The sequence below is a fragment of the Diadema setosum genome, chromosome 3 (genome assembly GCF_964275005.1).
Source record: "Diadema setosum chromosome 3, eeDiaSeto1, whole genome shotgun sequence".
In the NCBI taxonomy this organism is placed as follows: Eukaryota; Metazoa; Echinodermata; class Echinoidea; order Diadematoida; family Diadematidae; genus Diadema; species Diadema setosum.
In genome coordinates this window covers 25,750,512-25,822,600 of record NC_092687.1, presented here as the reverse complement: position 1 = coordinate 25,822,600, position 72,089 = coordinate 25,750,512, and the positions used below count along the sequence as shown (strand labels likewise).

At 37.8% G+C, this 72,089-nt stretch overlaps 3 protein-coding genes across 3 annotated transcripts in view; 2 read left to right on the top strand and 1 right to left on the bottom strand.

Moving 5' to 3' along the window:
• LOC140246726 (lachesin-like) overlaps positions 1-3,159 on the bottom strand; it is a 3,530-nt gene extending 371 nt beyond the window's left edge. Inside the window, exons 1-4 of the mRNA XM_072326064.1 lie at positions 2,970-3,159; positions 2,201-2,482; positions 1,121-1,435; positions 477-547 (exon numbers count right to left, since the gene is read on the bottom strand). Coding sequence (XP_072182165.1) covers positions 477-547; positions 1,121-1,435; positions 2,201-2,482; positions 2,970-3,159 — 858 coding nt within the window. The remainder of the gene's footprint in view (positions 1-476; positions 548-1,120; positions 1,436-2,200; positions 2,483-2,969) is intronic.
• A 30,207-nt stretch (positions 3,160-33,366) lies between these two features.
• Positions 33,367-44,407, top strand: LOC140246725 (peroxidasin homolog). The gene is made up of 6 exons (XM_072326063.1): positions 33,367-33,397; positions 36,929-37,207; positions 38,697-39,005; positions 39,466-39,759; positions 42,698-43,009; positions 44,397-44,407. The coding sequence occupies exons 1-6, from the start codon at positions 33,367-33,369 to the stop codon at positions 44,405-44,407; spliced, it is 1,236 nt and encodes a 411-aa protein (XP_072182164.1).
• Positions 44,408-44,871: 464 nt separating this feature from the next.
• Positions 44,872-59,899, top strand: LOC140246724 (lachesin-like). Its single transcript, XM_072326062.1, has 6 exons — positions 44,872-44,876; positions 45,615-45,727; positions 47,832-48,110; positions 48,721-49,029; positions 50,934-51,026; positions 59,823-59,899. Exons 1-6 carry the CDS (start codon positions 44,872-44,874, stop codon positions 59,897-59,899), a joined length of 876 nt encoding a protein of 291 aa, XP_072182163.1.
• The last annotated feature ends 12,190 nt before the right edge of the window (positions 59,900-72,089 follow it).

Here is a 72,089-nt window from a genome sequence, read left to right as displayed (position 1 = left end):
TCATCTAACATGTCTAACCCACACATTATTCACTTATCATCCAACTAAGAATACGAGTAAGAAATATTATACAAAGATGCTGTCGACACTCCTTACACGCAATAATTCAAAAACCTGCATGAATATTCGATTTTAAAGTGTTATTTGTGATTGGCTAAGAAAACAAGACGTTTGGGAAGCAGCCCCTAAATCAGCATAAATACTTTTTAGGAAGCCTTCTTCTCTCAATTCAAGAATGACAATGATGTATAGGGCCTGTGAAAGAAATATCAAATTACGTGCATTGTTTAATATTGGTTCATTTTGTGTTGCTGTTATTTTGCTTCAGGTTGATACTGACATCATGCTTTTCGTCGGCACTTTATTGACCCGCCGGCAAGGTGAAATAAAAAAAAAAAAACAACAATCTTCTGCGAGATGATTCACCTGTTGTAGATTTTCCATGCCACTGTACATGCGACTGCGAGAGAAAGTACGAAGAAGGACACTGCTGCGCAGCCAATCAGAAGTAACTGCATCATCCCTTTGGATTCAGCCTCTTTGGTTGCTGTGGTGTGATCAGACGGTGTTGTAGAATGCAGTGTTGCTGATGGATGTATAACGGCTGACGTCTGATGTATAAAGGCTGCGGTTGTATCTTAAACAATTAAGAAATCAGTGAATCATCGTTTCGTTATTGATTGATTTTGTTTACGTGTTTGACTGCTGCCTTTTATTTTTTTTTTCACACGAAAATCGATGCTATTCAACGTTAAGACAGCTTTACCACACATGACAACAAAGATCTACGCACAAACAAGCAAAACTATACATGTACACAACAAATGGATTAAGAAAATGGTGTCGTTTATTAATCATCGCAAGTTTGAATGTCGATGGGCATTCCAGTCTTAATTCCATAGGTCATCAGGTAGACATTAAAACATGCATGCAAAGGCGAGTTGGGTGGATGGGTCGTTTCATTCGTGTTGATGATATTTCAGTGTTCATTGAATTTTGAATATGAAGCGCTAATCCTGACAGAAAATATGTTTTGTCTACCAGAACTATTTTTAAATCATAATAAACAAGATAGAAATCTCTACTTGCATGGTTGTCTTACACTAAGATTTTTACCTACCTTGTATGTCTTCAGAAAAGCTGACCGTGCGTTCTGCAGTACCAAACTGGTTTGTAGCCATGCATGTGTATTCTTTGGATGCATAGGATTCCCCATTTGCGATGCCCGCCAAAGCCAGCCTACTCTCAATTATACTATTGAAGGGGCTTGTAGACACATCGGTCATATTATCGGCATCGATGAGGCTGTTTCCCATCGATTTCCACTTGACATCAGCGGCTGGATGGGAGTCCACGATGCATTTGATGTAGTTTGGGTTTCCGACTTTTGTCTGGTTCGTCGAGACAACGTACAATTCCGTGATGTTTGGAGGATCTGTTCCAAAATTCAATGCAAATGCCACATAGTAAAACACTTTGGATTTGTCAACATTGCAAAGAGATTGTTTATTCCTCTGGTATTTCGTATGCAGCAAAACATGCACTTGTTCTGCTTGAAACACTTCCATACTCGAAATAATAACTATATCAGCCTATCTTTGCACTTTCTGTCGGCTTAATTGTTTGTGGACGACCAGTTCTTTGTAAAATCCATCGACATTTCTCTTTCGTGCTTTCAAATCTCACTCACCCCCTCTCTTTGCCTATCGACGCAACTCCAATACATGCCTGTAGCACGTTCATCTTACAACTTTAAAATAAACTCGAGTTATGTTTTGTTTTTCCTGTCAATTTATTCAGACTGCGCAACGTTGTTCGTATACAACTCTGAAGATTGTATACCGGTATAGTAAAGTGACCACAATAAAAAATAAAAAGAAATGCTACATTACATCGCTACTTTTATTGCTATTGTCACCACCATTGTTTTCATTTTAGTAATCATAATAGGCATAATCATTATCATCTCTTTGTACAACAATGCACCCATATACACTTATATTAGTTATATCTTGTCCAAGACGTATCCAACTAAGCAGAGACATAATTTATTGAAAGGCCACACTGACAAAGAGACTACCCTCTATGATAAACTTTGAATAGGGAGAAACGACCTGTACACGTTATACTATATGACATGAAAGGATGTATCTTCCATGGCATGTAATGTACAACATGCAAAATGCACACGACCACTTACACAATACATGGATGACTGCACTCTTGTTTTTCACAGGTGGTATACTATTATTCGACTGACAAACATACATCCCAGATATTCTTCTATTGACGCTTGTGAATGACAGCACAGAAAATCCTACACCTGTCCCGATAGGATCGATAGCCCCATCCTTTGTCCAGCTGACTCTGGGAAGTGGGTAGCCGGAAGATGAACAGTTAACAGTGAGTTGTTGATGCGGTGATGATTCTAACAGCTCTGTCTGATTTGACCAAACCAACTCTACATCTGATGGAGATATATCTGCATAATTCGAACGAGACAAAGATCATTATACAAGCAATCAGACCACAGTCAAGTTTCGTATTTTGATCTCTTTTTTTTTTTCTCCAAGAATACGACTTTAAATCATTGTTCCAAGTAGCCTATTTCGTCATCTAAATTTTCAGGAAATGAATATCTCTGTACCTACATTTTTCATTAAACTAATCGGATTGCCTTCAAAAAGAACACTATTGAAGTAAATCTATTTCGACTATCTCGACTAATCTAATCAAATGTATTCTAATGAATGAAACGCGTGTTTCTTCTTGTCATTTTTTTCTCCGTTTGTATACCAGTAAATCAATCAGACGCACAAAGGGAACTTAATTGAAAGTTGCCTGCTGCATAATCTGACACTTTTTTTTTTCTGCAGTAAAAATTACCAACTTTACCTTTGTAGGTGCAATTGAACAGAATGAAATGACAATCAATGGGGTAAGTTAAGTTATTATACTACGAAACTGACCCATTAAGACCAGATGTGATCCAGCACTCATTAATTTTGTGTCACGGTATATCTTGCACACGTAACGTCCTTCGTCCTGAGGGGATACACTGTCAATATTCAGGCTGCTGGTTGCTCGATGCCTGTCAAGCCGGAGATGGAAACGTCCTTCCGAGTTTACTGACTGAGCGGCTCCACATCTGACAACCATTTTCCCATTCAGCGACCAATCTAGTGAGTACGATGTCGAGCCCAGTTCTGAAATATTGCAGTAAAGAACTGCCGTGTCTCCGACACGTACGGCGACAACATCTTTAGTTAACAAGCCGGACTGCAACGACGATACCCCTAAACAAGAGAGAGAGGGAGATGGTGGATAAAAGTATGGGTGTAGGCCTGTATAGACAGTCATGCAAAATCAAGAATAGTCACAAGAAATCAACAGAATAATGTCTTAGGTGTCAAAGTCAAAGCGATGTGGAGGTGATTCTCAGTCTTAATGTGAGATTACATTCAATAGATATTCGGAAAGCCCTGCGTGGTCAAACTTGTGCGAATAGGCCTACAAATCTCTAAAATATATTCACTAAAGCATGAGTGTATACTTGTCGCCAACCATTCGATAACATCTGAAATCACGGGGGGGGGGGGGGATTGCTGTCAGATGGTGCAAACACTTTTTTTAAACGTTGGCAAATGATTGTCAGTGTTTGGCGACCGGTCGGCTAGAAGTTTTCGATGCTGCATCGGAAACATTTTGCCGACTAAACTAGCCAGTGAAAGGTTCTTTTTCTTTTTTTTTGGTCTTTTTTTGGTCGTAAATGGTCGGGAACGGATTGTTGACTGGTTGCCAACCTCTTTAGGACTAGTCCCAGTGATATTTGACTATTGACGTGATGACTTACGGTAGACGACCTGACGATGACAAATCAAAGACTACATTTACTAAGTGGGGAATATAGGACTATGACAGTTGAGCCCTACTCCTAAAAACAATATATATATATTACGAGTGTCTGCGTCCATGTACCGCGCCTACATACCAGACAGGTCTACTGTTGGTGTTTGATGTAGACGTATTAATTTTTTTTTTGGAAGACATGATTAAAGTTTTGTAAGGGAGTGTCACCAAAGGGAAGGAAAAGGGTAAGGGACGTTGAAGATCATACCCGAATGGAAGTGACGGTAGCTTTATGTATGTGACAAATAATCGTCTGCTTTTGAAACTTAGGGAAAGAGAGGGAGTAATCTTTAAACTGAATAATAGCAAGTAATCGGCGATCTATTTCTAGTGGTGCTCATGAAGTTGGCATGCAGTTGCCGACAAGTTGCCGAGTATTACCAAACCTTTCTGCGAACAGTCGCCTATGTATCTCTCATCATCGCGGTTGTTATGTTTCTTGTGTGTAATGTTTTATTTTGTTGATTTTTATGGAAAAAAATTCGAAAGGTGGTCTCCAATCAATATTATGAATAGTTTGCAAACGATCGGCTAACCGGCGACAATTGGTCCGTAACCACTCTCCAATCAGTCGCCGATCCAATATTCGGGAGTTTTGACACTGGTTGGTTGTCAATGGTCGCAAGTATACATATAGGGCCTATATATGTGTATATATATATTTTTTTTTTTTTTTTTTTGGGGGGGGAGGGGTGGTGCTGGAAATAGGCTAACTGTCCAATCTGAATGATCATGTTTTTACGGAACCAAGTGTAAAATGATTGAACAAAGAATAGAGCAGATTTCATGCTAATTCAGAGGAAAAAGAAGCTCGTAAGAACATTACTTTAATGTCCTTATAGCATGGGCGTAAATCCCGGGGGGGGGGGGAGGGATGGGGGGATATATCCCCCCCTGAAATGGAGGAGGGGGGATGGCCTGTACAATCATCCCCCCCCCCTGGATTGTCAGAAAAAAAAATGGAGGAAGCAGAAATGTGATATGTATCAATTTTGGCATATTGCATGACGTTTGTACGCCGGCCTTCAGACAGGTAACACAATTTTCTCAGGCTCGCTCGCATTACTAATCATTATTCCATTCTCCTTGTGTTGCTGCCAGTAATTGCCAGCAGTTTTCGCCCGGTGCGCCCCCCCCCCCTTAATTTCCAAAGCGAAAAATATAACTACAAGCGGCTGTTTTGGGACTGCAAAATGTCAAAATTTTGAAGCTCGATCGCTTCGTTCGCTCGCATTTAACCATTATGCCATCCTCCTGATGCTGCTGCCAGTAATTGCCAGTAATTTTCGCCCGGTGCGCCCCCTTAATTTCCAAAGCGAAAAAATACAGCCACAAACGACAGTTTTTTTGACTGTAAAATGTCAAAATTTTCAAGCTTATACTCGCTTCGCTCCCTCGCATTTAATCATCATGCCATTCTCATGATGTTGCTGCCAGTAATTGCCAGCAGTTTACGCCCGGTGCGCCCCCTTAATTTCCAAAGCAAAAAAATACAGCCACAAAGGACAGTTTTTTAGACTGTAAAATATCAAAATTTTCAAGCTCACTCGCTTCACTCGCTCGCATTTAATCGTTATACCATTTTCCTGATGTTGCTGCCAGTAATTGCCAGGAGTTGCGCCCGGTGTGTCCCCCCCCCCCTTAATTTCCAAAGCGAAAAAATACAGCCACAAACGGCAGTCTTTGGACTGTAAAATGTCAAAAATTTTCAAGCTCGCTCGCTCCGCTCGCTCGCACTTAACCACTATGTCATTCTCCTGATGTTGCTGCCGGTGATTGACAGCAGTTGCGCCCGGTGCGGCCCCCTTAATTTCCAAAGCGAAAAATATAGCTACAAACGGCAGTTTTTAGACTGTAAAATGTGAAAAATTTCAAGCTCGCTCGCTCCGCTCGCTCGCATTTAATTGCTATGCCATTCTCCTGATGTTGCTGCCAGTGATTGACAGCAGTTGCGCCCGGTGCGGCCCTCCTTAGTTTCCAAAGCGAAAAATATAGCTACAAATGGCAGTTTTGGGACTGTAAAATGTCTAAATTATTAATGCAAAAAGATTTCATCGTGGGAGGGGGAAACCTCCCTACCATACCCTCCCCCCCCCCCCCCTCGCTTGCTTCGCTCCCTCCGTGGCACATAACCGCTCCTCCTCAGATCAAATCCTGTCTACGCCGGTGATAGGCCCCATTATTTAGTAGGCCTTCACAGTGATGTCGCACAGGCGGAGCAAGAGCTGAAATACCACGATTTAGTCATTCAATAATATATTGTGAATATTTCATTTTCTTATTGTTTTTTAAAGAAAAGAAAACAAAATTTCACCAAAAGTGTGCACCAGATCGCTGAATTTCAGATCTGAAAATGCAAAATCTTCCTCGTGTGGGAGAGGGATACACACCCTCCCCCCGTTCGGTCGTTCCGCTCCCTCTCACAGATATTTCAAATACAAAAAGAAAAATGTTTTCATACTTTTAAGGTCTCATTTTCCGCCGAAAGTTATCTGACCAAAAAAAAAAAAAAGCAACAAGAACAAAACGTCTTCATATTTTTGTTACCACTTTCCTCCCACAATAACTTATTCCATGCAAAAGAGTGGGACATCAGATCCCTGTAAAGTGTGTGTGTGTGTGGGGGGGGGGGGTTCACCAAACTTCCCTCCCCCCCCCCCCAAGGCTGCGCCGGCCCGGTTATGGGCTTGTAATCGTGGTGATGGTGACCATCCCCCCACTCCTCAGTACGGATTTACGCCGTTGCCTTATAGTAACTTTTATTGGGTTTACAGAAAAAGAAAATAAATTGAAATCACAATAGTAACAATTATAATGAACTTTTTTTTTCGAAGTGCAAATTAATGTTATATACGAGTGGAATCACGCAATGTGGTTATAGGTTACATGTGAAGAGTTTGTTCGCAAAACCGATAAGTCCATATTTGCCAAATGGAGATATTTGCGATTAAAGGTCAAGAAAAATAAAGAGAATGACAAGAAAAAAATTGATTCTTTTGATCATAACTTCAAAAATGTACCTTTGTATGTAGTGACCAATATATCATTTTAAAGGTATTATTTTGTATTTTATCACAGAGACCGTACTTCAAAATCTTCAAAAATGGACTTATCGCTTTTTGCGAACAAACTCTTCATGTGTCTGGTTGAGCGGTACCATCTAGAATTTGCCTCGCTGGAAAATTTGATCACGATTTATGAGAGTATGATTTTTTTTTTTTTTTTTTGTAACAGCTATTTTTGTAACAGCTATTCATAAGGCAAAGACGTAAAAAATAATTTATCAGTACCGTCTTATTATAGGGAGAATGACAGAATTGATCAAAAGGAACTTACCAGAAATCAGCAGAATTGTAATATATATCGAAAATTTCGCATTTTCTCCCATTGCACCCATCCTCCAGCACCTCATATCACTCTCAATAATGTGGACGTGCTGTCAGTGAGTGATTTACACACCAAATATTTAATACTTAATGCACACTCAATAAGCGTAGTAGTTAATCGGACGATAACCGAAGTGCATAGTGTCTCCTAGTCAATTCAATGTGTCCAGTCTCACAACTCCCCTGATGTTAGGTTCATGTATTCTGGTTTCAACTTTAATAAAAACCCTCTCAAATTTGCTGAGCGATACAAGACTATAGAGGAAAGCGCATCATGATTATAACCACACGTGATTGATTTTTCACGTTGTGTCTTCAGTTGCAAATTGATTATCTGGTGTTACGAAACCTGTCACGAACCATAAACTTTATCATCTTCAAGTGGTAATTAATGTTTCATAGTACCTTGTTTCGATTTCCTGAAGTGTTTACGTGAGTGGCCACATAAGAGGCTTAAATGTCATCATGTCTCAACGATACGTTGAATGTAAAAGTTTTTGGAGGCATGTCTATTCAATGTATGCATCACCAGTTCTACATCCACGAGTCGTACAGCCCACGAGTCACACACTTCACGAGTCACACGGTCCAAGAGTCATGCAGAGCTCTACACTAAGGCCACAACGTCCAACATTAGGCAAAGAAGACTGGCGAGTCCGACATTTGAAATCAGACAAGGCCAACGAGACCTACATATTGAGCCCCGCAATGTAATATCGAGTTCGTGGGATCTTTCATTTTTTTGCCTATATGTTGAATTCGTAGACCTTCTTTGCCTAGTGTCGGACTCCTGGGCCTTTTATTCGTAGTGTTGGACTCGTGGGCCTTTTATGCCTTATGTCGGACTAGTGGGCCCTATTTGCCTGGTGCTGTGCTCATAAGCTGTATGACTTGCGAGCTGAATGACCAACGGACCCCTTTTCAAGGTCGAGCTCGTGGGTTGTATAACTCGTGGGTGTCGGTCTTGTTGGATGACCCTGTATCCATCATCGAAAAAAAAAAAAGTCTGTCTACCTCCATTTTTACTTATACGCGGTATTATTGTCCGTGGAGGTGTATTCATTTGCGGAGTCCATTGTGCCTAAACTCTTAAGATTTTTTTTTTATACCGTATCAAATGTCAATGATAGAGCAAACTTAATGGGCCCTAAACGAATCAGTTTGTCAGACATGTTCAACATACAAACAGGAAACATAAAGCAACAACACATAAACGTGGAAACTGTTGCAGAAGCAATTATGATTATGAACACTTTTTTCCACATGTCAACTTCATCTATACTCATACATGCAATGTCTTAATGTGTAAAAATTGCAAATTCTTTCAAAATAGTATGAATAGGTCTCTTTATCAGTGTATATAGACTTTTACTCTAATAACGATGATCGTATTAATTATTGGTAAATAGTATTTTCCATATTTTCATGTCGAAATCCCCTCCATTGTTAATCTTTGTAAGAAAAAAAAAACACGAAAACGAGAAATTAGTTTATATAGAGATTTTTAGATATAATCATGCTTTGAAGACGAACAAACTTGTACATGGACAAACAATCTACCCAACTGGCAGACCCCCCTCCCCCCCCCCCCCTCCACACACACAAACAACAAAATCGTCTTATACAGAATGCTAGGCAATCACATCTGCTAAACTACGCATGCGTGAAATGCAAAGCTACAACGAAAGTTGAAGTGAAAAGAAAAGTAAAAAAAAAAATCTGTCGATAATTGAAATAATCTCTCACTTCTGAATACATTTATATGCACCATTTTGTTTTATTTTTTAGTATGAGGATGACAGTAATGTCGTCTAGGAACACTTGAGAGTAATGGTTTCATCTTTTAATGGTGTATTTTTTCTATATATGTTGCTTTAAAGTAAGTCCTTGAAAAATAAGATGATCTCCCAAAAATGCAACTGGGAAACTGAAACAGTCATCTGTCATTCTCTTCATGACGTCCCATTAATTATCAAAAGTTTATTGAACATCTCCTGTCCTTCAAATCACTGAAGTTTATGTCATATGAAAATTTCTTGCACCTCTTGCGCTATAAGAAAGACAGTCTTAAACAAAGTACGCAAGCAGATTGATGAACAGGTTACGGAGAACCCAACACAGCCATTTTCAGAAAACTTTTTCTAGGAATTTCTTTATTAAAATGTTAACTGCAACGAGCATTGTGTGCACCTGTCTTTTTCAAATGGTCATAATAACAGGTAGGTAGAATTCTTCATCAACGATTCTGTTCTATGTCGAGTAACAATGTTTCTTCCTTGGATGAAGTGAATGGTTTGCTACTAGGAGTCATTATAATCAATTCAATTCAGTTCAATTAAAGCTACAGTCACGAAGATTCATACGAACGATGAGCTCGTACGAATGTCCTTTTGCTTAGCTTATTTCGCAATAAACTCTTCATAATATGTATATAATTCCATTTGGAAACAATAATACACATGTATTGTATTCAAACTCAAGTTAGATATTTTGCAAGATCTGATAGGTCACATTGTGTCTCTAGTCTGACCGTCAGTATGCTGAATGATACATGTGATTTTGCATGTATACTTAAACCCTGAATTCCACTGTAGCCTCGGGCTTTGAGGTGTACACCGAAGATGTCATATCAGTGCGCAATGGCAGTGTGGCTTTCTTCACTTGTAATTCTTCCCTCCCGGTCTCGACGTCGTACTCACTGTCCTGGTCATTGAATGGGGCTACGATAATTCGATGTGGAGCCGGTCTATCACAGAGTTCAGAAGGAAAACTCGATCTCCTACTCGACAGACAGCGGGGGACCAGCGAGCTGGTAATCGCTGACGTCTCCGAAGCTGACGAAGGACTTTACATATGCAATATACATGCAGGCACACGACTGGAAAGAGAATCGACCAGACTGCAATTGTTGCGTAAGAAATTTGATATTAGTAAAAGTATATCAAACTTTTCCAGCTAGACTTTCGTGAGTCTAGTACCTTACTTGTGTCTTACTTAGTATCTTTGAGGTGCTGTAAGTATAACAATTTCCCAACAACACATAGATAAAGTCTATCTTTCTAAAACGAGTCCATTCAACTGTTTATCATTAATTTGATCCTTCAGATTGATTCAATGGCAGAAAATCAAAGCACCACACACTGCCTAATTTTAATATGATATGCTTCTAAATTGATCCATATTTTGTGCAAAAGTCGTTGGCTTTCTAAAACATAAATTCCATCTGTTGGAATGAATCTACCACGGGAACACATGTCCAAACGGCCATTTTTGCCTTTTTTGTTTTATTCCGCGGACACTCAACATTTCGTCCACAAGTCATGGTATGTTGGAAGCACTGTTGTATGTTGCATGCCTTTTTATGCTAGAAAATTGAAGAAAAAAATTGCCATATCATACCATTAAAGTTAAGAAATAGGGCTTGTAAACTTAAAAAAGTACCATTTTGCCTGTAGTGCGTACTCACTGAAGCGTGACATACTAATATTCGATGAATTCCACATGAAACGTGGCTTGGAAGTACAGCTACTTGCCCCTGTATTCAGATTTCCTCTAAGGTTCCTCATTCAGAATTAACAGAGATTTGTTTTGGGGGATTTTTTTTTTTTCAGTGTTTGGTATGTCAGTATACATTAAACTTATTGACTTTGGTTCACTTATTAGGACGGCCGACTGAGGTGACAATAAGTTGGTCGAATCAGTCGGTGTTATCCGAAGCAGAGAAGAAAGAATCATTGACGATCACGTGTTCATCCACTGGGACTCCGAGTCCACTTGTTGTTTGGACCAAGAACGGAAGCGAAGTTCATCTCCTCAGCGGCAACGGGTGGGCAGGGCTCTTCTTCCCTGTAATAAACAGAAACATATCAGGGCAATACACCTGTGAAGCAAGCAACCAAGTTCCACCTATTCAACGGGAAACGATCGGGGTGTATGTAAATTGTGAGTATTGCCAATCTACAGAAAATCTCTATTTTCGAAACAAGAAACTACAGCTAGTAACACCTTTATATGTATTTGTGGTATTTGAACAGTTTGATCGAGTGAAATCCGTTCCTGTTAAAATGAGATATTTCCGATTAAAGCTGCTAAAAAAAATAATAATGTTAAATTGTATTACGTCCTTAGTCATCATTTCAAGAACGCCCCTTGTTATTTGAGGGTCTGGTCACACATACGTGAAAACGGGTCGTCAACCTCGCAACCAAAACTGTCTGGCGACTCTCGACAACGCATTGGCGAGCAATCCCCAAATTCTGGTCAGCAACTGGTTGCCGACCGGATACCGACCAGTTGCCAGTCATTAGACCACTGGAGAGCACCTCGCGAACGTTTTGTGTAAAAAAAAAAATGGATTACAAATATATATACTGCTCGCAAAAAAAGAGAGAAAAGGTTCTAAAACGATTGCCAACCGGTCAGCAACTGGTCGGCGATTTTTACGAAGACCACTACAAATTTGCCGCCACGTGGATGGTGACTGTACTTTCAGAAACAGCGAAAATTATTACATAATTATAAACGTATAGGGAAGCACAGAAGTACTATCAGCCGTGGAGGACGAATTAGCATGGATCTTCCCAGATCACATGAAGAAGACCAGGTATGTCGCTATTTTTGTAGGGATCTGTTTGTTATGATCAAACACTATACTTGCATGAATCTGGAAATCAGCAAACATTAACAGTACAACGTGGGTTCGGCCCGTATTATGTGATCTGCTCAGTGACCATTTGGCTATGGTAGGCTCTCAGTCTATAATAAACACTGCTGGTCAGCAAATGGTCGGCTACTCCTCCTTAAAATCCTCCTTATTCTTTACAAGATATGCAATAATCTTGCCCCATCTTATCTTAAAGATTTAATTTCCTTCCGCTCCTCCACTTCAACCCGTTCTCTCCGTTCTTCCTCCACTCTCCAATTATCACGTGGTCCCCGTATCTGTACACGTTATGGTGATAGGGCCTTTTCCGTTATTTCCCCACTTATTTGGAATAAACTCCCTTTTTATATTCGTAACGCTGCAAAATGTTGATAGGTTTAAGTCATTGTTGAAAACTCATCTGTTTACACAACCTTAATTTTGCTGCTGTTGTTGTTGCTGTCGTTATCATGATATGTACATAATGCTGTATTTTGTTTTTACGTTATATATATTATTTTTCCCCGATTTGATGCGCTTAGAAACATCAGTATTAAGCGTTATATAAATGTTATTCATTTTCATTACTGGTTACCGATCAAACAATCTTAATGCCATAGACCAGAAATTACCGCAGGCCTGAATTCCTAAACAGGTTTGCCATCAGCAGGCGACTTTTTTTTTTCTTTTTTTTTTAACCGCCAATAAGACTTTAAAAGACTTTAACAAATGCTGACCAGCTTAGGCAAAAGATTTTAATGAACAATAAAAAGCCTCTGGCGGACCAAAACTGATCGCCGACTAGTCGCCTACCATTAGCATCCAATGGTCGACTTTCAAACAAGCTTGTTAAACTGTCTCCTAGTAATTTTAAAGATCGCTGGATGGTTTTGGGACCTGCCTTTGTGTGACCAATAAGGAATCTCTCGAAATATTTTATTGTGGTCTATCTGATGATGGCCTTACCATGAAATGTATACAAGTACACTGCACCCCCTTTTCTATCAAATAGAAAATTTTAATCAGTTTAAGGTGAGTAGATTGTTGTAAGGTTTCTCTCTCAGATATGGGCCACTTAAAGGGCGTCGCCGACAGGAAATTTGACGACACGTTGAATTTACATGTTAATCGAAATTTGTTCTTTACCGAATGCATACGTATGACAATGGGATTGTCAATTCGTTTCGTGGAATCCAATTTAGAATAGCATTCTAAATTTAATGCATGTTATATAAAGATTATGTAAATTAAAACAAAAGAATGTACACTACTCTCCTAAATAGATTATTTATTTATCAGTAGGGTAGGGTATTTTTTTTATCATTGTTGATATTATTACTATCATTATCATTTTTACAATTTTTATTATCATTATAACTATTATCATTATTATCATTATTATTATAAAATTAGTATCATTACTACTAAAATTATTATTGTTATCATCATCTTTGTCATTACCGTTATTATAAATTCTATCTAGACGCGCCTGACATTATACTGAACGAGACAGAAATAAGTTTGAACGCCACAAATGGAAGCATCCAAGGTTACCTTTCTTGCTTGGTGGACGCTTTTCCGTCGCCCTCCATCGTGTGGACCACGACTGCAAACCACACTATCTACACTCAGCATGACGCTTTTATATCATACACCCCTTTTAAGACGGTGAGACAGAGTGAAATGCGTTTTTCGACGACAAAGCCGCACGACATTCTTGGCAGTTACACATGTATTGCCACGAATACAGCCGGTGCCGCCAACTACACTTTTGAAGTGGCTGAGGACTCTATAGGTAGGTTTTTCAAAAATAGTCGTATTGCTTATAAGTGTGCGACTTCTTTTCTTAGGACCTACCTCCGGCAAGCATCTGCCTTTCTGTATATTTTCCACCACATTATCCTTATTTTACAATATCAATTATGTAATCCTTTATGAGAATCCGTTCTTTGTCATAAAAAAAAAAAATAAATTAAAGTTCAGCATGTATGCACCGAATCTTGTAATATTTTGTTATTCATTGGTCGGTAGATGTATTACTGAATAATGTTGTTTTTGAATGGAAAACATGATAAATGTAATGGAAAATAAGTAATCAGAGCAGAGACGTAATCATGTGTATCGATAAACTTCAAACCGCCCTTACAACGTACACTTTTTGCAGGAAGTGACCTGTTTCTATGTCGTATATTTTCGGATGTATGATCTAAGTGTAAAGAGTAGAAAAATATTAATTTCCTCTTACATTTCTGAGACGGCTTTACTTTGCCGTATGATGTACAAATGCCTGGTGCAATATGATGTACGTTGTGTTGTAGTCGATTTGATACGACGTAAAAAAAAAAAATTGATTGATGGTCAGTCCATGACAGATATTACTTTACTGTCTAAGAAATGATTTAGACGGGCAACTGAAATACCCTGTATCGAGGTTTAAGACTAGAATGTAAGCCATCATGCAGTCATGAATACAGTGGGCAAAGTTGAACACCTTTACTTATTGCAGACACATAACACACACATCTACACTGAAAACAAGAGCATCGTTCTTCTAACTGTTCTTCACAGGTCCTTCAGCTGAGCTACTGATAACTTGGTCAAACACCTCACAACTTTCCGAAGCACAAGGATCTCAGCAATCCCTATCTATTACATGTTCATCGCTGACAGAACCGGCTCCGAAAGTTATATGGACCAAGGTTGGTGACTCGCAGAATCACTTGCTCATTGGCAAAGGAAGTTCAGAGCTGTTCTTCCAATCAATTACTCGAACGATATCAGGGAAATATATATGCGAATCAGATGGCAGATTCGCAGCCACAAAACGGAAGTCCATTAGTATCCATGTCTACTGTGAGTATTGTTTTCATTCATTTTCCGTAATTGAATTTTTAGGTTTTCAAGGTCATATTTCGAAAGATTACCTGTAGCCAGTACTGTTCTTTGAATGGCGGTTAATACACTTGTAGTTGTTAAAACGTATGCTTATTACTTTATGACTCTATACCCTTATAGTAAAATAAAGCGTATTCTTATTACTTTGTGACTCCTGTTCCTGTAAAGGCAACGTCAGCAACTCTGGATCCATAGCCTGTGTTTAGAGAAATGTGTTTGTTTGTGTGTGTGTGTGTGTGGGTGTATGTGTGAGTGTGTGTATGTCTGTTTACCTTTTCAACTAAAAGCTGTACTTGATTAAATAAGTTACTTTTTAGTCAGAAATGCCTGTTGGCGGTACCTCATTATAAAGATGCCAGAATTGTTGTAATTTGATGATATAACACGTCGAAGCGAACAGCCGAGTATCATCGTCTTTTCAAAGACTAAAATGTTATAATCACTGTGTGTGTGTGTGTGTGTGTGTGTGTGTGTGTGTTTGTTTATGCCTAAAGGCCTCCACACACCAACAAGGTAACGGCAATGGTCCGGTATTTTGCTATATCGCGCCAAAATGAACCATGCCTTGCCTTTTTACTCCATCACATCCTCAATGATAGTTTTGTTATAAAATAAATCCGGAACTGGTGATTTTGTTGCTCGAATTTTTACACAAGAATAATTATGTTGGGGGATTCTGTACCGAATTTTGAATATTTTAAGTAGAACCAGGCATGGTTCCTTTTGGCGCAAGGTTCCTTTTGGCGCACGACAGCAAAAATCTGGACCATAGCCGTTACCGTGCTCTTTGTGCCGAGACTTTCACTGTCAACTTACCACACTGCGACTATACTCTCTTAGGTGTAAATACTCATTAATTGAATTTCACAAGGATCAGCTCACACTATTGAAGTTATGAGTTTCCATGCACTTGAATTAAATAAAGAGCACACGTTGAATCTGTTATCTTCCTGTTTCGTACATGCTGCACTGAAAGATTCCCCAGTTATCATAAAAAATGTGACTCGCATCTGGGCAAACGAAGGTGATGTTGTAACCACGACGAGTGTTGTCTGCCTCATCGACTCCCATCCCGCACCATATCACATCGTATGGTCGGCCAGCTCTGGTCTATTAGCTGGTATCCAGACGGACCAAGTGGTCTCGGACAGTGCCTTTTTCAGCCTTACGGAAAGCAGATACCAGTTTGTTGGTATTGTCAGGAGATGGATGTTTGACAATTACACCTGTTCGGCTGAAAACTCCGAAGGATCGGACAATCACACCATCGAGCTGGTGGGCTACAGTAGGTGAAAGTTGCTTTTTTGACAATTTTTACCAAGTTACTCCGAATCATTGAGTAGAAGGTATTTTGACTTTTCTAAAAAAAAATACTCTCTGTATTTTGTTTTTGTTCTGAATCACACAAAAGGCCAGTAAAAATCAAACCACAACATCAAACTTGATAGAAACAAATACGATCATCGGAGTTTAAATGGAATTGTTGATGATCCCTTGACTACGAAAGAGACAGAGATAAGATGGAAAGAAAGAGAGGGGGGGGGGGAGAAAGGGAGAGGGAACAAGAGGGCGATAAAGAATGGCTTCATACCTCCAAAAATATGAAAACAAAACATCGAAGGAAAGAACAAACAAATGGAAATGTCTACAAACGGTAAAACAATATCTATTGTGTGAACACATGTATTATTCTAAGAGAGTTTGTGAGCTCTGAAGCTATATCATATTGGATTCTATTTTTGAATTTAAACTAACGAAAAAGCAAGAAATAACCCCATACTTTGCAAAGTGGACGTGATGCACACTTTAACTCTAATTCTTTTCTTTTAATCGTACTGTATAACAATTTTTATCAGACGTTATAATCTTATTGTTTATTGCCATCTGCAGCATTTCCGGATCCACCCACAACCGTTGACATCACTAATCGCACAGCCTCGTCTCTTTCGTTGTCATGGCAATCGAGACCCGACGAACAACACCTCCCACTGACATTCTCCATCCTGTGCTGTCGTGAAGTAGAAGATAACACATGTGTAACAGTGACTGGCGTTACCCGGAGTAGCCACGTTATCACAGGCCTACGAGCTGCAACGACATATCGGGTCTCAGTTTCTGCACACAACAGTCTAGGCAGTAGTTCTCACAACCCGTGGGTTAATGGCACGACGTCTGAAAACGGTAAATTCACGCAGACAGAGATGGAATTGTGAGAAAAGTTTTTCTTATAATATGACACTTCGTTTGTGACACCAAAGAAAGCAAAGCTGGTTACCATATTGCGTGCATTTCAAAAATTCTGTATAACTGATACATTTCATAGGAACTACTTCGTCTCCCCCCTTCACCGATTTAATCAAGATGCTGTGTGTTATATTGTGTCTGATTTCATTTGCCACATCTAATTTCATCCTTTCCATAGATTTAGGAACGGACGGGAATTTCGTCAATGTCATTGGGACCGTGGCTGGCGCTGGTGCTTTCCTTTGCGTCCTCGTGGTGATTACAGTCCTCCGAACAGGTTCGTATTTTGACTCTGCTACTTAGTTTTAAAATATTATCTATTAAGGTTCTATTATTTCCTTTTATTTTTGTACGGATTAAAACTGAACTAATTTACGCTGCACGGTCATGAGTGTAGTATTTCAATAACTAATATGAACATAATTAATGATTTCATTGTTTCTATCCATAATCTACCAATAAATTACATGAAAATGAGTTTATTATAAGTCAACGGTTGTATTGCCTCAGGAAACTTGAAATATTTTTAGATTACTTGAGTTCACTTCTTGCTTGATATCTATTGAGAACAAGTACGTCTTGAATGATCCACTAAATCCTTGCGACATGAAATTTTTTTAATTCATTGATATTTTGAAAATAAAATCTCATAACAATAAAAACATTCCATGCTTGTAACGAAAATACCATCTTTGAGAAAAAGTGGAATAACGTCTATCCCAAGCAATACAAATTATGCCCCATACTACATTTTCATGAATCATTTTAACATTACTTCGCATATTCTGTTGAGAAATGGAAATGATGTTTGAATTAAGATTAAACAAACAATTATCGCCAATTAGACCCATTTCCATTAATTCCTACACCGTTTGGTACCAGATAGGCATTCTCAAAACATAAAAAAAGGTCTACCGTTATTGATTCCTAGCTTTCTAAATTAATGATGATTTGTTTTGTCAATCCAGTAAAAAGTTGTTATTCTCGAGAAACAGAAGAAGGACACTACGCCCAGTCAATGTATGTTTCATCCCGTGAGAAGACAATACGCCCTCTACCGTTGGAACCCCGTACAGGGACTGATGTTTATCCCACTGCGCCATCTCAAGACGTTTTTATTCCAACTTCTCTACATGACGAGCTGCAATCCAGCACATTCCTGTTTATGGGAAGAGAGACCGTGAGTACAATGACAACTACTAGAGGGAATAAAAAAGGCAATGAATTATGAGTCGGACTTCCTGCATATAAATGACTTTTCACGAACTTCCTATGTTGTAAAATGCTTTGAATGTCACATTGTTTTCAATCCTTCCTGAAACTACTTTATGTGATTACACCAACGGCGTAAATCCATACTGAGGAGTGGGGGGGGGGGGGGGGGATGGTCACCATCACCACGATTACAAGCCCATAACCGGACCGGCGCAGCCTTTTTTTTTTTTTTTTTTTGGGGGGGGGGGGGGTGGGGTTGGGGGAGGAGAAGCTTTGTGCCCCCCTCCCCCCCCCCACACACACTTTACAGGGATCGGATTCCCCACTCTTTTGCATGAAATATAAAGTGGGAGAAAAGTGGCAGCAACAACATCAAGACTTTTTGTTCTTGTTGCTTTTTTTTTTTGCTTGTCAGACGACTTTCGGCGGAAAATCAGACCTTAAAAGTATGAAAACATTTTTTTTTTTTTTTTTTTTGAAATATCTGTGAGAAGGAGCGGAACGACCGAACGGGGGAAGTGTGTGTTAGGGGGGGGGGGGGGGAATCCCTCTCCCACACGAGGAAGATTTTGCATTTTCAGACCTGAAATTCAGCGATCTGGTGCTCACTTGTGGTGAAAATTTTGTTTTCTTTTCTTTAAAAAAACAATAAGAAAATGAAATATTCATAATATATTATTGAATGACAAAATCGTGGCATTTCAGCTCTTGCTGTGCGACATCACTGTGAAGGCCTACTAAATAATGGGGCCTATCATCGGCGTAGACAAGATTTGATCTTAGGAGGAGCGGTTATGTGAGGGAACGAATCAAGCGAGGGGGAGGGTATGGTAGGGGGGTTTCCCCCTTCTACGGTGAAATCTCTTTGCGTTGAAAATTTTGACATTTTTCAGTCCAAAAACTGCCGTTTGTAGCTATATTCTTCGCTTTGGAAATTAAGGGGGGCACACCAGGCGCAACTGCTGTCAATCACTGGCAGCAACATCAGGAGAATGGCATAACGATTAAATGCGAGCGAGCGGAGCGAGCGAGCATGAAAATTTTAACATTTTACAGTCTAAAAACTGCCGTTTGTAGCTATACTTTTTCGCTTTAGAAATTAAGGGGGCCGCATCAGGCGCAACTGCTGGCATAGCAGTTAAATGCGAGCGAGCGGGGCGAGCGAGCTTGAAAATTTTGACATTTTACAGTCCAAAGACTGCCGTTTGTGGCTGTATTTTTTTCGCTTTGGAAATTATGGGGGCACACCGGGCGCAACTGCCGGCAATCGGGCAGCAACATCAGAATGGCATAACGATTAAATGCTAGCGAGCGAAGCGAGTGAGCTTGTAAATTTATATATTTTGCAGTCCCACATGTCCTTTGTGGCTGTACTAGTATTTTTTCGATTTGGAAATTAAGAAGGGGGGGGGGGGGGCGCACCGGGCGAAAACTGCTGGCAATTACTGGCAGCAACATCAGGAGAATGGCATAATGATTAAATGCGAGCGAGCGAAGCGAATGAGCTTGAAAATTTTGACATTTTCCAGTCCCAAAAACTGTCGTTTGTGGCTGTATTTTTTCGCTTTGGAAATTAAGGGGGCGCACCGGGCAAAAACTGTTGGCAATTACTGGCAGCAACATCAGGAGAATGGCATAATGATTAAATGCGAGCGAGCGAAGCGAGCGAGCTTCAAAATTTTTGACATTTGACAGTCCAAAAACTGCCGTTTGTAGCTATATTTTTCGCTTTGGAAATTAAGGGGGCGCACCGGGCGAAAACTGCTGGCAATTACTGGCAGCAACATCAGGAGAATGGAATAATAACTAATTTGACATTTTACAGTCCCCAAACTGCCGTTTGTAGATATATTTTTCGCTTTGGAAATTAAGGGGGGCGCACCTGCTCACAGTCACTGGCAGCAAAATCAGGAGAATGGCATAGCGATTAAATGCGAGCGAGCGGAGCGAGCGAGCTTGAAAATTTTGACATTTTACAGTCTAAAAACTGCCGTTTGTAGCTATACTTTTTCGCTTTGGAAATTTAGGGGGCACACCGAGTGCAACTGCCGGCAATTACTGGCAGCAACATCAGGAGAATGGCATAGCGGTTAAATGCGAGCGAGCGGAGCGAGCGAGCTTGAAAATTTTGACATTTTACAGTCCAAAGACTGCCGTTTGTGGCTGTATTTTTTCGCTTTGGAAATTAAGGGGGCACACCGGGCGTAACTGCCGGCAATTACTGGCAGCAACATCAGGAGAATGGCATACTGATTAAATGCTAGCGAGCGAAGCGAGTGAGCTTGAAAATTTTGACATTTTCCAGTCCAAAGACTGCCGTTTGTGGCTGTATTTTTTCGCTTTGGAAATTTAGGGGGCACACCGAGTGCAACTGCCGGCAATTACTGGCAGCAACATCAGGAGAATGGCATAGCGGTTAAATGCGAGCGAGCGGAGCGAGCGAGCTTGAAAATTTTGACATTTTACAGTCCAAAGACTGCCGTTTGTGGCTGTATTTTTTCGCTTTGGAAATTAAGGGGGCACACCGGGCGAAAACTGCTGGCAATTACTGGCAGCAACATCAGGAGAATGGAATAATAATTAATTTGACATTTTACAGTCCCCAAACTGCCGTTTGTAGATATATTTTTCGCTTTGGAAATTAAGGGGGGCGCACCTGCTCACAGTCACTGGCAGCAAAATCAGGAGAATGGCATAGCGATTAAATGCGAGCGAGCGGAGCGAGCGAGCTTGAAAATTTTGACATTTTACAGTCTAAAAACTGCCGTTTGTAGCTATACTTTTTCGCTTTGGAAATTTAGGGGGCACACCGAGTGCAACTGCCGGCAATTACTGGCAGCAACATCAGGAGAATGGCATAGCGGTTAAATGCGAGCGAGCGGAGCGAGCGAGCTTGAAAATTTTGACATTTTACAGTCCAAAGACTGCCGTTTGTGGCTGTATTTTTTCGCTTTGGAAATTAAGGGGGCACACCGGGCGTAACTGCCGGCAATTACTGGCAGCAACATCAGGAGAATGGCATACTGATTAAATGCTAGCGAGCGAAGCGAGTGAGCTTGAAAATTTTGACATTTTCCAGTCCTAAAAACTGTCGTTTGTAGCTATATTTTCGCTTTGGCAATTAAGGGGGGCGCACCGGGTGCACCTGCTGTCAATCACTGGCAGCAACATCAGGAGAATGGCATAGCGGTTAAATGCGAGCGAGCGGAGCGAGCGAGCTTTAAAATTTTAACATTTTACACTCCAAAAACTGCCGTTTGTAGCTATATTTTTCGCTTTTGTTTGTCCCACTTTTATTTGAGAACCACCCCCCCCCCATCGACGCCTCTATACATATTAGGTTGCTTTTGTTAAGTGAAAGATCTGCTGCACACTCTTTGATAAATTAGGGAATATACGTCTATGTCAAAAGTGTACAAAGTTTATCCCTTATCCTGTATAGCGGACCTTTTGCATGTTCATGATTGCAATACAACGATCTGGTGCATAGTTCTGGCGATATTTGGACAATTTTCCGTTAAGAAATTTCGAGATTTGTCCTCATCTCGGGAATTGCTTGGGGGATAAATGTTTTGTCTGTCTAAACACTTCCTTTGGGGCGGGGCAAATGCCTTTTTGCCCCCTATAGATTCGACGTCCCCGATCTTCCCTTGGTATGCCCATAGATGTATCCTTACTGAGTCATCAGTCACTGTCGTTTCTCAGGAATGGACAGGAAATGGAGGGGATTCAATTATGGCGATAAAGTTGTTGTTATTGTTTGTTTGTATGTTTTCGTACATATTTTGCAGATGGTCCCCAGTTACTCGCGTCATAGCATGTTTACATGTAGACCTATACTATTTGACGTTGTCAACGCCTGAGCCATACCTTACAGTGTATGTCGATGTTACTTTCTTCGCGAGCGAGCGAAGCGAGCGAGCGCTTGAGAAAAGTATACATTTTCCTACAAGATAGAATACTGTTCAGCTCTGTTACCTGTCTGAAGGCCGGCGTACAAACGTCATGCAATATGCCAAAATTGATACAATCACATTTCTGCTTCCTCCATTTTTTCCCCACAAAATTCAGGGGGGATGATTGTACAGGCCATCCCCCCCTCCTCCATTTCAGGGGGGATATATCCCCCCACCCCCCCCCCCGGGATTTACGCCCATGGATTACACACTATATCACTTGAACGACAACGACAACAGAGAGCAGAATATTGGGTTTTATCTGGCTTTCATTAATCTATTCACTTTGAACAGCACTATCACGCGATTACGGAAGGTCCACGAGAAAAGTCTGAGGAAACAATACTTCACGAAGCTGAAAGTGGCTACGAAATTCCCTTGAAGGTAGCGTCACCCGGAAATAATCAGGACGAACCGGAAGTACTTCCATCTTCTGACATCAAGGCAGGCCATGAGTCTCTGAGTCCAAGCGCATCGAGGACGGACTTTTCCCTTGAAGGGCAGACTTATGCGACAACAATCGCGGATGAAGGAAGTCTTGGTCCAGACGACAGCGTTGAAATGATCCACGGCAGTCCTTATGATGCTGAAAAAGAGATGTAATCACACTATCAGTTGCGAGCTACATAACAACACAATTACTTAAATACACAGAAATGGGAGAGAGAGAGAGAGAGAGAGAAAAAAAAGAAAGGACATTAAACAAAGAGCTCTAGGAAGAAGAAGAAAGAGGGAAATGCCTCCAACAGACTGAAAGAGCACGGAGATGGGATAAGAATTATTTTTAAATGATTGATGCGTGAAATTAGGTCAACCCCATTTACATACCGATGACTTTTTCAAAGAAGATAATGACGTTGACTCGTTACGATGATTATTTAGTCAATAGCCATTTCCTTAGGCTTTACGCCCCTGACCGTGTAGGAGGTAGCTAAAAAAAAAAAAAAAAAAGTCTGATAGTTGTGATAATAGTCATAACTCCATAACTACATGGATACGATGTCGTAACCACTTATGATATTGGTAGCAGCCGTTACATCTACCATTGGCAGTGCAACCGACTCCAACATGCACGAACTGAACAGCTTTCACACCATGATATTGATAATAACTTTGTGTATATAACATATTTATTGTATATACACACATTACCAGTAGCTGCCGAGGAACAGCCGGTTTTCATTGTTTTATACATGAATTCAGCCTAGAAAAGAAAATATTATTGAATTGAAGCAATGACAGAATGTTTGTGTTTGAAGCTCGTTGGTTTGCCGCTATCTTTAGACTTCTTGATCTTTAGACACTGTTATGAACAAACAATGTAATATCAATATCGATAACCTTCCCTAGGCACCTACTGGTACTGTGTGTGTATATTATACAATGAATGTTTATGAGTGCAATAGACAGAATATTTCATGAGGTGAAAGATGAAATGATCCATTCAACTCGGCTGCACCTCGTTAAATGGATCAAACATTTCATCTTTCACCGAATGAAATATTCTGTCCATTGCACGAATGAAAAACATTTATTACTTGTTTTATATAACGCCTAAAATAGATCCTTGTCATTTGATGTTTTAAAACAAGAGAGAATTTGAGATCGCGAGAGTGCTCACTGAGCGCTTTACGCTAGCGCGCTGTCGCATACACACACTGCAAACGCAAGCGTTTTACACGCGTAGTGTGCCGGGCTCTCAGCGAGCGTGCAATGGAGCAAATCGTACGGATCCAAAATTGCACGGTAAATGGAGCCACAATTGCACGGATGATGACGTCATAGTGAAATGGGCCGAATGATCAATGTCAAACAACCAATCAAATTACAAGGATCTCTTCAGGCGTTATATAAAATATGTTATACACAAAGTAAGGCTGTCTTGACATAATGCTTTCATCCATCTAGGCGTTATGTAAACATCATTATCTACAACAAATATCAATAACAATGTTTGCCGCTATATTTTTCTTTGCTGAATCCATGCATAAAATAAAGAAAACTTGTCATATATAGTTGTTTGCTATTGATCATTTGTCCCATTTTACTATTGCGTCATCATTCGTGCAATTGTAGCTCCATTTACCCTGCAATCTTGGATCCATACGATTTGCTCCATTGCACACACGCCGAGAGCCCGGCGCACTAAGCATGTACAACCCTTGAGTTTGCAGTGTGTATGCGACAGCGCGCTAGCATGAAGCACTCGTGCAGTGAGTGAGCACTCTCTCCATCTCAGATGCCGCACATTCTCTCCTGTTTCTGAATTCATAAACCATTATGGCAAGGATCTATTTGGGATATTGGGGTATTCTATAAAACAAATAATGAATGCTTGCATTCGTACAATTATACAGAATATTGCATTCGGTGAAAGATTGTTGATCCATTCAACTCGACTGCTGTGCCTCTTTGAATAGATCTTTCACCCCATGAAATATGTCAATTGCACTCATAAACATTCATTAATTTTGTATATTATAAACTGTAAACGTTAATCTTGAGAAGGAATAACCACTTCTTTGTCTTTTTTTTCGCGGTTTCATCGCTTCACTAAATTCGGAAGATTATTTGCAGTCTGATCTGTGTGTGTACTTTAAAGGAGGCCATTCTCCCAAGTGCCTAGAAGGATGGGTATAATGATACTTATTGTGCGAGTTAAATTAAGTCAACCACATTTCTCTACTCCATTGGATAGGATCCTACGATTGCTTGAAGAACTTACTTGGGGGTGGGGGGGGGGGGGGAGGGGAATTGTGTCCTTGTATAGATAATGCGCATAAAGAGGGCTGCTTTAATACGCTATGAATATATTTTAGATTGGGTCATGGGTGTGGTCGATACAACTGTGTTTTGATGGAGGGCAAAGTTTACAATTATTTTGCATGGATCTATTTTGTTTTGGAATAGTGATAGTGTAATTCAAATTTAACTTCATTTGCAATTATTGGATTACAATAGAAATTTATATCGTTGAAGGCTTCCTTTTAGCTATTGGTATGAATGTGCATCTTAATGTTTGTGTTTAGTAGAATGGGCATTCTCCTCGCATCAGTCAGTATAACTGACATCCCACGACTAAACCTGACCTCACAGTTTTGAATGTTTACACAGAACAACGCAGAAAAAATGACAGGCTAATTATGATGTACAAAATACACAATAATCCTACTCCTCTTTCAGCACAGGACTATTAAACAGGCTACTCAATTGACCAGAGCCTCGCAACCACACTCCTATCAGGTACCATACTCGAGAACTGACTCGCATCGTCATTCGTTCTTTCTTAGAAATTGTTATTGTTTCAGCGTCATCTTTGGGATCATTAATTCGAAACCGTCTATCGGTTGATCACAGTGGCTAGTTATTTTCGTCAAATTTTGTATGTGCTTGTAAATATCTGTAAATAGATTGTATTATAATGTAAATAGCACAGTCTGCAAGAATCTTCAGTCTATTGAAGGAGGCAGACTTAATCGGAAGAAGAAGAAGAAAACACTATGTCGATGTATAAAAACGGCAACAATGATACCCTCCATTAATACCTCATGGAATAAGTTTTGTTCAACATACAACATGTGCAATGCTTAAAAGTGAATTAAAGTAAACACCTCACCCGTATTCCATGTGACAAATCTCTTTTCAGTGCAAACGTGGGTGGTAATCTCGGTGGTGATCACAGACAAAAAAAAAAGAGGGAGAGAGAGAGAGAAAGAGAGAGATAGGGAGAGATTTAAACTCGCTTTATGATAACACACTATCAACGATACATTCATCGAACATTGGACTATATAATACCTTCTAAACAGGAGTTCACGCGATATCCGATCTCGGTAATGAGACACAGTTCAGTATATCAGCAGCAGTAAAGTACCATGGGACAACATTATATACCTCTCCTGATGATCAGTTTCCGCTTTTTCTTTCTTTTTTACTAACAGTTGTGTGTATGTGTGTGTGTGTGTGCAGGTGCTTGTGTGTGTCTGTTGGCGAAAATTTGCGCCGAAAAGTAAAGCTTGATTTAATTCTGTTACCTACTCGACAAAGGCGTAAGACTGTATCTTTGGTTTACTTTGATCTCGCCAAAACTTTGTTTTTGGTTGTTGTTGTTGTTTGTTTGCTTTTTGCTACATTCTAGTGCTACACTGGAGTCTGCATTGCGAAAAATCAATAAGAACGAACAGTAGAGTGTGTAAGGGTTTTTTTTTTTTATAGGAAATGAGAGGGGCCTCAAATACATACCTGATCACAATTTTCGTAGGAAAAAAGCGTTGTAGAAAAAACTGCTAAAAACTTAATTTAACATTCTTTTTATGATCCTAGAAGAAGAACTGCTCTCAGAAAATATGAAAGCTCAAGAATGATTATAGGTTGACATGTTGACCCATTTCAAGTCCTCGTGTAAAATCAGGGTGTAATTCTTTGTTGGGTCTGTGATGCACGGCAACATTTTTACAGTGGTTTGACTGGGCAGATGGGCAGCTTGGCTGGTACGACAGAGCAATGACATAAAGCAGGGTTTCAGTCATGTTTGTCTTGGACGGATTTAATTCCTAAAGGTTACCCAGTATGCTGGCAATGAAATCATACAGACAGTAAACAACGCGGATCGTCATTCTTCTCCGGACCTGTTATTCCCCCATCCCTGTTGGAAGGAACACAGTGTCCCCACAGTGTGAGAAATGCAGTGTGAACACAATATGAACACAATGTGAACACAATGTGAACGTATTGTGAACACAGTGTGAAACCTCTTCACACTGTTACATTTTAGAGCGTATTAACAGTGTGAACACATTGTGAATCATCCATTCACAGTGTGTCACAGAACATTACCATGCGAATACTCTGTGAAAGTCAAATCACAGTGTGAAATCATCCAAACACTGTTAAATTCGAGCGTTTTCACATAGTCGACTATGTGACCTTACTGTGAACACACTGTGGGACACTGTGTTCTTTCCGGTAGGGATATTCAGGCTCTTCGTCTGTTTTTTAATTAACTTCATTAAATTTAAAAGACACTCGAAATTCACGCTAATGTTCGCTAAATAAAACAATGAATCTTGATTCCTAACGGTCTTAAAGGTCCCGTTTACCTTTGGGAGAAGTGATTTTGAAATTTTTCAAGATATCACCTTTGATGCATATGTGTAGATCTGTTGTATCACAAGACGTCTTACCATATACAATTTTCGCAATAAAGCCTAAAATATAAGGAGATATCAGTATTTTCTCAATAAACCATAACTGTAGACGGTTTAGTCTACAAGTACTCTTATTTTAACTATTGTTCACATTTTGTGTATTTAACTCTTTATGTGCCACGTTCGCACCTCTGACTCAATCGACGGCGTGCCAACTTCGCATATTCTGCTCAACAAACAAAGCCGCCAAGACCGATCGATAAACCGCTAATCACTGCTAATCCCGTGGCACAATGAAAGCGTTTCTCGTGCTTTTGTTCCTCTCATATACGGCTTGCATTCTATGTGGTGATTGACTATCAAGCGATGTTCCCAACTAGATTTGCTCGTACATTTTAAGTTTCTGTCACCGTTTAATGTGCAAAAGTCATGCATTTACAGTAATGTAGCAACTGGTCATTCATAAGAAAAATTGAAAATAGAGACGTCATACAATTTATATCGAAACAAAGCTTGGCATTCCTCTTTAACTTTGCCTATTATTATGCCCATCTTAACAGAAATTTGTTGAAGTTATACAAATTGGAAAAACAGAATTCTTTCTCAGAGCATGACTACCTTCGAGTCTAAGAATAACGTGGCACACAGGGGGTTTCCACCATGGCACATAAAGAGTTAACAATACTTAACATTGATAATACAGATTCAAATTTTCACAATGGCTGTTTCTATCCCTAACTCACATTTTAAAACTATTTCAAAGCACTAATGCTGGGTTTTTGTTTCATCTGCAAATGGTAAATTATGCCGTTAAGGTTTGTTAATGAATATACATTTTATTCTTAAATGTTATTCTATTTTGTTGTCATCGAGGAGCGTAGTGAACATTATATCCCGTAAGTCATAAATAGGACCGAGTACAGATTTCTCGGTTCATCTGCATTGACAAACACGTCTCACATTAGTTAAGAGTTTGCTTTGCTTTCTTTTTTTAAGACAAGAAGGGAAAATGTCAAATTTAATTTGAATAAACGCTACTTTTTTGGTACTTGGAGTTTCTTAGACGTAAGTGATATAAACCTGAACCTTATGATATAGACAGTATTAACATGTCCGCATAGTTAATCACATGAGCCACATGGATGATATCCAAAGTTTCCAATCTTTCAGACTTCTTCCACTTTTTTCTTTTTTCTTGATATTCAGAATGTTCATTATGAGAAAAAATAACCTGCAAAAAAAGTAGTTATTGTGAAGCAATTACGATTAAAATCTCAGTAAATATTTTGATGGGGAAGAGGAAAATACCTGCTCCATTGTGATTGAGAAATTCCCTTGAAAAAAAAAAAAAACAACCCACCAAACATATATGTATATATATATATATATCTATATATATATATATATATATGAAGAGTTTGTTTGCAAAAACCGATAAGTCCATATTTGCCAAATGGAGATATTTGCGATTAAAAGTCAAGAAAAATAAAAAAGAATAATAAGAACATTTTTGCTTCTTTTGACCATAACTTCAAAAATGTACCTCTATATGTAGTGACCAATATATCGTTTAAAAGGTATTATTTTGTATTTCATAACAGCGACCGTACTTCAAAATCTTCGAAAATGGACTTATCGTTTTTTGCGAACAATCTCTTCATATATATATGTATATATATACATATATATATATATATATATATATATATATATATATATATATGTCATAAACAGTAAAAATGAGGTGCGTGTGTAATAATGATAATAACAAAAATAATGATGAAAGTAATGATAATAGTACCTTTAAAAAACGCATAATAAACACATGCTTCACTATGCGCTCTATACATCAACTGTAATATCTACGTACCTGGGTTTTCATAACCTTCTTCGTTATTGTTGTTATCTTCTTTCAACGCACTCGTCCTTACGCCTCATCACCAGGCCGCATCTCTGGTGACAACATGTATATTGATCGACACAGTCACGTAGCCTCTGAGATCTGCCTTGCCCTCTTCACCTTTTTGTTTCGCTTTCAGTTGTGTCAGTGTAGTTGTGTGGTATGTGTTAGAATACAAGTTGGATTCTTATTGCCTCAAGAAACCAATGCCTCTTAAATCCTGGCCTGAAAATTTGGGAAGATTTCGAAAGGTATTGTTACTTCCTTTTATCGCTTTCAAATTTTCTGTATCGACACATTTAGAGATGTTACGCCAGTAGGCCTATGATATTGGGAAATAATGCCCCGTGACGCAGACTACATTCTTCTCACGTATAGTTGATTCATTCCAGTAATCATGTCAGTGTAAATTATACAGCCATGTGCATTTCTTTTATATGCTTTCTCCGTGGGTTGGCCCATTTTACCATTGCATAATTAGGCTTTGCATTTTGTGCACATTGAAAGGAATGGATATGCAAGTCCAATGAAGAAAAACATGCGTAGCTGTGGACTCAAGCCAAAACGCAACACACTCACACTCCCACAGTATTCACTATTTAGGGAAATGAGAAATGATGTAGAATATTGGCCTGCCACAACATGGGGTGGAAGAATAAGTGCATGTTATTAATAATGAAGACAGAAACCCTTGACAGCGTCCATTAGATAGGTGTCAACAATAGCCTGGAGATCAATGATAACGCGGGCTATCAATCACCTGACGTCTCATTCCAAAACTGCTTGAAGAGCTTTCAAATCATGACAAGAGGATATTAAAAGTAAATGGGATGCTGAGATTAGTGGCAGTTCTGGAATCAACTACCGAACATCGAACAACTTTATCGCCGTTCTGGCTACTATTTTCACATCAACGGCTACTTAAGTAAATACAGTTTTCAGTAGTGTTTTCTTTTGAATTAAAAGAAATGTGCTAAAAATCGATGTCCTCTTGACTCATGAAGCGAAGTATCCAAAGTGGTGAGATGGATGAGTTTTCGAAATTTGGAATACGTCTATTAATTCTACTGCTTTCCGGTAAGATTATCCTGCGTCATGCTCTTTCTATCCTCATGGTAACAATTTTACTTACCATTGCTGGGGTGATGACTAACCCATTATTAAGCTAAATTCTGCTTTTTCACTTTTAACAGTCTATTATAACGGTGCCTGCGTCGTAGATAATGAAGTTATAATAATTATTACGTGAAAGTTTTGTTGTTGTTGTTGTTGTTGTTGTTGTTGAAGAAGATCAGAACATTTTCGATAGACCAGTTGGACCGTTAGACAATGTAGAAGATTATAAGCTACACTCTTGCAAAACAATTGAGTTACAACTTGATGAATAGGCCTATATAGTGTCTTCTTTTTTCTCTTCCTAATCTTTCAATGTTTTATAGCCCCATACTAATTTGCCTGGTATATCCAATAAAAAAAAAAAGAGTGAAAAAAAGATAATCTTCGCAAGACGTTATGATCTTCTTTTCAAAAAAAGAAGCTACAACCAAAAGTCAAATCAATTTGTGCTCAGAAGATTTTATTCAACAGATCATACAATTACATAAAAAAAAAACAGTCATGCATTTATCAAAACAGAAACACTGTGTTGGAGACTTTTAAAACCTTAATGAGGCATTGACTATCCCATTTTGATCCATTTTTAAATTGTACACGAGTGCGAGACACATCTTTGACATTGTTTAATGATAACCTATCAACAGAAAACAATAGATTTTTTTTTTTCAATCCTAAGATTTACTATCAAAACTGGCACTCTATTATGGAGTTCCCTAGGGCTAAATATAAGATCGCCCTATGTTTATTTTGTACGTCAATGACAGCGCTCGTTCTGCCAAAAAATGACATTACTGATTTGTGTGTGTGTGTGTGTGTGTGTGTGTGTGTGTAAGACAATAATATTTATATTGACATAAAGATGTTGACGTTCTTACCACAACTTTCAATATTTCGAGTTGGCGAAAATCGAGTTACGAGTCGAAAATAATAAGTTAATCATTATACATAACCGAAACTAATTTTATCTATTGGCAAAATTCTTATGCTCCACCCGTAAATATCAACATTATGTGGTATCATACTCTCATAATATTTTTTTTTTTCGGTTAGATTCCAAAGAGCATTTTTAAACTTTAATATCATTTGGCATGATCACTTCAACAACGTATCTATAAATACAGGTAGACCTTTATTACACAAATTGGAAGATTTCATTTTACTTGAGTTGTGTTTCTTTTTATGACATCATCTTTACATAAGAGTCCTAGTAAAGGTGTTTATTTGTTGACAGTGCGGTAGAGGGATATAGTTGATTGCTTCTTTATAATCTAAAAAAAGGTTCTGAAACAAGTTTCAAACTTTCCATTTCCATTCATTTTCACTCTGGATCATGCCCTTATTCGTCCCCATCTTAACTATTGCAACACTTCTTTTTTTTTTTCTTTTTTTTTTGGGGGGGGGGGGCTGCTATGTGCTATCTAATTCATATTCCCCTTTATGAATACAGGTTTGGTTTTACTTTTATGTTACATCGATTAGTCATCGTCGATACTAAATTTGCAAGTTTTATTTACACTGCATATTCTGTTTAAAGCAATGATGACAAAAATGATTGTAAATGATGCTGAATTGTTGAAAAATGCCGATAATGAATATTAAAAAAACAATATCAAACAAACATTGTGCTCCGTTTTCAGGGATCATTTTCACTAATACTATGTTTTCTGTTTCTCCCATTTGTATGTGCCTCTTATGATTCCGCCACTATTAATATCATGTTCTTTGTATCTTTCTTCATGCAAACTCTGTAAAGATAATGATTATCTAAAGTGAAAATGAATTGAAATAGAGAGTTTAAAACTTCTTTCAGAACCTTTTTATATTATAAAGAGACAAATAACTATAACCCTTTACCACACTGTCAACCAATAAACACCATTAACAGGGCTTTTATGTAAAGACGTCATAAAAAACACCAACTCAAGTAAAATGAAATGTAGGCCATTAATCATTAATACATTATCTTTAACCCCAAGTGATATTCATTTACATAGGACATGCATAAGGCAAGAAAATGTTGTTGACTTTTCCGCTAGGCTGGAAATATTATCGCTGGCAAGCTTCATTAACTTAAAATTGTTAAAATCTTAGACTGGAAGCACAGAATCTGAGTACAAGCAGCATTTGATACCTTCTTCAAACCCACGTTTGTTCCCGACCGAGTTAGTTTGCTTCTCCATACCATGAATTATAGATGAAAATTAGCATCGAAACCATACAAATGTTTAGAAAACAGTACTTTTTAAAACTTTGTACGATGATGAAATGGACGATGCTAGGGAGTGTACGGATTCTAAAGGTTAAGCTACTGTTCTCTCTGCAGTCATGGCAATACGTTTTTGATATCCCATTGTCTTCCAAAAGCAGTAAAGTGTAAGCCTATAACACGTCAAAAGATCTTTAACTTCATGCCTCTTTTCCAGAAATCCCATTACTACATTCCGTATAAATGGACCATTTGTTTTTATTATCGTTATGATTATTATTATTATTATTATTATTATTATTATTATTATTATTATTATTATTATAATTATTGATATCAAGTTTCAAAAATTACGATATACATCCAAACTTGCCCTTCTTTAAAGTTCCTACATGTGACTTCACGGAGATTTTGCTGGTATTGCAAAACTGTACACCACTCATTTTCTCCTCAGTGACAATGTCGTTGCAATCTGCGCTATCAACTGACGACGTTGTCTCTGTACGTGTCGGTGACACAGCAGTGCTTTATTGCAACTTCTCTCTTCCGAGCTCGACGTCGTATATACTTTCCTGGTCTTTAAACGGGTCAAGGATCATAAGATGTGGACCCAAAGAATCGGAAAACTCGAGGGGACGTTTCCAGTTACGGCTCAATAGGCATCTATCAACCAGCAGTCTGACCATTGCACCCGTATCGGCTCAAGACGAAGGAGTATACCTCTGCAAGATTTATGTTGGTACAGCATTAATGAGCTCTGCGTCCCACCTGAAATTGGCAGGTTAGTTTCAAGTCTTCTCTGCCTTTGATCTCCTTTTTGCAAATACGACGGTCATTAAACTTGTTGTGTATATTTTTCAGTTCAATTCAATAATTTATTTATTTCCATCATCAAAAAGAAAAAAAAAGAAAAAGTTGACGTGATCCAAAGTGATACATTTTTTTTTCATTTCTCTTACACTCGTCTGATAAAGGTTTTTTAAAAAAAAAAATACAATATAATTTTTTTGTTAAATACAATTAATTTTTTAAAATACAATATAAAATACAATATAATATACAATGCAATAAAATACAATACAAAATATTTCTTTTGTTACCATTACCAGAGTTGTAAGGAAGGTAAATTGAACATTTCCTGCATAACACGAAGGCAACACGAAATCATTCCCGACGACGAACATGCCACAGCCTTCTGCAAATGAATTTTCTGTGGTTTCCAGTCCTTCGTCACTCTCTTATAATTTAGTATGGTAGTGTATACGACATGTAAAACTATATTTGTATGTGTTTTTATGTGTGTGTGTGTGTGTGTGTGTGTGTGTGTGTGTGTGCGCGAGTGTGTGTGTAATGCATTTGTAAATTTCTTTCTTTATTTTCTTTCTTGCCCTTCCAGTATTACTGAAATTTTCACACACCAACATCAGCCGTTTTGCGATAATAGCATCACAAGTCTTGGTATCCTCCTCAGTTTCTAAGTCTTGTGAGGATTCTTGAGTTTAATGCCAGTCATAGAGATTTGGCATTTTGTAAGCCTGTGTAGTCAGATTGCATAGTGTACGGTGTCCAGTCTCGCGACTGATCTTCATGACAGGGCTTGCTGTTTTGAATCAGCTAATGAGAGCAGTACAAAATATCCTGGATGGGAATGCCTAAGTCTAATTACGGTGTCGTAGCACATGGACGCAGACACTCTACAAAAAAGAAACAAGCACACACATACACACACACACACACGCACACACAGAGTGACAACGACAATTGGTTAGCAATTGATCTAAAAAAAGATGGAGACGAATCAACGTTTCTTTGCGGACCATTTAACCGCAACATTTAACCGCCCATCATTTTAATCGGTAAAGAAAAAAAAAGTTCTCTTTGCACCATCTGAAACGTCAAGCCAGCCAAACCTTGTTGCCGACCGGTCGGTGACAACCAGGTTCAGTCTTCTGTACACACACACACACACACACACACACACACACACACACAAGCGATTACTACCTCTCACAACCAACTGCCAACAACAGATTTCAGAACCCGTACAGTGGTGGACGTCCAGGTTTTCGCTTTAAATGAGCAGGAACATAAATGACACAGGTTGACGCATACTCATGCCATTTGCTTTGTTTTCAAGAGGAAGATGTTTCATTGTAATCTAGTAAAGACTATGAATGGTATGTTACATGTAATATCATCGAGATATGTTTTCCAGAGGTTTTTGAATTCCAACCTTTCTATTTCATTTTTTTCTTTCTTTTGATTTTTTGTTAGCGTTCTATGCCACATGACATTATGAAAACTTTCCCCCAATTTTGGACACAAGCCTTCCGAGCAACAACGTGTGTGCACGTTCAGGTCACCGGGTCACGTTGTTTACTCATCTCACGCTTGAACGGAGATAGCAAAGAGACGGGGCGTTTCCATTATCAAAATAGGGGTTCGCTGCATTGCATGGAGGCATTTGATGAAGCATAATTTCTGACACACTGTTCCAAGCTACAGAAATCCTTGCATCTGATTGCCTGAGAGAAAATCTGTCTGACAGCTTTGTCGGACAAAAATGCTTCCTGAAATGCCTTAGGATTACATATAGACAGCCACAGCTCGAGTATGAAAGCAGGGACTCCCCTCCTCCCTGATGGAAGCCAGTAAACGTACAGTACTGTAATTAACCATACGCAACTTTGTACATGTGGGACTCATTGCAACGAACCGATCGTTCATCGTTTGGCTGCCTAAGGACCTCATTCATTACCTCATTTTCTGGCTATGTAGAATTTTTTTTTTCATGAAATTATGTACGCTTCCACCAATCTTAAAGCATACTTGATCATTTTAACCACCTTCATGGCCGTTGTAATAAGTTTTTTCGGACAAAACAGGAGGATTCCTCTTTAAAATACCTTGGGAAAGATCACCGTTGTCACATTCGGGCTTCTCGCGTGAGTGACAATGGACTGTACGTACGTACAATACCACGTACATCCGGTCATCTCCCTTTGCGATGAATAGTATCGCCCATTACGTCATCGCTAGGTTTTCTACTTTTGAGACACTTTTCCCAATTGATCAGTAGTTTTAGCCTAAGAAAGCAGCGGAGTTAAATAACCAATAGCAATGAGTTTTATATAGTCATGTAGATTACAGCCTGCTCTATCCAAAACACTTCGCCCCAAGTTGATACGATATATGGTTCTGATCTGATCGATGTTGAAAACCAGCGGGTACGGACGAAATCGTGGAAATTTCTTCATTCTCCATAGACTTTTTACAAAAAGTGAACATGCTTAGCCAAATTAAAACTTGAAAAGCAGCGAAGATAAATACTCTCTGGAAAAAATCATAACATGAAAAGAAAGTAAATTTTGTCTTCTTTTCAAATCGCTTCGCCCCCTTCCGTGCCGTCAACAAGAAATATGACATATTTCAACATATAGCATCAAGATACGTTTTTTGATGCGAGAAATTACACGTTATAGCTAATCCGCGCGTGTGCGCACCGCTCGCGCAATCCTTATGTCCACGAAGTTTCACAATGACATCCTTTTCTTATTAAGTATTGATATAGCTTATAGTAAATCGAACTAACCACAACAAGTCAGTCCAGTCTTCCATGTCACTTTCTTTTTTTTTTTTTTTGGGGGGGGGGGGTTTAGAGGGGCAAATTTCACAGAGCTTAGGCTTATATACCCTAATCATTGATCCCTCTTTGAATGGTACTTTCTCTAGAAATTTATTACAACCAATTCAAATCAGATTACATGTTATCAGAAAAAAACCCAACCTGCAAGGTGATTATTATTCATCTGCTCTTACACAGTCATGATTAAGTCAGTCTAATCAGCACTGGCTGTAAGAAACGTATTTCACAGATCTTAATGACATCATCTACTCTTTCAAACAAAACCAATTAACATGAAAGAGAAACCTCATGAAATTAAAGTAGTAATGGGTGAGACGACTTCCCTGCAAAGTCAATGTTATAGTTCCTTTAGTGTTCAATTTAATGGGAGACTTTTAGGACGATAATGATATTTAGTTTAAGATTGAAAATACAGTTTTAACCCAATAAGAAACATCTTACAAGAATGGATATTAACTCCCTCAAAAAAAAAAAAAAAATCTGAAAACCAAACACAAACAAAACGTGTTACGTATAAAAGTTATAATCTGTCAGGATATATCAATGTTGGCTGTACCTCGCCTATATCTGTACTCTAAAACACCATTATACATGACTACAAAACTGCATACAAAATATATTCATTATCGTTCTTTTTTGTTTGGCTTTTCTTTCTTTACTATGAAGGAACCCCGTCGGATGTGCAGTTAAGTTGGTCAAATCTTACACAGTTGTCGGAAGTATCACCACATCAGCAACTAGATGTCAACTGCTCATCTTTCGGCTACCCGCCTCCCACGGTTATTTGGATGAAAGAAGGGACTGTCACTCCTATCAATACGGGTAGTGGATTTTCAACGTTGTCGTTCTCGCATGTGGATAGAAGCATATCAGGGAGATACCTTTGTCAGGCGGATAACGGTATACCACCTGCGAAGCGAGAGAATGCAATCATCCACGTATTTTGTGAGTATGACTATAACTGGTTTGATATGTATTCCTCTCTAATGCATCTTTGTATAGTTTCAGAAACGTCGAGGAATGATAAAAAAAGACCACCTTTATCCAGTCATATTGGTATTTTACTCGCGATGGTTCCACAGCTCTTTAAAAAGAGAAAACACTGAAAATCTATCACATAAAAGGAGATTACAAGACCAAGGACTTAATCTCAAAAGGCCAAGAGAATGAAGACACTTGCCATAACATTAGTAATTGATTTTAATGATTTCCATTTTCACCCTTCCTCAGCTACCCCTCCCCCAGCGCAATCATCAAATTTTGAAGATTCCTTTAAACATGTATATATATAATGTGACCGTGCACCTCTAAACGAACATAAAGTCGCACACACTGATTTTGCGTGAGGACTGAAAATAAGTGAAATGGGTCAACCTAGCCGAACTTGACTTGTTCATATTTTCTGAAAGAGCGGGTCTTCTTTTACATTATGCTAAACTTTGGTATCATAAAACGGGCAGGAAAGTGTGTTTTTTTAGCCGTTTATCTCGAACATTTTTGGTAGAATAGTGTGATTAGGTGTGTCTTTAGAATCCCTTTTTCATTTCTGAAAAACCTTGTCCATACTCTTCACTTTCAACTCTAATAACTTTTGAAAGGATAGTGCTACTGCTTTGAAAGTTGGCATTAATTATGGACAGAATGTGTCAGTGAGGCATGTTTAATTTCAGTTTAATCTGATAATCTCATCATTGTTGTTACTCTGGTCGTTTACTTCCTGTTTTTTGTCCCATTCATCGCACAGCCAGCACGGTTTGGTAAAGATTAAGCGCTTGAATAGACATTGTACTTCAGAGCCTCTTTTCTCAGTTCACACTTTTCCTGAGTTTGTGCTTTCTTTCCAACATTTAGATAGGTTAGGAGAGTCCATTTGATTTGAGTTATACATCATTTTAAAGCTTAAAGTCTGCTCTTTCAGAATATAGTCTTAACTAAAAATTCATGTCTGGCGATTTTTTGTTTGTTTTATGGTGCAGGGTCACATATATATATATATATATATACATACATATATATATATATATTGATTTGATTTTATTTATTTCTGCTTAATTCCGTTACATCAGATATGATTATGTACGTGTTATTTATGACAAACAGTATATCGACACATAGTTTTTAGTACAATTATACAAGACAAATACAAACAGCTTATGGAACTTAAACAGAAGGGTCTCCAAAATAAGCCGAGGCTTGACGGTATGGAGACTATTATGCTTACCTACTCTGGATAGAATAGGGAATAGAGACAGAGAGAAATAGGGAAGGGTAGGGGGAAGAGGGAAAGTTACAGAGTGTATGTACCACTCCAACTACTTTACAATAATAGTAATGATGATAAATACAATATGATATAAATACAATATATATATATATATATATATATATATATATATATATGTATATATACATATTTCTCATGTGTGTTTAACAGATCCTCCAAACATTAAGGAATTGACGGTGTTCACGGCAAACCATACTAAAATCGGAATCGAGGAATATCTGCTGTGCGTCGTAGAAGCTCACCCAGCTGCTAATGTCACCTGGGCAGCGATTGGATACCATTCTACTGGCGCCCCAAATACTACCGATGTATCTCCGAGCCCCTTTGATAGTGTCATTGAGAGCAGGCTCGTTTTGGCCGGTATCACGACTGGAAATTCGCCTAGGGAATTCACATGCATCGCTAGAAACAAGTTTGGTGTTGCAGAGCGTACGGTTGAATTGTCGGATGACAAACAAGGCATGTATGCTGAATACCTGTCCAGTGCACATAGCTTAAACTTAAGACCTGTTTTGAGTTTATTTATATTTTGCACTTCGTGATCAAAGAGAAATCAAATGGATTTAAAACAAATTATGTTCGATAACGTTTTACGCAATGACAGTCCGAATATTTTTGTAAGCAATCTAATAGAAAAATAGGTCAAGTAAACAAGATTAAAAAAAGTAATTTACTGATGCTGGAAGATCAAATGCGGATAACATTGCTCGTACATACATTAATTATCCATTATAGGCAACGAATCATTTTGACCTGGATATGCAAAGGATAACGATGACATTCGTACGGACAAAAACAAAATAATGAAAGTACGCATTGACTTGACTTGGACACTGGCAATTAAAAAGCGTCGTTCTTGTTTTTTTTTGTGTGTATTGCATTCCTTTTTACTGTTACTTTTTTTCTTTCTTTTGTTCAGTTTCGTCATTAACAGGTTCGCCTTTAGATGTGCAGCTGAATTGGTCAAACCTTACAGACTTGTCTGAAATTTCACTACATCAACAGCTTGATGTCAACTGTTCATCTTCCGGCTACCCGCTTCCAACGGTCAGTTGGATGAAAGAAGGGACTGTCACTCCTATCAGTGCGGGTAGTGGACTTTCAACGTTGTCATTCTCGCACGTGGATAGAATAATATCAGGGAGATATTTTTGTCAGGCGGATAACGGTATACCACCTGTAAAAAACAAGAGTGCAGTCATTCATGTATTTTGTAAGTATATGCATTATTTATCTACGATGTGTGTGTTTGGGTGCGTGTTTTTCAATAATCCAGTGTGTAATGTCAAGGATGGCCCACGAAATATATTAAAAAAAAATATAAAGTTTAGTGACGTTGGCCTTTTGAACATGAGCGATAACATGAAAATTGCTGTAAAGTGCAAATGTATGCTTTAGAAGCTTTGTAATGAGTGGTGATATTTGACCAATCGCTAATTCCAGTGGGGAGGGAGAGGTGTTATCAGAAATGTTGCGGGTACGTCATATCTGTTAAAGAAGGAAAAAAAAAGTGTTGTGCAGAGGGTAGTGTCTGGACGCGGATATACTGCAAAGATACTATCAAGAATTTAACAAGTAATCGGAGGTGTTTAGCAGAAAGAAGGCGGAGGTGTTTACATAATTGCAGTTTGTGAAGTATGGAATCAAAATCACATTACCAAGCCGCGATGTCGACAAATTGGAGAATCTGTTGTAGTTCTGTGGTTAAGACTTCTGACTGTCAATCACGACCCTTATAGAACAAACACAGTGTTACGACACTGTGTTCACATAGTTAACTATATGTAAAATGTGTGAATGTAATGTGTTCACAGTGTTGCCACAGTGTGAAACTATGTGGTTCACTACATACAACTCACATAGTGCACAGTTACCACATCTTACCACATAAATGCCACAATGTGTAATATACTGCAGTATGTTGGTATGGTGTGTTTTCATAGTGTGAATTTTCAGACTATGTGGTTAACCACATACTTATCATAATATTATATTTATTATTATTATAATATACTTGTCATCATATCATGCAGTTATCAAATAAAGACCAGTGTGTCATTATTTTGCAGGCTATGGAAATAGTGCCTCCACAGAGATGTCACAGTGTGAAACGATAGACTACTGGCCACATAGTAGTATACAGTTACCACAGATACCACATAACAGTCACAGTGTGCTACATATTGCAGTATGTGGGAAATATGTGTTCGCGTAAGAGCACAATGTGTATTTAAAACTATGTGACTTACCACATGCTAATCTCATAAAAATCACAGTTCAATCACAATGTGTCACATACTGTAATATGTGGAATTTGTGTGCCCACAGAGTTGCCACAGTGTGGAATTCTAGTCTATATGGTTCTTTACCGAATGCCACATAGTAATCACAGTTGCTACAGCTTGCCACACCAAAACCACATATTGCAGTATGTGGGAATATTGCATTCGCCGAATTGTCACCGTGTCACATTCTACATTATGTGGTTTCTCACCCAAAAGTCACACAGTGACTCGTCATGTACCACAGCTTACCACAAAATAACCGCAGAACGTGTCACGTGTAGCAGATATTGAAATGTAGTGTTGCAGATTTGTCAAAGTATAGACCAACCCACAAGTGAATGGGGATGGGGTACGTTATTAAAATTATGATAATAATGTTGCCAGGGAAAACATTCATTCACAATTTGAACGGGACACAGGATATTCGTGTGGTATTTTGGGACATATATCACAGGACAATACCACACAACAATACCACACAGGAGTACCACATAGCAAAACCTCATTGTTTTGCACAGCAGTACAGACAGTGCAAATTTAGTAAACAGAAGTACCAAACAATAGAACCAGAAAAAAAATACAACAGAAAGTACCACAGGAAAATACCACAGGAAATTCCTGTTGTATTTCTTGGACATATACCACAGGACTACCACAGGACAATACCATACAGCAGTACCGCACAGAATCACACAAAATACAATAGAACCCCAGAAAACTACCACACGATATTCTTCTCGGGTTGTTTTTGGTGATTTTTTTTTTGACATACTGTTAAATAGGACTATCACAGGACAATACCACACAGCAGTACCACACAGGGGTACCACGCAGCAAAATCACAAAACAGTATCAACTGGAATAAAACAGAAAAAAACCCCCAAACAAACATATTTCAGAATTTGATTGAAAGATCATCGTATGCAGCGAATTATAACAACTGATTTGATATAATCTTAACCTGTCCTATACTCCTACAGTATTACCTATTAAGTGGGAGTGTTGTGGTACGGCATTTAATACTTGGTATGGTATTTCTGTGGTATCTCTGTGGTATTCCTGTGGTACTCGTGTGGTACTCCTGTGGCACAATTTTTTACAAAGTTCATGAATATTCATTAAAAGCAATCGAAATGTGAGAAAATACATGACAGACTTCTAAATTTAAAGTGTTTATGATGGGACTTACTTTGAACTTTACTTTGAACTTAGAGACTGTCTATCAATGTTGTAATATTTCCAATGTCATAAAGTTTGTTCTGAAGTGAAATTTTATATCTTGATGATAAAACATTGTCTAGTTAGTAACCATTCCGTAATGCATAACGAATAGATGGTCTCTCTCTCTCTCTCTCTCTCTCTCTCTCTCTCTCTCTATATATATATATATATGTGTGTACTGACACACCCGATGACTAACTAGGAATATGATGACTATTAAAGATCTATTTAAGACTAGAATGGTACTAGGCCGTATGAGTTGTTTGAGGTTATAGGAGAAGGACAGGATGTATAGTTAGGGACATGTTTGTCCTGAAATTCATCATTTGCCTATCAGGTAAATTCTGGGATAAATGGCTATTGATTATCCCTGATTTTGTCAACACTATGACTGTTCCATAAGGAGAGGTCCCTGGTTCAATTCCTCTAACTGCCCTAATTTTGCTGGTTGGCAACTTACGTTATCTAGTCTACCGAAAAAAGAAAGAAAACAAAAAAAGATTTAAGAAGTCGGTCCCGTGGCTGCTAGATTTAATATGATTAAAAAAGATCTTTGTTTTCTTCTGGGCCTCGTAAAACAAATTGTTATGTTACAATTTAGTTCTGGTGTGTTGAGATAATGGGTTTTGTATTCAATTGGAACAGATCCCCCAAACATCAAGGAATTGACTGTTGTTTTCACGGAACAGACTGAAATCGGAAACCAAGAATATCTGATGTGCGTCGTAGAAGCTCACCCAGCTCCTACTGTCACCTGGGCAGCGATAGGATACCATTCTATTGGCGCCCCAAATACTACCGATGTATCTCCGAGCCCCTTCTATAGTGTCATTGAGAGCAGACTGGTTTTGGCCGGTGTGACCACTTGGAAACATTCACCGAGAGAATACACGTGCGTTGCAAGAAACCAGTTCGGCGTTGCAGAGCGTACGGTTGAATTATCCGACGATAAACAAGGCAAGTATTGTAATGGTTCTATTGTTAGACACGGTTGTCACTGAGATTTTCGTGTATGCAAATTGAACAGCGAAAGTAGTGTAGTTCAAAAATTACATCTATGTGTGTGTGTGTGTGTGTTTGTGTGCAGCTGACGTAATGTTTAACACTAAATTTCGTGCCTGCAATTACACTTCCCTCCTGATACAACTTCATCGGCATTTTATTTGATGAATCAAGAAACACTTAAAAAAAAAATGACACTCGTTTTGCAAACTTATGATCTAGGTGTAGCTTTGCCACCAGTTTTCTTTTTGTGTGTTTCTGTATTTGTCCCTCTACTTTCTTTTGACCTCGACATTTCATATATAACATTACTCATAAAAGTAGGCCCCTACTAGGTTTTGGAGATGGTGATGATTTTATGAAACCATAGTGAGGGGTCTAGGAAATCAGCGTTTCGAGAAAATCACCTTCAAAGTTTTCTTTCCGACGCAGTCGTGATCAAGGGGAGGTTATACAGTTTTCACCTCTTGACAATAGAAGGTGCGCTCATAGCAACTTCTGCGATGTTCATTCAAGCTTAGCACCAACGGTCTATTCACGACCAATCAGTGACCAGGATGTCACGCACTGACAAATACGATCACTCCCTCATTGCTAGGGGCAGCGTCTATCTGAGGCGCTAAATTAAAATCTTCGGACACGTTTCTGTTCCGTTGAAAGTCGAAAAATCACGGCCCAGATAAACACTAATTTCTTGCCTTTTGTTTAATCATTTTTATATAGCTTCGAAATTTCGGCAGATGATAGACAGAACATTAGACTACAACATTATGCCAACAGAAGATATTTGATGGTTTGGACTGATTTTTGATGATCTGACTTCAATCTCGATTTTCTCTGCTTAGCCGTCAGCGACTTTCGCATCCTTTTGTTGTGGCGAGTCACATATGTCCTATATACTTTATAAATGATTTTACATATGTCATCGCGCTTTCAAACAGAAATTTAGCAACCTCCATTCCCAGTATCAAGGGTGCCTCATCCATAGAATCGGGGGCTAAGAACAAGATAGGAACAAAAAGTGCATGTATAGAGTAGGGCTGTTTTGTTACTTGATTTTGTCACTTTATAAGTCAAGTGGTTGCAAGTTCGATTTGCTGAAGCTATATGAGATAGGCAAAAATATTGCCTGACAAAACAAGACATCAAACGAAGTCAACGAGCATTATGGAATACACTGCAAAATTTTGCAACTGCGTGATTATAATGGATAATTATTGTTGTTTAGTCTTGTAATAAAAACAAAAAAAAAAAACTCAAAGAAAACAAAGACGTTCAACTCAAAATAATAGGACGAAAGAAACGGAACAGCCCCCCTTCCCCCATCCCCTGAAAATTGCAGGTTTGGAGTAATATAACATGGTGAACGTAAACAAGAAATACAAAAATGACAAGGATTCTTTCCTGTATTTTGCTATACATGTATTTATATGTTATTACCTCCGCCAAGGTGGAGGTTATGTTTTCGTTACTGTTGGTTTGTTCGTTCGTTCGTTCGTTTGTCCGTGCGCAAAATAACTCAAAAAGTAGTTAACGGATTAGGATGAAACTTGCAGGAAAGGTTGAGAATGACACAAGTACCAAAAGATTAACTTTTGGTAGTGATCCAAGAATTTTTGGGGAATTTATGAAGGATTTTGATAGTTTTAGCAGGTAGGGTAAATGAACTTGCGAGTTCAGGCTGCGCGCATTTGAGGTTTGCATGCGCGTATTAAAGTGCGTGCTCTAGTTTCTGTTAGGGCGAGGCGCGCCGTGCAGCTGAGGGTTTATGACGTAACAAAGGCTTCTATATTGGGATTCGGGCGACTCTGCACACAATGGAGTATGTATGGGTGGAAATAATAGAAGAACAAGATCGGTGGTGGAAATGAGCTGCATGCTTGGCAGAGGTCTGCGCTCTCAGAGTGCTTTTCTAGTTACCTCCGCCAAGGGAGGAGGTTATGTTTTCGTTAAGCCCCCGTCACACTAGAGCGTATCTAGCCAACGAATGCTCAGCGGATCCGAAAATTTGGAGATACGCTCACATCCGCTGCTCATCGTTCGTGACCCGCTTGGCGTTCGCTGTATCCGCTAGCTGTTCGCAGCGATTCGCAGAGATCCGCCGGAGACAAATTTTGATTTTGGACATGTCCAAAATCTTGAGCGGATGACGAACGGAATGACAATACGCTTTGTGGTCGCTTAGCGCCCGCTGATCGAAAGTTGTGGTCGCTCTGCGTTCGCTTCTCATTCGTTCGCCGTTCGTCCAAATTCGCACAGCAAATCTGGACAGCACAGGTAGCATTTATCAGTTGGTCATCAGAAATGGAGGACGCTCAGAGATTTCAGATGCAATATCTTCTAGCTGTTCATCAACATGAGCATGACCTAAACCAGCTGGCAATCGCCAAATACATCCAAGACAAGAGAAAACGGAGGAGAGGAAAACATCGAAGAACGATGTGGACCAGGGCCTGGATCCGAAGACGAGGGCAGTTCAGATTGTATAATCAGCTTCTCATCGAACTTCCGGGATATTAAAGTCCCGGCGTTTGCCTCTGGCTTTTTTTTTTCACTGAAGGTCCAGGCTAGGAACAGTTGGAGGCACCAGACGTAATGGAGGATGTTGGACTCCCCACATCATCGTCAACGTGATCATCAGAAGGAACACAGGAATCTTGAGGACTGTCGAGGGTAATGATATCAGCAGCACCTGGTGGTGACTTCTCCTTCCTTCTTTTGGGGGCCATTCTCACAATCACAACGTTACTCGACACTGTCACTACTCAAAATGATTTGGGAAAATGTGCGTCAGTCGAGATCCGTCACGTGACTGCCGCAGTATCGCTCTGCATATGTTGGGCATTCGCTCCTCATTCGCTTTGTCCGCTCAGCATCCGCTGGACGGACTGTACGCATTCGCTTTCATTCGCTACTTAATCCGCTTGTAACACGGTTAGCATATGCTCATCATTCGTTAGGCGAACGTTCGAAAACGACGTTTTGCTTGCGGATTCGAGCGGATTCTAGCGTATCTGGACTTTGCCAAATTTTGCCCATCCGCTAGGCATTCGCTGATTTATACGCTGTAGTGTGACGGGGGCTTAACTGTTGGTTTGTTCGTTCGTTCGTTCGTTCGTTTGTCCGTGTGCAAACTAACTCAAAAAGTAGTTAACGGATTGGGATGAAACTTGCAGGAAAGGTTGAGAATGACACGAGTAACAAACGATTAACTTTTGGTAGTAATCCGAAAATTTTGGGGGAATTTATGAAGGATTTTGATATTTTGGCAGGTAGGGTCCATGGATAGTTTACAGGTATGAGACCTGAAGGGAAAATCGCCATTTTAAACGTACCAGGGGAGACTGTAAATTTACCAAAGGCCCATTGTAGACTGCTAACACAGGTCAAACTTCACTTTTGAATATGAAAGTTATAGACTTTTATAATGGTCCATAAAAAATATGAAAAAATAGGCTAAGGGTATCAACATGGAAAGTGAAACACTAGGTCTTGACCATTAGAAAACAATTAATGACACGACATCCTGGACCATAAGAAAACACAGAGAAATTTGTAATTGGTCCGTTAGAAATCCACAGAGGGACTTAAGAGGGACAAGACAACAGTACAAATTTACCCCACAATCAAATTTTTTATCAATTTCATACGGCAGTAGTTACTTATCATAGACCTAACATTCATCAGAAAATTGAAAAACAGACTTATTCAATAAATGAATACAATTTTGCAGTTTTTCATTATGTAATCATTTTCATTCAACGACATTGTCGTTACGGTGAATGTATATATATATATATATATATATATATATATATATACATATTTATATTAAATCCCCCACCGCCCCTGCCAATTCCCGCTGAGTTTATTTTTGCATTTCCCTGATAAAGCCAAAATATACACAGTATACACAAAATAACAAATGCATTAAAGACACCTTTAAATCTCTCTCAAAAACATGTTATTCATGTGCGCTTAAACATATGTATATATTATATATATATATATATTATACAGTATGTGTGTGTGTGTATGTGTGTGTGTGTGTGTGTGTGTATGTGTGGTGTGCGCCTTTTCATTAACATTTGGAGGAAAATATCTCTCCCAGTTACATTGCCCCCCCCCAAAAAAAAAAAGAAATAAAAAAGTTAGCACACAGACGGGCACCTAAAATTACATCGCACGAAATAAATAATGTTATTTCTATTCTCTTTTTTTTTTATATCCACCGACACATCCAAATGAATATTGATAATACTGCTATATCATGGCACGCTGAAAAAAGCAACATATTTCCTTTTTCATTATCAATTAATGATAAAATTATTTCTTTATTCTAACAAGTTGTTTTGTTCATCTCTTTAGCAGTCTGGCATGTCAACATAAAGCTGGCGTTTCAAACCAGACACTTTGTTTCCAATACATCAATGTTTAAAAACTGAGTATCAACTACTTGATTCGACCCCATCCCCCCCCCCTCCATACACACTTAAGAGAGAGAGAGAGAGAGAGAGAAAGGATGGTAAAGGAAATGAGTTCGACAAGTCTTGACTGTAAGTAAAATACATTACAGACTAAACCAACAGCATGTAATAATTCCAAATAAACTCAAGACCGTGCATGTCTGATACTTGAAGTGAAAACTCTGTAGATGATATGGTTATGACAATATTGTGTACGGCATGCATAAGAGTCGAACGCTGATATAAAAATGCGTTACGTTTATATTTTGTTTTTGTATTTTTATACCTTGGCTTGGTTTCTTATTTAACAGGTTCTCCATCGGACGTGCAACTGAATTGGTCAAATCTTACAGAGTTGTCGGAAATATCAGTCCATCAACAATTTGATGTCAACTGTTCATCTTCCGGCTACCCGGTCCCAGCGGTCACTTGGACGAAAGAAGGGACTGTCACTCCTATCAGTGCCGGTAGTGGATTTTCATCGTTGTCATTCTCGTACATGGATAGGAGCATATCCGGCAGATATGTTTGTCAGTCGGATAATGGTATACCTCCTATGCGACGAAAGGAAGCGATCATCCACGTATTTTGTAAGTGTTCGTTTGTGTGTAAATTGTCCCTATGTGTATTTATATGTGTATGAATGCTCTTCGGAGTATAAATAGAAAATAGTGCCCAAATGAAGGGAACGTGTTATGCCAATTTAAATCTTTGGCCTCCTTAGAAAGAGAATTGCAAACAGATATGCCAGTTCATGACGTGCAGATATCTTGAAATACATATTCAGGAATTTTAAACAATAAATTGTTTCATCCGCAGTCAGTTAAAGTGAAGGTTTAACAGCATACGGGGTATTTATGGTACCCAACATCACATCCTGGTTTTTACAAGTTGGAGGATATAATATGTTATATACATGTACATGTATATATGTATAAAATTTGTCGGTGGATAAGATCCCAGTAACAAGGTCAATGGTTCAAATATCCTTGCTGCACAGGTTTTGCTTGTTGGCAATCGTGTTATCCTTTCCATTAATCCTTATCATCAACGCTAGAGGGATTTAGGCCACCGGTCTCGTGGTTGCTTGGTTTGATGTAAGCATGCATTGCTTCCCTATAATACTAAACGCGTTTATCAGTTCAATCTAATGCGGTTTATTCTTTTTTTAAGACATGGGATTTATGTTATATGGAACAGATCCCCCGAGCATAAGGGAATTGACGGTGTTCACGGTAGACCATACTCAAATCGGAATCGAAGAATATCTGATGTGCGTCGTAGAAGCTCACCCAGCTGCTACTGTCACCTGGGCAGCGATTGGATACCATTCTATTGGCTCCCCAAATACTACTGATGTATCTCCGAGCCCCTTCTATAGTGTCGTTGAGAGCAGACTGCCTTTGGCCGGTATCGCGACAGGAAATTCGCCTAAGGAATTCACATGCATCGCCAGAAACAAGTTTGGTGTTGCAGAGCGCACGGTTCAATTAACTGAAGATAAACAGGGTACATGTATGTAAATGTCCCAGTGCAAAGCAGACTTGTCACTCAGATTTTGATAAATGCTTAATGTAAGTGGAAAAGCCACCGTATTTAGTCTAAGCTTCGTAGCACTGTTTGTCCTATTTGTTTTTCCGGAGCAGCATATGCTCGTTCGTATATCTTTTCATCACTTCTTCTTCCACTTTCTTTTTTTTTTTCCCATGTTTCTTAAATGATCTACCAGATGAGTCAATTTGGATATCAGAAACAACTGCATAAAAATGCCATCTCTAATTCAACATTATGACATTATGCCACCATTGTTTTCTTTCTTGTTATATGCATATCTTGGTACACGACCGGCGCCACGTTTTCAAAAGTGGGGGTTCTGCCACCACTTCTATCCGCTGCAAAAAATAAGAACAAGTAAAAAAAAAAAAATACATACATAAATAAACAACGATTGCTTCAGCACATTTTCTTTTGTGATGCCCTATTTGATACGTAGTTCTATATGTTATCAAAAAGGAAAAGAAAAAAAAAAAGAAGAAAGACAGAAAAAAAAGACAGAAAGAAAGAAATAATGGCCCCAAGGTTGTGCCGGCCCTGTGGTATACAAGTTTGTCCGTGTAATCTTGTTCTTGTTTTTGTTTGTTTGTTTTTGTTTGCTTTTTGTAACCTAGATGAAGAAGACCTTTGCTGCACATAAGATATTATTCAAAAATTTATATCTGTCCCCACGCTTATTACGAAAACACAGCTAAAACAGAAAGCAAGCAAACGCTCCCCGAGTTAAGAAAGAAACTCATATCACAACAACGACTCGTTGCCGATTTATTCATTGTTAAGGATTGTTATCGGCAAAACGTCATGGAAAATATACAGGTCACGGATTGTCTCTGTAATTTTATGACAAGGTAGATTACCTGCAGCCATGAGAGGGACAGAAAACAAACAAACAAACAAACAATGTCGTCTCTCAATATGCAAAGACGATCAAAATCACTTTAGATATGTCCACATTGCAAATAAATGAAGTTAGAAATTAAAGATGGCCAGAGAGCGTTATGAAATTCCGTTGATGAGTTTAAAGAAAAAAATAATGAGCATTCTTAAATAAAAAAAAAGGAAAACTCAAGTTCACAGGGACTGAGTAAGGGGTTATATCAATGTTTTTGTTTCTTTTTAATCATAATATGAGAGGAGTTGAAACTATTCATTACAAAAAGTCACTTTCTTAATACAACAATTTTATTTTCGTCGAGTTGCAATAAAAATAGCTCGATGCATGAATGTCATTAAATCGAACAATAATACTAAACTTCAAAGTTAACATATGCAATACACGATGCAACCTGTTAAAACTTATTAGGTGTGATTAATGAAAGCTCAATTTCTTTTCTGGTGTACTAAGCGCACCTCATTTTGAAGGTTTGATATGCTTTACATTCAATACATTTCAATTCAATTCATATCTTTTCGTTCTTCTTTTTCCGACAAAACATTTTGAAGATGACTACAGTTCTTTTAAGTGTATAGCCAGAAAAAAAAAAAAAAAAAAAAAAAAAAAAACGTGTTTTGGTAGGATTTAACCATTGCCTTTCTGTGTCGACGACCACGGACCACTGACAGGAGTTTGAGTAAAAGAAAAAAAAATACAGGTTTGATATAAATAACTCACGCACACACACACACACACACACAAATGAAATGAAAATGTCAGTAAAATACTAAGTAATGCATTCAGTATTACGTGTAATGCGTGTATTATTTACATGCATCCAGTGATTATACGTTTCGAATTACATGTTGCACTTTGATACAAGTCGTTATTGATGGATAACCATTTATGTATGATTTACTTGCCACTTGAATGATCTTCTTTGTTTTTGCATTTTGCTCTTGATTTCATTGTACAATTACTCTAGACAAACGATGGATCTCTGGCATTGTCATTGGAGCTGGAACTATAGCAGGTGTTCTCCTTTGTGTAACTGCCGTAATCATAGTCGTTCGAAGAGGTTTGTATTGAAAATACTCATTATCATTAATTGTCAGACAAAATGATGTTGCGGAAATCCTAATCCTAGTCCTACCAACAACAACAAAAATAATAATAATTATTATTATTATTATTGATATTATTTTATATATGTATATATGTTTAAAATATATAAATATATATGTATATATATATATTATATATATATCACAAGGAGTCTCGCGTACACTAGTTAGAGGTCCAACAAGGTTTTTATTCACAACATTTTCGGCCCGCCTCTGACCTTTGTCTTTTTCAATGACGAAGGCCCGAGGCGGGCCCAAAATTGTGTGACTAAGAAAAGAAGGAAGCTTTAGCAGAAGTCTTTCTTCGACGGCCTTTTTGGCCTAAGTATCCTCGTGAAAAAAAAAAAAAAAAAAAAAAAAAAAAAACAATGTTGAAATTGGGTAAATGAAAGATTTGTGTTGTAACTATTCCTCATTACAGGAAATTACTGCTCTGTTCACGACTTCGTCAATGCAACCTATGCTCAGCCCAATGATATCATATCCTTGGAAAGGATAAGACGTCCTCTACCACCGGAACCTCTTGAAGGACATCAAGTTCATCTCAGTGCACTCTCTCAAGCTGTCTTGAACCGAAAGGTACTTGATTTTAATGTATCGATAACAATCCTTAATACATCAAGCTTTGAAACCTGAAAGTGCGAATAATGATTAACTCATACGACGGACAGGACGGGGATATGAATGATTTTTACTTTCTTGATCAACTAGTCTCACTAAGCATTAATTTAATTTCGGAGGTATACCTGACTTTGATGATGAGGAATTGGATAATAAATCTCGATAATGATTTTGCTGTCCACACCCTAGCTCCGATCGAGTTTTTATTCCGCCGTCATCTTGATTCCCCCGGCCTACTTTTTGAGATGAATATATAATCGATGTTACTTTTTTTTTCAAAAGATAAAAGGACTGAATGCCAAGATGTGATTGAGATTTTATATAATTGTGATACAACTGTTAATTTCAACAACCTCATGACATATTGTGTAAACTGCAGTATACCGATTTTGTAATAAACGCACAACCTCTCACGCATTATTTTTTTCTCACTCCCTAAACAACATCGCTCATATAATGCACACTGCAAAAAGTCCGGTGTTAAATAGTGAACACCGAGCTGGTGTTAAATTTTCGGTGCTCATTTATGGTGTTAAATTAACACCTACGGTTGTCATTTCCAAATTTTAAACTGTTTTTTGAAGAGTTTCTTAGTAACTGCACTTCTTGTTGATTTTTAATTTAAACAAGACGATCAAGAATTTTACATTAAAATACTAGATTTTTGAAAAAAATGTGAAAATAAATTTACACCAATCTAACACCGATGTTTTTACAGTGCAGTATTATCTTCTTGGAGTTCTCTAAAGCCTTCGACACAATCAATTAAGACAATAAAAAAATACATATTTACAAAGTATCACACCATTGAATACATGGGGGCCTTGATTTGTTTCTTTTCAGGAACTACCTTTTGAACAGACGGCAGTATATTCACTAGGGTGAATACAAATCATATTTTCAAAATATTAATCGTGGAATTTGCAAAGACAGTCCAGTCTGCAAAAATTTATTTGTTTTCTACACAGACAATTTTCATAGGTCTGTTGCGGAACAAATTGTCGCCTCAGCACAAATGGGGACAATTTGTTCAGGTAAAAAAGAAACGTAGCAGCACAAATTGTCGTCGGTCGTTGTCTTCAAACCGCAGAAGATGATACTAAGATGCACAATGAATTGTGTGGTGCATTGCGTGGGTTTTTGTGGTATGTTTGGGTGGGGTTGGATGGTATGATTGGTAAATGTGAAGTGTGTGTGTGTGTTGGGGGGGGGGGGCTGCATGGCATGTGCTGAGTATGGTGTGTAGGTGTGTATATGTGTGCGCATAGTTGTGTTTGCGTGTGTTTGGAGTATATATAATATGTTAAAAAGTCCTTTATTTATCAATAAAAGCATTTTCATAATGGGTGATTTTAATATTGATTTGATTAAGAATGATGATAACACATCTCAAGAATTTCTTGAAATTTTTTTGTCAGCCTCTTTCTTGCCACTAATTTCGAAGCCAACTCGAGTTACAAATCACTCCGCAACCCTCCTTGATAATATATTTTCTAATTCTGTGCAGATTTTAAATTCTGCTATAATTTTATCTGATGTAACTGATCATTTCCCTATTATAACATGTTTTGATCTTAAACATTTGGTTAATAAGTTCCAGTTTTCTTCATTTAGACGTAGAGCTTCACCGGAAAATTTGGCTAGCCTTGGTGCTTGCTTAGATAGGGCTGACTGGTCTAGTGTTTATGATAATGATGACGTAAATGCATCATTTGAAAATTTTTCAGGGATTATGAATAATTATTTAGATGAATATATTCCTAAAATAAAAGATAAGTTTATAGATAGAGATTATACGGTTGAAAAAGAGGAAATATATGATTCAGTTAGAGAAATATAAACATGATAATTATAAAGAACACATGGAAGATATTGAAGCAGGCCATGAATATATCAAAAAAGAAATTAAATATTACAAAGTTAAAATATGATAATAAAATTGTTGAAGATCCTAATGATAAAGTTAATATTTTTAATTCTTATTTTTCAATGATGGGGAATCTGGCAGAAAAAGTACCAAAGTCAAATACGCATTTTTCTACAGTCTTAGGTCAACCTAATTCTAGTTCTATTTTTTTTTTTGTTCCAACTACCAACTATGAAATAATAGATATTGTTACTGCAATGAATAATAAGCGAAGTGCCGGTTATGATGATATAAGTAATTTCATTCTAAAGGGAATTATATCATCAATTGCTGACCCACTTTCACATATTTTCAATAAATCTATACAAAGTGGTGTTTTTCCTGAAATTATGAAAATAGCTAAGGTTTTTCCTTTATTTAAAAAAGGAGATGAATTTGATGTAATTATAGACCCATTTCTTTGCTTTCATCTATCTAAAATTTTGGAAAAATTGGTGATTGTAAGAACAATTAATTTTCTTCGTTTTCATAATGTTTTTACAAATTCTCAATTTGGGTTTCGTCAGAAACACAGTACCATTCATGCCTTTTGAAGTTTATTGACCACGCCGCGCATACTATTGATAATCATTCTCATCTTATTGGTATCTTCTTGGACTTCTCCAAGGCCTTCGATACGATAAATCATGACATTTTATTATATAAATTGTCATCTTATGGAATACGGGGAAGGCCTTGGAGTGGTTCAGGAGTTACCTACACAATCGAAAACAATATGTATCTCTGAACGAGAATGAGTCAAATCTAGAATTTATTAGATGTGGCGTCCCACAAGGGTAGCTTATTAGGACATTCACTTTTTATTATTTATATTAATGACTTTTGTAGATCCTCTGATATACTCTCATTTATCCTTTTTGCTGATGATTCCAATGTTTTCTTTTCTCACCGAAATCCAGATACTTTCGTAAGCATTGTTAATTCCGAATTGAAAAAAAAAAAGTTACTCAGTGGATAAGAGCTAATAAATTATCACTTAATCTCCAGAAAACGAAGTATATGCTTTTTAGCAATTCCGTAGAAGCTTTGCGCACAAATATCATTTTTGATGACACTCTGTTAGAACGTGTATCTTATATAAAATTCCTTGGTATCACAGTGGACGATAAACTTTCATGGAGACCGCACATTATTAACATTAGTACAATCATTTCACGTAATATTGGTATCATAAATAGACTCAAGTCTCATATTCCAATGTCCTCTTTGTTGACCTTGTATTTTTCTCTAATTTTACCGTATCTTAATTACGGACTCCTAGCATGGGGTAGTGCCCATCAAACTTTACTAGATACATTACTATTACTGCAAAAAAAAAAGCTACTTCGTATCATATGCGGCGTCCCGCCACGTTCCCATTCAGAGCCATTGTTTACTAAATATAAGATTTTGAAAATTACAGATTTGTATTTTTTTCAGCTTGGTCAGTTTATGTTTAATTACAATGCAAATGCACTTCCCAGTATTTTCAATTCAATGTTTCCACGGAATCAGTTTTTTTCATAATTATCCCACTAGACAATGTAATGAGTTTCATTTGCCCCTCCTGAGAACTCTTTTAGCTCAGAGTACATTTATATACACCGGTCCTAGATTTTGGAATTCATTAAGCTGTGAAATAAAAGATTCCCCTCCTTTGCATTCTTTTAAGCGCAAGTTGAAATCATTTCTGTTAAATCCTCTTTGACATATTTCTTTATTAGTTAGATCTCATCAACCTCAGGGTTCATCATCCATCCACCAGTCTTTCGATTGCTGACTTCATTATTACGTAATGGATTACGTAGATTATTATGCAATAGCCATTAAATCCCTGCACAGGTGAATGCAGTACCAGCCCTCTGAAGGCATTCTCTTTTTTTTCTTTTCCTTTCTCTCTCTCTATTCTTTCCGTCTTTTTTGTCAAGTCGTGTCAAGTCTTTTGTATTTCTCCTGTCTTGTTCCGTTCTGTCGTAAATTATATCTGTGATAAGTATTTGTAAATAAGTAATTCATAAGTTTGTTCATTTTTTGAGTGGTTCACAACATACAAGCTTGCTCTTTAGTGGACCTCTCAGTTCTTTTTTTTTTCTCAACTGAAGCCAGTATGCATTCTTTTGTTTATTTGTATCATTTATCTTTTATAAAGTCGAATGTTCATGTTTATGATGTAATTCCAAATTTATTATACGTTATGTTTTGTTGAAAAAAGAAGAATGAAAAATAAATGAATTGAATTGAATTGAATTGAGGAATCTGAATATTAGGGTGACATGAAAAAAAAAACAACAACAACACATTGTCATTGTCATTGTGTGCATGTGTGGTGGTTTGTTTGTGTGTAAACGTGCGCTTGTGTGCGTGCGTGTGTCTGTGGGTGTTTGTGTTTGGATGATTGTGCGCGTGTGTGTTTTTATGTATTTGGTGTGTATGTGCGCATTGTATATGGTGTGTGTGCTGAGTATCGTGGTCTTTCTATACTGGTGTATGTGTGGTGTGTATGTGTAGGGGTATGTGGTGTGTATGTGTGCGTGTTTGCTGGAGTCTCTGTGTTGATGGCGGTGATTCTCTCTCTCTTTCTGTCTCTGTATGCGCGTGTGGATACGCACGCATGTATGTATGTATGTTAATTTGTATGTATGTGTGCGTGCATCTGTGTGTGTATGTATGTGTGTGCGTCTTTTTTGTGTGTGTGTGTATTTTTCGAGCCCACCGAAGGTGAGGGGAGAGTAAGGGATTACGTCTGTCCGTCCGTTGTCCGTCCATCCGTCGTCTGGCCGTTGCGCTTTAAAAACTTGAATAACTCTGTACCCAGGGCTTCAATTTCAATCAACCTTGGGGGGAAGGGCGGTTATACAAAGTTTAACATTTACCAAACATGGAGGTCACCTCAAGGTCAAAAGTCAGAAGCAGGGGTCAATGCTAAGTTTTGTTTTTATGGCACGTTTCTATTATTACTCATAGCACCATGCACACACAGACTCACACACATAAATATACAGACATCCCATACGCACACATATGCGCGCGAGCCCATCGACGCACACACACGCACACACACATACACACATTCACACCCGTGCCTCAAACACCCACACCCCATCCATCCACTCCTCTCCACTTCACGCGCACCCCACACATACATACATACACACACACACACACTCACACACTCAAACGGACACTCAGTTATCATGTTTGAGCGCACAGACACACTCGAGTGACTTTTTTATATGGATTGTTTGCATGAATGTAGCCATGTCAGTTATGTGTTGGTATGCCAATGTCTATATCAAGAATGATATTACTCCCTAAATATGCTTTGAGGGCAGCCAACAATTTGTGCCGTCAGCCCTCTGAAAAAAAAAAAAAAAATTGTGCAGGGGCGACAATTTGTGCCGTCAGTTCCCTGCACAATTTGTCGCCCGTTTCCGGGGGCGACAATTTGTAGCGTAACAACGGTCATTCGATGCTACATCTGTTGTTTTATGTAAAATGATTGTTACATCCAAATAAATGCACAGTATATATTTAAATTACCTAGAAAACACTGACACACACAACAAGAACAACAACTTGTAGACTTGAATGTAAATGATTTAATGATGTTCGCAGGAAAGAAAGTATATTTAGATATTGTTTGGAATTACTACGTAAGATAAATGCAAATCCTTGCAATCTTTACGTCGCTTTATGTAATAGGTGCACACTAAGTTGTCATAAAAACATAGAGATGATAACCATACAATGATATGGTACCCTACATCACGAAACCACAAAAAGGCAAAAATAAAAATCGGAAAAATTGGAAAAAAAAGTGTTCACTGAGAAAAGATCCCGTTAAATCTAGGGTTTATTTAAGTGCTTAATCCTCATTTTGACGTGCTCTGTGCAATGAATTGGACAGTAAACCGGATATAAAACTCAAAAGTAATTAGAGTGAAGGAATTATCCGATGTTGCTGAAAATGGTACACTAAATGAATACAATCTTTTAGGACTACTTCTAACTTTTAAAGCGGTACTAGCATCCTGTCAAAAGTTGTTAGAATTGAAGGTGAAGAGTTTGTAGTTAATGTTTAAGATATAATGTAAGGGGTCTAGTATATAATTCCCTTACCCTACAATATATATATATATATATATATATATATATATATATATATATATATATATATTTACATGTATGTGTGTGTGTGTATCATTTATTTCTGATTAACATTACATTAAGATCTACATAACGGCACTTTTGCAGGAGGTAACAATAATTGAACTTAATTCGTAGGTTAGTCGTGCAAAATAATGCATTACGTATTCTATAATCATAATCCATTGTAGTATAGATTTACTGCTTTCAGAAGATTAAACACTCACGATGAAAGATCCGTATCTATGTAAATTGTCTCTGGTATAGTGTATTAATGATCATAATCAAGTACTTCCAAGATTAGGTAATATCTAATGTTTGTTATTCTATAAAATAAAATGATCCTAACAGCTAATTTTCTGAATCTTAACCCCCCTTTTCAAAGATCTCATGAGCGAAATATACTTAGCCCTATTATTATTATTCAGGTTTACAATGTCGCATTGTTTTTAGAGTTTTAAAACTGAATCAGAAAAAAGAAAGTTTCCATTTGCGCGGATACATATATGGACACCATCTTACATTTGTACAGAATGGCTGCATTAAAACAGTTTTTTTTTTTTTCAGTATCACGGCTTCTAAATAACAGAACTTCGATCTGAACAGCTAAATCATCATTTTCATTGCCAAGGAATCCAATAGTAAAACAAAGAGATAAACTACATTGAACCGTAAACTCACTTGACAGACATTTTCCATTACACCGATTGTTTTATGACTCATCAGACATAAACATTCCAATAACTCAGTGCCCATGTGCAAAAACCCACATGCTCCTCCTCACAGAAAATAAATGTGTTTAATCTTTTAGGAAACCAAATTTCTTTACCGAAGAATTGTAATGGCAAAGAAATTAAAAGAAAAAGGAAAAAAATGTCGGAATTAATTATAAACTCGCTTGACTGATATTTTATTTTTGTTTCATTGATCTTTTACCAGTGGTTCGAAATGAACGTTTCTCTCTCTCTAAAAAAAAAAAAAAAAGTAGTGTCAGCTATAAAAGAACCAACGTGTTCCTCATGGCAGAAATTGGCTTAATCTCTGAGGCAGCCGATTGTCTTTACACCTCAACTCAATCAACATCACCATCAGTTTCATACTTGGTCTGAATGCTCTTTTATTTTTGAACTCGCTGACGCACCAGCAAAGAAATACAATGGTAAAAAAAAATGGCTTAAAAAAATCTTGGGGTAGAAAAATATTCAATAATATCACTTGAATGATATCTTGTTTCATTGACTGTTTTTCCAAGGGATCAGACTTTAACCCTACATTGTCCATTAAGAACAAACATGCCCCTTGTGACAAAAATGGTTTAATTTTCGAGGCAGCACATTTCTTTACATATATTCTCCATTATCGCCATATGAGTGTCCTCATAACTCTGACATTCTTTACCTTAATCAGACATGAAGGTTCCACTAAGATAGTGTCTTTTAAGAACCAAATGCTCAAAACCCAAACCCAACCCCAAAATGGGTTTAGCCTTTTATGAGCCAACCTTCCGTAAATATCATCTCCTTCATCCTCATCATCAGTTTTATACTTGCTCTGAGTGTCCTTATCATTCTAATGGACTGATACTGCCGCACCGGCAACCATGAATGCAGGATCAGTTCTTTATTTTGCAAGAATATTTGAGAGACGAAAAGTCTGTTTTGCATTGACAACAAGCCATCTCAATGATGACCTTTGGAGCTGAAAGGGGGTTTGTCATAGTTGGTTTCGGCTGACCATTGGAATCTCTTCGGTAGCCATTCTGCAGGGGTTCCAATTGAGGATCCTGCAGAACAATGCTGGCCTCTCCCTCATGTATTGTTTGATAAGGACTCTTAGACTCTAAGAGCTCAGAGGGTAGGAGGTGCATTGAAGCTTTTCATATTTGCCATATGCTCGCAGAAGAGATGCTATCGCAGATCGGATATAGTCTTAATGCAGATTCTTTTGAGGAAGTATGCTGCAGAGACAAAGGTAGCCAGTGTAGCCATCATAATGTATCGGTCACCTCTGCCTTTGTATAAAGCATATGCAGAGAACTGATTGCATCTCTTTTTCTTTCATGTACACTTGTTGCCAGGTTTCTTTGCCTTTACGAGAGAACCTTCCAGTCATGTCAGGGCCAGTGAACGCATTGGAAGCTGGCGAGGCTTTTGATCTTTCTGACCCTACGGGTACCCATTTTCTCAATTTCCATAACCCCAGAGGCCAGGAACATGAACGTGTTCTTCAGCATGAGCTTGTAGTTTGACATCACTAACACAAGGACATCATGTGTCTGGGGAGAAGAAACCTTCGACTGTGCGTCCGATGGGTTTCGCTGTGATGCCAGAGCAACATACAATATCAACAGTGGGTTTGCTTCTTCATGTTTGTTAACCTGGGAAAAGAAGTCTTCATTGCTCGTGGTATACCCTGAAGAAAATGTGATGAAAAGCTTGAGTGATGTATTGCTGTGCTCTAGAGACTTTGCAGAAAATAGTCTGTCAGATCAGCTTTTGTCTCGTTGGGATGTGGTTTATGTCTATGTCATCTCTGACGGGATACTGGGTACGTTTGCAGCGACAAAGAATGGGATTGCTTCAACTCCATGCAGTAAATTCATCATTGCCCTGGACGTTGTATTCGTGGATCTTAGTTTCTCCCATTTTGGAAAGCCGTGATGATATCAGGAGTGTTCAAAGCCTCAACTAGAGTTGTGTTTGCTTGGTTTGCAGCCTCGGCTTTTGTGCGCTTGCTCCTTTCAGAAAAGGCAGCTTCAATTTGCTCTGTTGCCTTCAGTCAGACAATTTCAGCTGCCTGTCCTACAACTTACAGCTTCTGGGAAAACCAGCAACTTTCAGTTGTACGTTTTCCTTGAAGGATTCACTTTTCCAATGCCATTTCCATAAAGAGCTACGTAGTGTGGACATGAAGAGTACGGTCAATATACTTAAACGTCAGGATTTGCATTCTTGTCGCAGACCAGTAGATGAAGCTTCCATCCAAGCATCATCGGAGTTCTCCATGGAGGCACCAAGAGCGCGGAGGGCAGCCATGATAACATGTAGCTCTCCCAGTCAAGGGACAATTATTGTGTGTTCAGGTTAGGACTGGCATCTGGCAGATGGACCACATCGTGATAAAAATCAATGTCAAATGAAATGACAGTGAGTGATCTCTAACAGTCAGCTTTCTCAGTTGACTTGCTTGCATGATCACAGTCAGCAGGGTTTACGAATAATGTGCCACCTCTGGGAGTAGTGATATGGTTCCGACCTGAGCCACTGGTTTGCTTTCAGACAGCTATGAATTGCATCCTGCTCAGCCTGGAATATCACGCAGTGCTTCCCCTGCTTCCATTCTAGGTAAATACGTTGCACAAAAAGGAAAAAAAATCCTCCTTGTTGTGCCAGCAGGTACGATTTTGAGATTCCATTCCTGTTTACAAAGTGATCTCTTCTCTTTGCAAGTTGTGGCATTGGCTTGTCATAGTGTAGCATATTTACGTGGTATGGAACAATATAGATAAAATTGGGGTTTTGCCTGTCGTCAAGCATTTAAAGGTGCATAGTCCCGGTAGTGTAGAGGGCGCTGTTGTTTTGATACTGCCGCAGTGCCGTATATAAAAAGAGTCTGGCCAACTGCTAAATTGGACGCCATGTCGTTACCGCGCGTATTACGCGTTACAGGGTTAGCGTGTACGCTCAGACGTAACAAAATAACCAAGCCAAATAAGGGGTAGTTAACAATGGGCACTGCGTATGAGCGCACTTTAGTAACGACATGGCTCCACAAAGATCACGGGACCCGTTTTGACCAATCACAGGGGGGGGGGGGGGGTTTGCATTGACACCCTACACCCCTTGGTCCGTCATTCCCCCCCCCCCCATACACACAAATACACACCCTGAAAAAAAAATATGCGGCCCCTGTGGTTGACGCAAGTAGAGCTATAGACCGTTGATTAGTCCTAATCAAATATCTATGTAAGTAAATATACAACGTATCCACTGCAAAATTCAAGTTACATTTGCAAGAACTGCTGTCAGAATTGTCTCAACACACATGCATCTAGAAGCATTCGATTCTTCTGCCTTAAAATAGTAGTTTAGCTGTGAAAACAAAAGCTCTATGTCACATAAATAGAAAAATGTATTAACGAAAACATTATTCATGGTAAAATCCAAGATGACTGCCACAAATGACTCGAGAAAAAAAAACAAAAAACATACTGTAAAGTTTTCAAACTCTCCACAAAATTTAAACGAGAGTTGAAATCTAAAAATAAGAACTTGATTATGTTGAATATTAAAACTTTCGAAACAACCTTCCAAACCGTACTTAACCAAAAAAAAAAAAAAAAAAAAAAAAAAAATGAACCGTTGATTAGGTTTCTGCTCGGTTCTCGATTCCAACATAGATCGTCCCGATCTGGCAACTAAAATTCAAAATGGACTGTTACTTTTGTTACTTACGCTTTAATTCGGCCCAACAACGTTTGAGATTTCAAGATTTTATTGGCCCGAAAGAGCAACTAGACAAAAAAGGACAATAAAGTATGACTATAAGAGAGAAAAATAAAAAGAGATTACATGTGTTTGAGTCTGCGAAGACACTTACACATCGATCCACGGCACAGAGTATGTGTTTTCTTTCCCACTGTCTAAATAGGTTAGGAGAGTCCATCACTTTAAAGCCGAAGGTCTGCTCTTTCAGATTCAGCCATTAGCTAAAATTGGAATGTCTGGTTACTTTTTGTTTGTTTTGTGGTGCAGGGTTACATATTGTCCTATGAGCCTGAATAATTATACTTTCGTTTTTGAAGGAAATGAAAAAAAACAAAAAAAAACTATTTCTCTTCATTTGTGATTTTTTTTTTCACTGCTATAGTCACTGTTCCTTTTGTTTGTTTGTTTTTTTTTGTCAAAATACAGTAAATCTTTGAATTCATGACATTTGTGCAGGATTCCATGACAATTGCTGAAGGTCAAGCAGAAATAATGGAAGAAAAGACGCTGCATGAAACTGAAAACGTCTACGAAGTTCCCGTGATTCAGAATTCACGCGCATCTAGACCATTCGAGCCATATGAGGTGTCTTCTTCTTCACTTGATACACAGTATGTACCGATGTCTCCCCGATGTTCAGACATGGTCTGCTTTCCACTTGAAGCCCAGCTTTATGACACCAAAATTAATCTGTAGTAATGCCAACGTTCCTCGGAAGGAGAGATATGGAGTTCCGACAATTCTTTCGATAGTAAGAATGGAACATAACTTAACATAACTTACAAGTACACTGTAAAAACATCGGTGTTAGATTTAACACCACGGGTGTTAAATCTAACACCGATCAAACTTCAATAAAGGACCACACCCGCAGGTGTTAAAAATGCACTGTGATGGTGTTGAAAAGTGTTCACTTGACACTTCGTGGTGTTAATTTGACACTGTACCTGGTGTTATTTTGACACTGTACTGGTGTTAATTCAAAAATGACACCACATGGTGTTGATTTGATATTTGCTAGTGTTGATATCAATGGTTTAACACCCGTCCAGCTTCAATAAGGGACCACACCAGCTGGTGTTACTTTGGTGTAAATTTATTTTCACATTTTTTCAAAAATCTAGTATTTTAATGTAAAATTCTTGATCGTCTTGTTTAAATAAAAAATCAACAAGAAGTGCAGTTACTAAGAAACTCTTTAAAAAAAACAGTTAAAAATTTTGAAATGACACCCGTAGGTGTTAATTCAACACCATAAATAAGCACCGAAAATTTAACACCAGCTCGGTGTTCACTATTTAACACCGGACTTTTTGCAGTGTACAAAGAATGAAAAATTGAATTGAATTTAATCGAAGGCAAAGAACGGGAGAGACATGAATTCGAGGGATGGATAAAAAAAAATGAAAGTATTATGTAAACATCATTGCTAAGCTCGTCTGCTATCGCATAATGGCATATTACACACCTGTCCTGAACTCACACAGCAGATACAACTGTTAAAGCCTGAAAATAACCGCCACTAGACGCATCTGAGGCTCGTTTGGTAAAAGAAGGAAATATTGCTTGAATTCACTCATAAACTCATAAGTCTCAAACTCGAGAAACTCCGTCTTCAATTCAATTCAATCAATTCAATCATAGTTTATTTCCAATCAACGAATATCAAAACATAATACATAATACAAAGTATACATGTCACGAAATGATATTGTCCAAACGTTTACAAAAGATTCATGTAGTATACGAAATAAATTATATACAACAACATATGTACAATAATTACGAGGAACAATGCATGTATACTTCATGAGCGTTCGGAAAATAACTTCAATTATGGAAAATAGCGATCCACTAAAAAGCAAAGCTTGTGGGACGTGGATCGCTAGATAAATAATAAGTAAACAATATGTTATTCAAGGTTGTTTTTTTTTTTTTTTTTTTTTTTACAGCTAGTGTATTAGATATAAATTACTTAAGTCATTTGTAAAAATATAGTTATTTTAAGATACGCTGGCTTCGGCAATAATAAGAAATAAGAATAGAGTATCAATGCTAATGCCCAGACAGTGTTCATTGAACTGCGTGTACCGGGAAAATATGACAAGGACGACACACTCGTACAGACATTCAGTTACCCACACATATAAGACGCGAGACAGTACCGAGAAGAGAGAAGACAATAACAATACAAGTCTACGAAGAACAAAAGACAGTAAAGGAAGAGGAAGGAAGAGAGAAGAGAGGTCTGCATACAGAACACGCCAAGTGCTGCGACATCAGGACAGGTGAAACCTCAAGCATGAATTAAAGCAATTTAAACTATCTAGAATTATAAGTAGATAATAAGTGTTTTCTGAATTTGTATTTAAATGTGAGGAATTTGGGGGAATATTTTAAGTTTTTATCTAGATTATTCCAAAGTCTGGATCCGGTATAAAGAAATGTATTTTGGGCATGTGCGGTTCTCATTAATGGAAGATGGAATTCGTCGGATCGTCGCGTAGGATAGTTATGTACATGACTATTTCGATGAAATGAGTCGTGAAATATTTTGGGTAAAAAGTTGCTGTTATAATTAAACTTGAACTGGCCAAGTTGAAACACATACAAATCTTTTATTTTTAGTATTTTATGGTAAAACAAAAACAAAAAAAAAGGATCTGTATGTTCTCGAGTAATTAGGTTAAAAACAATTCTGAGCGCTTTCTTTTGCAAAAAAAAAAAAAAAAAGTTTATCAAGTAATATCTGATATGTGTTACATCAACCAAGGATCTTGTAGTTTAAATAAGGTAGTATCAAACTAGAATAAAGAGTTAATAATGCAGATGAAGGAAGATAATATTTTAATCTGTTCATTACGCCAATGTTACGTGAAATAATTTTACATAATCTATGTTCACCTTCATATTTAACCTTCAATTTTACATATGTTATCTATGTTCACCTTCCCTATCACCAGTTCATTTGCGAGTTTTTGACCTTGATAACTATCCACATCTATCTCATTTTAACATGAGGATTCTCAGTAAAGAACTTCAGAAAAGGTACTTGATGTAAAACTTTGTCCAGTTACACCGAGCTTTGTCGGCAATGATAAATCACGTACAAGAAAATAAGTCCAAAGTTCAACTCCTGAAGTACTGCAAACAGTAACTCGGAGATAATCGTGAAAAATCATCTTCGGATAATATTGCTGTGCCAGTTAACAATCGCCTCGAAATGTGGTCTTTCCTTAAGGACCGGGTGTCAGTCCACCCAGTTTGCAGTTAAATATATTTACTTAAATATAAATGTTCAACAATATTTTCGACAAAGTACTTTAAAAGAAGACCACCATCGTTATACGAGATTTACCGGTTCCTAATGAAAGCTTACTTATTTGTGTCAGGCTGCAATGTGATATGCATACGAATAACACTATTCTTCGCTTGCAAAAATAAGGGAAAATAATAATAATTATACAATTGTGTAATGTGGGAGAACTTAAAAATCATAACTTGAAATAGCTGCTTTAACTCTTTATGTGCCACGTTCGCACGTCCGGCTCAGTCGACGGCGTGCCAACTTCGCATATTCTGCTCAACAAACAAAGCCGCCAAAGCCGATCGATAAAATCGCTAATCCCGCGGTACAATCAAAGCGTTTCTCGCACTTTCGTTCCCCTCACATACGGCTTGCATTCTATGTGGTTATTGACTATCAAGCGGTGTTCCCAGCTAGATTTGCGTGTACGTTCTAAATTTCTGTCACTATTTTATGTGCAAAAGTCATGTCTTTACAGTAATATAGCAACTGGTTATTCAAAAGAAAAAAGTGAAAATAGAATTGTTATACATTGTATATAGAGGCAAAGTTTGACATTCCTATATAACTCTGCTCACTATTATGTCCAGTTTCACAGAAATTTGTAGAAGTTATACAAATTGAAAAACACAATTCTTTCTCAAAGCATGACTACCTTCGTATCTCAGAATAACGTGGCACACAGGGGGTTATCACCATGGCACATAAAGAGTTAAAACAAGTAAAGAGGAAAACGTGTAAACAGCACTAAAATGTCCCCACTTATAAATTGCAACCTTATTGTCTTTGATGTTAAGCACTGATTGAAAGATAACACGCATTGCTATATTTCTTTAACACCCTTTCACTTTCCAATATGTGACTCACTTATCACGCTAGTAGCGTTAGAAGAAAAAGAGGAACGCGTGTGTCTATAAGATCCCATGTTTTCACGTGGCAATGTACATAACGCGAGCACTTGGCTGTCAATATACAATTTTTCATGTTTGCTACAAATCTGTAATACTTTGGCAAAAGGAAGCAAGTTACATAATAATGAGTTTCTATGGGTATATCAAAATTCTTCGAATTGTCATAAATGCATCACCATGTGACTTACACGAATACCGACATTATTTCTCACCACAAATTTCCATGCTGAAGGGTTTACCCCAAAACATAGTTTTTTCATTTGTAGCATTCGTACTCGATGTCACTTGCTTCCTTTTGCCAAAGTAGGGCAGTATAGCCAGCCTAATACGATATATATGTACATAATCTTCGGTTTACTTGGTAGTATTAATGCCGGACACATAGATAACAAGAACTATATTAGCCGACTAGAGAAAACAGATCCAGTAACATTTAGATGACTAGTCATCCAAATTGTTTAAGTATAAACAGCTGAAGGAAGCGCTGTATAGGAAAAATGTCCAATCCTAGATAAAGATATAATATAGATGACTGTCAAAACAGCTAAATCGTTGATACTGTTGGAACTGCATTCTTTCCTGTCTGATTTTTAAAGTAATGCTCACGAATCTGCTTGACATAATCGAATGACAAGGCTCACAGCTACCTTTGAAACAGATGTTAACATCTTTCCCACTTAGAAAAAAAACATCTTTCTGATGTACGCTTTTCATAAGCAATATTTACCACATGCAATACATTAAGTGAAATTTCAGTCCTGCAATTGATTAAAACATAATTATGCGAAAGATTGTCGTTCGCACTGGTATGAATTGCACAGAATGCATTTTGCACCATGTATTGAACAGTTGATGTTTCTTTGTTTGCATAGAGAAATAGAGCGTAAGTCAACAGACTGGGATCATAATGACTGTGAACTTTATACATTGTGAGTCACCTTTATACAGTCATATAGTAATACAGACATCTTGCATAGACATTTAGGGCCCGGTGGTTTTGTAAAATGATGGATATCATTTATACGATGAATATCATTTGCCTTTTGACTAGGAACTTGTAACTATATATATTATATTCAATTGCACTTCAACTTAGAAATGATGAATAATGAAAAATTAAACCATTGGTTACCAATCATCACAGCATTATTATGTGTGTACTTGCCATTTTTTTTTTACGTAAGAAGATGTAAAAGCAGTCGAAGAACATCCATTACTCTGTCCATAACCTTGGCACCATAGCAAGTAATGGTTCATTCATTGATTAACTTATTTGTTTCCATATGCAAATTATACAAAACAATTGCAAAGTAGGATAATCCATTTGTATAAGAAGGTGAATTGTCATGAACCACTGATACAAATTGCGAACAATAATAGAAAAGTATAGTACATTGTGCAGCTGCACCTACAAACACAAATAAATACACGTGATTTCCATGGTTGATCAACATGACTTCACTGTGAGTTTAAATAGCCCTCGATAGTAAGGAATATGGGGGATATGGATATGGAGGAATCTTATACAAAAAGTAGAGCTTGTACAATCAGCAAGTTCCCTGACAACAGCAACACCACCAACAACAACAAAACCCCCGAAAAGGTTAAGTTTTGGTATAAGTGCGTATCTGAAGGAGTGGGTATAATGATTCAGAAGGGATAAGAGGAAGTAGTACAGGTAAAGCAATGGGACAGCGACAGACACACACATCCAAACAAACAAATCCCGTTACAAACCCCAGCAAATAAATACAGAACAGAAGGAAGTCGACATATATATATATATATATATATATATATATGAAGAGTTTGTTTGCAAAAACCGATAAGTCCATATTTGCCAAATGGAGATATTTGCGATTAAAGGTCAAGAAAAATAAAGAGAATAATAAGAAAACTGTTGCTTCTTTTGACCATAACTTCAAAAATATACCTTTATATGTAGTGACCAATGTATCATTTAAAAGGTATTATTTTGTACATTATGACAGAAATCGTACTTCAAAATCTTCAAAAATGGACTTATCGGTTTTTGCAAACAAACCCTTCATATATACGTCATAAAAGTTATCTAATAAAACAAGACCCGATTTTAAGAAATGAAAAGAATCACTTGGTTTCATAAACATGGTTATGCGATGCATTTAGTGTTTCAGTAACGACTGAATACTTTTTTTTTTAACTCAATGAATTTGAAAGTACATATACTAATTGAATTGTTTAGCAGGAAGGGAGTTCCACATTTTGGGTCCACGGTAGACAAAAATGTTTCGTGCAAAAAAAGAAGAAGAAAAAGTTCAGTTGACTTAGCTTAAAGGGTGACCAAAGTGCATGTCAATATTCATGTCTCCACTGCATTTAATGTATTGTTATCATGTTTGTTGGAGTGCGAGGTCATCGTCATAACATAGTGGTTAGTTTTTTTAACATTGGGCTATACGCACGACAAAAAACTGGCAAAACATAACCCCCTGACACAAAACAAAGCAAATCAACAAAAGGAACAGGAATACCCTCATGATAATAATAATAAGGTTTTATATACCCAGGGTAGCCTCTTCAGTGTTGCCGCTGCTCTGCTAGAGGCCCTGCCATTTTTTTTTTTTTCAGGTTGAAAACTGTTAAATAAGATTTCTTCAGGTACTGTTGAGCTCGTTACTTTGCTATTAGAAGTAGCATAGTTATTCGTCAGTGTTTCAACACCACCCATTTCGTATTTTCTCAAATATATTTACGCCGAACAACATTCTTTATACAACTTGCTCCAGATTGAAATGAAATGAAAAAAAAAAAACGATTTTTTTTTTTTGATTCCAGGTACTTTTGTTCGATTTTTATCAATGTCATGTAACCGATTCCAACATGTTTAACAAATGTATGATCTGGTTTGAAAGAATTTAGCAATATAATATGTGACCGTGCACCTCAAAACGAATTTAAAGTCGCACACAGTGATTTTTCGTGAGGACTGAAAATAAATGAAACGGGTCAACCTAGCCGAACTTGACTTTTCCATATTTTCTGAAAGAGCGGGTCTTCTTTTACATTATGCTAAAAATTGGTATCATAAAACCGGCAGGAAAGTGTGTTTTTTAGCAGTTTATCTCGAACATTTTCGTTAGAATAGTGTGATTAGGTGTGTCTTTAGAATCCCTTTTTCATTTCTGAAAAACCTTGTCCACACTCTTCACTTTCAACTCTAATAACTTTTAAAAAGATAATGCTTACGCTTTGAAAGTTGGCATTAACTATGGACAAAATGTGTTAATGAGGCATGCTTAATTTCAGTTTAATTTGATAATATCTTCATTGTTCTTACTCTGACGGTTTACTTCCTGTTTTAGTCCCATTCATCGCACAGCCATCTTGGTAAAGATTAAGCGCTTGAATAGACACTGTACTTCAGAGCCTCTTTTCTCAGTTCACACTTTCCTGAGTTTGTGCTTTCTTTCCAATATTTAGATAGGTTAGGAGAGTCCATTTGATTTGAGTTATACATAATTTTAAAGCTTAAAGTCTGTTCTTTCAGAATATGGTCTTAACTAAAAATTCATGTCTGGCGACTTTTTGTTTGTTTTGAGGTGCAGGGTCACATATGTCAACTAACAATGTGTTTTGTTCAAAAGTATATATTCACTGTTCGTATCCATTAATCATAGAACACATTATCACTGATTCTGTAACTTTGAAAAATAAAGCTTTACATATTCACTGCAACGTATAATTTATTGCTCGAAGATGTACGATATTCCGATTGTTGAACGTAGAAACTCAGAAGACATATCAATATGCTAACAACATTTCTCATACACACTATGAAAATGAAAAGGGACAATGCTAGTCTGAATTCAAAGGGTTGCATTTCATTTTTACAATCACAGATCTGAAGTCATTGAAATAAGGGTTACATCTCGTTATTCCGAAGGTTCGTTATTCCGTAGGTTCTTTAGTCCGAAGGTTCGTTATTCCGAAGATTCGTTATTCCAAAGATTCGTTAATCCGAAAATGTGATGAGGTATGATATTCCGATGGTTCATTAGTCCGAAAATGAAATAAGGTTCGTTAATCCGAAAATGAAACAGAACTCGTTATTCCGAAGGTTCGTTAGGGACCCTTTATCCTTTCGGATCAACGAACCTTCGGAATAACGAACCCTATTTTATTTTTTGATAAACGAACCTTCGCAATAACGAACCCTATCTCATTTTCGGATAAACGAGCCTTCGGAATAGTGAACCACATTTTATTTTCGGATTAACGAACCTTCGGAATAACGAACCTTCGGAATAGCGAACCTTCGGAATAACAAACAGCACCCGAAATAAGAATACATATATTACAAAATGGTGCAGCTGTGAACTATGAACCAACGCTGTTTTTCAGACTAAAGATCTCGTATAAATTCTAAGCGAGTTTGCCAACTTTTGATAATAGTGTCTTCGATCAAATAGCAAACATTGCTTGAGAGTAGTTCAAGAAATAGCGACAATGTAATGTAAACGATCTGAGTGCTTTCTCGCCAGTAACTTCGCTCACGTGATGTCCAAAGTTTATCGCTTTTCGCGGCGGAATTGATTTATGAACTATTTTGATAACACATTCGATGAACTCTCTGTTTACTTGTATACGTAATCATATCTTAATCAATCTTAAAAAAAACAAAACATTTTCAGCATTCTTATTCATATTTTCATTTAAACAAAGCTCAGCTGCTTACTCTATTCAACTATGTAGAATATTGGAGATTCAATGTGGCTCATACGCTTTATTAGTTTTGGGGTGGGCGGTAGAAGGTTATCTATTATCACAGGATGATAGCACATAAAATTATCAGCTGTATAAGAACATCAACGAAAACCGAATAATTTACTGCATTTAACCTTTAGCTTAATATTCGTAATTCAATCATTATGTCATTAAAAAGCATCGCTCAAACCTTTCAATGTTAAACACCTCACTAAGATAAGAAAGAACAAACAAACTCGTTTAACTGTTTCTGCATTGGGGGGAATGGGGTGTCTAATCTGCAAAGAAAAACTACATCAGCAAACATAATAAAATTATGATTGCATATGATATTAGTACACAACGCACAGAATGCACCCAAATACAGACGAACGCTCTCACAAACACACATACATATCCACACAACGCCAAACACACTTCTGCATACACTGAGGCACATAATTCATGCCTGTTTGTGCAACCCATTACGTACAATCAAACGAGTATGCTCACAAAAACTCAAACTCACTTCGGAAAGCTGACACACACAATATTCAGACACGCCCATTTTGTTGTTGTTGTCATGATGACCTTATTTCTATCTATGCAACACATACTGTATATTTTCTTTCAAACTTAAACTTAAATACAATATTATTAGCCTTTTTTCCCTTTTGTGTGTAACACAGTTCATTAATGTGTCTACCATCGTTTGACCTGCCAGCCGATTTTTAAATGCTCAGTGCAAGGGGTTCCTACATACTTTAGCATCAACTCAGGCTTGATTATATTGTACACGGGTGGTATAGGTATCATATTACTTCACTCAATCATAAGTTTAAACATAACCTAACAAAATATTTGAAATCTTTCTAAGCTTCTCACTGTATACCTAAAATGAACACACCAAGAAT

What these genes read in the sequence shown, in the direction of transcription:
- LOC140246724 (XM_072326062.1), top strand. An exon ending in AGCGATCATCCACGTATTTT is followed by an intron (nt 48,111 to 48,720) that starts GTAAGTGTTCGT and finishes TATATGGAACAG; the next exon opens with ATCCCCCGAGCATAAGGGAA. An exon ending in AATCATAGTCGTTCGAAGAG is followed by an intron (nt 51,027 to 59,822) that starts GTTTGTATTGAA and finishes ACTTGTTGCCAG; the next exon opens with GTTTCTTTGCCTTTACGAGA.
- LOC140246725 (XM_072326063.1), top strand. Translation starts at nt 33,367, where the DNA reads ATGAGCTCTGCGTCCCACCTGAAATTGGCAG. An exon ending in TGCAATCATCCACGTATTTT is followed by an intron (nt 37,208 to 38,696) that starts GTGAGTATGACT and finishes TGTGTTTAACAG; the next exon opens with ATCCTCCAAACATTAAGGAA. An exon ending in TGCAGTCATTCATGTATTTT is followed by an intron (nt 39,760 to 42,697) that starts GTAAGTATATGC and finishes CAATTGGAACAG; the next exon opens with ATCCCCCAAACATCAAGGAA.